Source organism: Phascolarctos cinereus, unplaced genomic scaffold (assembly GCF_003287225.1).
Source record: "Phascolarctos cinereus isolate Bilbo 61053 unplaced genomic scaffold, phaCin_HiC Scaffold_9;HRSCAF=440, whole genome shotgun sequence".
In the NCBI taxonomy this organism is placed as follows: Eukaryota; Metazoa; Chordata; class Mammalia; order Diprotodontia; family Phascolarctidae; genus Phascolarctos; species Phascolarctos cinereus.
The window spans coordinates 84608014-84680102 of NW_027556402.1; the positions used below are offsets into that span (position 1 = coordinate 84608014).

Sequence of the window (72089 nt, forward strand, 5' to 3'; positions counted from 1 at the left end):
GGCTTACACCACCACACAGCTACTAAGTGTCAAAAGTCTGACTTGGACCCTGGGCCTTCCTGATCCCCAAGGTCAGCCCTCTACCCACAACGACATGCTATATCTCAAAGAACTCTATACAACAGTGTTTCTATAGTCAAATATTGTGTACTGAGGAAAAACTATTATCTGTTCAATACTTTTCACTGAGACAGATGGGGAAGTGGATAGAACACTGGACCTAGAGTCAAGAAGACCAGAGTCCACATCCAGCCTCAGACGCTCACTAGCTGTATGACCTGAGCAAGTGATTTAACCCATTTGCCTCAGTATCCTCAATTGTAAAATGAGAATAAACCTTGGGATACACCTACAGTTACAGGGTGGGGATAGAATATAATACAGCAAAATAGGTGGAGAAAGAAGCCATCAGACAAGTAGAAGGAGAACCAAGAGAGAAAAGTGTCAAGAAAACACAGAGGGGAGAATAGCCAGGAGAAGAGTAGAGGCAACAGTGTTAAATCCTGGAGAGATTCAAAGAAGATTCAGGAAGAGAGAGAAAAAATGACTTGCCCAATGTCACAGAATGAATAAATGGCTGGGATTAGAACCCAGGTCCTCTGACTCCAAACCCAATATTCCTTTTACTGTAACTTGCTGCCTCCTTTAGTAGGGCAACATGGCAGAAGTGGGGAGTTGGCTGGGGGAGGGGGTGGGCAAAGCATGAATTTAATTCAAACAATTGCATTCCAATGACTGAATGTCTACATAAATGTATAGATACATTCAAAAAGTATTTGTATTACTTTGCTGAAAATTCACATTAAAAGAATTACAAGTATAACTACAAATATAAAAAGAAGGATCTGCTTTAGACTGATAAGTACAAATAAAGCCGACAAATTCAAATGATTGATAAGGGAATGGTTAACAGAGTTGGGTGTTCAGTATTATGCCCTTGCAGAAATTAGCTTATCATTGTGACTATATATAACCTTCACACAATGAAGGGAAAATCGTATTACAACTAAGAATGAAATCCTGAATGTTCTTTTTGAAAACTATTATAAAATCACTTTTTAAAAGTGAGACTTCTATAGAAACTATTAGAAATTGCTTCAGGCCATGTTCCCTCTGAGAACATTGGCTTTTGGAAGAAACAATTCCTCCTTATAACTGACCCAGAGGAACTCCTCCTTTGAACCTGGGATTGTTGCATGGGTTTTTTTTTTTAATGAAATTTAAAAGTCATCGATTCCTAAACCTTGATTGAAAGTATGAAAGCCCCTATTTCGTTGGTCACTGAACAAAGCATAGCTATGATAGTTCGCCCTTTGATCTCTCTCAGTGGTTTTCCTCTGAGTTTCAGGAGATGATTCTCTGAGAGACAAATTAGAAGAAGAATTTCTAATGATCCCTGAGTAACGTAGCTCCTCATCAAGCAGGGTAGGAAAGGCATGGCCTAGTACTGAGTGCAATATGTGGAGAAGAGATGGCTCCTGATTGGTAGAAAGAATGCTACGGACCTGCATATTTATTATTGTTCAGTCATATCAGTTGTGTTTGAGAATTTGTGACTCTATTTGGGGATTTGCTTGGCAAAGATACTGGAGTGATTCGCCATTTCCTTCAGCTCACTATACAGATGAAGAACTGAGGCAAATAGGGTTAAGTGACTTGTCCAGGGTCACACAGCTAGTAAGTATCTGAGGCCAGATTTGAACTCAGGAAGATGAGTCTTCCTGATTCCAGGCCTGACCGTCTATCCACTGTACCACCTAGCTGTTTCTGGACCTGCATAAGGGACTTACTAAGTTGGTTCCAGAGATTCTTTGGAATAGAAGAGACTCCAGGGAAAACAAAGAGAAAGACTCTGAAATGACAGCCATTCCAAAGAAGCCAGTAGCATCATAACTCATAACTTGCTTGAAATTCCAGGGACTGCTGGAATGGACCTCTTCTACATGAGAACTTTAATTCTCTTCTCTGGTTTAAGCTGAGATCTCATTTGCCTTCCAGTTGAAGAGCTGATTCACCCTTGTGTATTCATTGGTATATTCTGATCTATATACATTCTCCAAGTTCTCTTTGCTGTTTGTTTGGATAAGTGGGTTATTCACAATTAACTATTTGTGACAGTTTTTTGTGTAACCAGTGTTTAGTGGAAAAGAGCTAAGCTGGCAAGTATAAGCTAAGGGCTACCCTCTCCCTTAAGAGCAACAAGGTAGAGTGCTACTTTTATCCTGACCATCATACTCCTAGTTTAGGCAGATATTTCAAGTATGGTAGATAGGTATAATTTTAGTTTAATACCCCTTCTTAGAGACGAGAAAAGAGCACCCAGCCTTGGCAATATTCCTGGGGTCTGTCTGCCCTTACCCAACCTAGATTTCTGGAGATGTAGGTGCTAACTCCTCTCCACAGAGGTGCACCAAGCCTCAGTTGATATTCATCCATGCAACCCACGAGTTACATCTATATATTTAGACTACCCATTTTCCAGAATCCAGTCCTCTCATTTTACAAATTAGGAAACTGAGACCCAAGAAAAGTTAAATGGTTTCCCTAAAGTCATAGAGATTATAAGCATCTGAGGTGGGAGTCAAGTCCAGATGCTCTGATTCCAGATTCAGTCACTCAATAAACATTTATTAAGTGCCCACTATGTAGCAAGCACTGTGCAAAGCTCTGGGAATACAAAGAAAGGCAAAAGATAGTCCCTGCTCTCAAGGAGCTTACAATCTAACAGGGATTGAGGTGTTTTATTCACAGCACCACACTGCCTTCTGTACTGTGTGCTATCTTCATTATGCCAAGTGAAAGCTTCTTCCAGTTATCCCACTCTTCATCCTAAGAGCTGCAGGTGATTTGGTTGGAATTGCCCCCTTCCATAATAGAAGATCTGGGACAGAGCCAGGAGGATGTCAAGGAGACAGTTGAGGAAGACTCTCTGCATAGGAACATTTTGTCTAGTTATTTTTTCACTTTTTTCTATGAACAAAAAATGATGAGAATGCAGCATGCAAAGCCCTGGAATCTGTGAATGCTGCAGAAAGTGAACTGAAAGAATGGGATCTGTGTAAGGGATATAGCAGCCTCCCCAACCCATCAAACAAAGAAGCCCCAGTGAAGCACAAAGCCCTTGAGTTACCCTGTCAAGGTAAGGCAGTCTAAATTATGACCCAAAGGCCCTTTTTTATGGCCATTGGAGAGTTTTACTATCAACCACCTGCCAAGTCTCCAGGAGTCTTTCCTCTTTGTTCCACTAACTTGAATCAGTATCAGGCCCCACGTCCAATGCCTGACCATGCTAGACCCAGATAAAAACCCTGTAAGATCCCTCCAGACTTTTCTGGAGCCCCAGTGGGGTAGTCCAACAGACCTGACCTATTTCTCTTATACTCACTGACTGCCTTTCACATTGTAAATATGTCCCCTCAATAAAGCTATCTTGATTTGTTTTGTGTTGTGCTCTACATTTCCTTGTTCTAGATCTTAGTATTCCGTATCTTCCAAAGTCTACATTAAGATAATTCACTGCAGGGTAGGGACTCTGAGCTAGCTATAGACAAGAGTTTTCATATTTTAATTTTTTGAGTAATATGCCATTCATCCCCTAGATTAAACTGGGCCCTGACAAGTAAGGGAGAGATTTATCAAAGCTACTCTGATAGAACTGCCATATATGTAGATTGGGTCATAGAGGGGTTAGAGGATGGCAAAGGAAGGATTAGCCTTGGCATTTGCAAGCTCAGCACCTTCTGGTAGAAAAGGTTTTTCCCTAGCATGTCCCTACCATAAACTTAATGTGCAAAGAAAATAACAAGGTCTAGATGGGTAGCTCACATAGAATAACACCTGGGAATCAATGAAGATATTGCATTCTACAAATTATAGTCTTTGCTGGATAATCAGCACAGTCTTTGTGTAGGCTTAAGGAAGGTGGCATATGAGCCAAACAAAGGGCCCCATGTGAGAGCCAATGACAAACTAGGAAGTTTTTCACCTAGAATAAAAGTTATTGAGTCAGGGTTAGGAGGAAGAGGCTTGAAAAGGAGGGGAAAGCTCATTTCCCCTCCTGCATAGCCTTTATTAAGGCCTAGCTCCCCTCTAATCAGTTGGATGTCAGCAGCCTATGACAAAGCCTTGACCACCCCACCCTACTCATACTCATCCACGAGTCAGTCTGTCTCCCTGATCTCAAAAATCTGCCACACTCTGGTCACCAATTATTTTTCTCCATTTCTCTGCCATTGCTACCATCTCTAAAGAAGGGCAATGTTATTCTGAGTCAATTCTAAAAAAGACATGCACCTCTAGATCAGTTCTAGAAAAGATTTATTTCCTCAGGAATCTGGGATCCTCAACTGAGTCTTGGCTGTCAAAGAAAAAATTCATGCTATATTCTTCCTTTAAGCATCAGACTTCCTGAAATAATTTTATTTAAGTTTAATCTAATTCTGAGTCACTTAAATTTTGTTTTAAATAAGTTTTTATTGATGTCTTTTAGTCATTTTTTTATTCATCATGATTTTCTCCAGCGAAACTTCCCTTCCTCTCTCCCTCCCAGAGAGCCAACACATACGACAAAAAATATTTTTAAAGAAAAAGAAGCAGAAAAAATATGCATTACTGATCAATACATCAAAAGAGTCTGAAATATGTGCAATGTGCAATAATTGTGAATCTCCAACCTCTGCCAAGTGGTGGGGTGGAAGCATCTCCTTATACCTCTTCTGTTGAGTCAAGTTTGTTCCTTAAGTAACCCCCTTTTCATAAGACTCTCCTTATTGATAGAAATTGATTACTCACCAACTCTGCCCTTATGGCCACAGGTTACACTGACAATTCTGCAACATTAACTTTTGATTGTTTTTGTGATTTTTCTTCACATTACCATTACAAGTTGTTTGCTTGGCTTTGCTTACTTCACTCTGCATTCGTCCCTGTAAGTCTTTATATTCTTCTCTGTATTAACCACATCCATCATTTCTTATAACACAATAATATCATATTATAGTCATGCACCACAATTTGTTTAGCCATTCCCAATTGTGGGCATCTACTTGCTTTCCAATTCTTGTCTATCACAAAAGGTGCTGCAATTAATATTTTGGTGTATATAGGGATTTTCTTCATATTAATGGCTTCCTTAGAATATAAGCCCCATAATGCACACTTTAGTCATTTTATTGGCCTAATTTCAAATTTTTTTCAAAATGGTTAGATTAATTCACAACTCCACCAACAATGTACTAGTGTATCTATCTTCCTACACCTCTCCAACATTACTCCCATCTTTTGTGATATCTGTCCATTTTCAGGGTGTGAAGTGAAACCTCATGGTTATTTTGATTTTCATTTCTCTATGAGAATGTAGTGCTCATTTAACAACTGTATCTTGTTTGATAACATGAGGCTACGTGATCTCCTTCCTCTGGAGGGGCAATATTTTAAAATAGAACAAATCAATGGGTACAAAATGAGATGAGGGAAAAGATGACCTCTGAAGAGCTTCCTCATTCTTTCAAGCCATTTGAATTGGTGGAAGATGTTTTTATGTAACTTTCCTTTGGGACAGAATGCTGTGTTCCTAAAACAAGAAGGTTCAGATTAAAGTCATTTCCGACATGGGAAAGCTAATCATGACCAAGGCTGTAATGAAAAAAGTTAATGATCACAACTGCTATGACAAAATACCCTACTTTAAGGACAAACTTACTACTCGGTAAAGTGAGATCCCTTCTCCTTTTTGTTTTAACAATGTATAATACAAAATGTGCATTTTTGAAATGTAGAACAAAGTTCTGTGTGACAGAAATTCGCTTAACCTTTCAGTGGCTAGGCAACACTCTAAAATAGTAAGAAGTTACAGATAAGTTGGCAGTCTGAATTGATTAAGGGATTTTCCACACCAACAATTCCTTATATAGATTTTTTTAAATTCACAGCTCCAGGGTCTGAAACTAGGTTCTAAGGATCCGAATATGAATTGTGGGGCTCTGCCAATGATGCCTATACAAATGTGGAAGTCTCTTAGCTTATCTAAATCCCAGTTTTTTCATTTACAAAATGAGGACCGCATGGCCCTAAAGACCTAGGATCAGACAGACTTTCAGGAGCCAAGGTGGCAAAGTAAGCAGTAAATCGCTCTCACTCTCCTTTATTGACCTCTGAAAAACCCAGAAAATAGTGCCCCAGTAAAAACCCTGAAACAGCAGAGTCAGTGAAAAGTCAGGGTAAAGCAATCTTTTAGTCTGGGAAACATGGAGGATCACTAAGAAAAGCCCATCTCCCTTGGGTAAAAGGGGAGTTGTCCCAACAAGCCAGCAACAAGCCCCACCTCAGCAAACCAGCAGGAGATCCTAAGCCCCAGGGTGTTGGAGCAGGCAAGCACCAACACCAGGACCCCCCCCACATGCCTTATCATAGCCAGGGGAACCAACAGACTCTAGCTCAGAGAACTATCACACAGCCCATGACAGGTAGGAGTCCCCCAGCAGTGGACCTCCTCATGGTGTGGTACAGGCCCAGATGAGTAGGTGTCCTCCATCTGAAATATTTCCATGTGCTTCAGCTCAGCCCAGGGTGGGCAGCCATCCTGTAGCAGCCAGACCTCTATCTGCTTCAGTGTAACCCCAGGTAAACACAGAAAAACCCCACCTGACCTCAGCACACACCAGACACCACCACTAGGACCCCAGCTCAGAACCAAGTAAGCTACCAGACCCCTACAGCCTCTAGCTGCCGGCACCTGAGGCCCCAGCAAAAAGCCATTGATCAGTCCCATGACCCCCAGTACAAGAAGCTTGGAACAGAGCTCCCTGTGCTCCAACAGGAGAGCTAAATTTAAAAGCCAAGAAATAGGCAAACAAGGTGAGCAACAAGCAAAAACAAACGACCACTGAGAATTACTATAGGGACAGGGAATATCAAAACACAAACTCAGAAGAGGACAATATTATCAATATACCTATATCCAAAATCTCAAAGGGGAATACGAATTGGTCTCAAACACAAAAAGCCTTCTTGGAAGAGCTCAAGAAAGATTTTAAAAGTCAAATAGGAAATGTAGCAGAAAAATTGAGAAAAGAAATGAGAGGTATGCAAGAGAGAGTCTACAACTTGGAAAAGGAAGGACAAAAATTAACTGAGGAAAATAATTCCTTAAAAAATACAATTGGCCACATGGGGAAAAAATCCACTGAAGAAAACAACTCCTTAAAAAGCAGGATTGGACAAATGGAAAAGGAGGTACAAAAACTAACTGAAGAAAACAATTCCTTGAAAATTAGAATTGGGCAAGAGGAAGCTAATGACTACGAGACATCAAGAAACAGTCAAAATAAAATAAAAAGAATTTTTAAAAATAGAAGAAAATGTAAAATGCCTGATTGGAAAAACAACTGACCTGGAAAATAGATCCAGGAGAGATAATCTCAGAATTATTGCTCTACCTGAAAGCCACGATCAAAAAAAGAGCCTGGACAGTAGCATCTTTCAAGAAATCATCAAGGAAAACTGCCCTGATGTCCTAGAACCAGAAGGCAAAATAGTCATTGCAAGAATCCACCAATCACCTCCTGAAAGAGATCACAATATAAAAACTCCAAGGAACATTGTAGCCAAATTCTAGAATTATCAGGTCAAGGAGAAAATATTGCAAGCAGTCACAAAGGAACAATTTAAATATCATGGAACCACAGTCAGGATTACGCAGGACCTAGCAACTTCTACATTAAAAGATCAACAGGGCTGGAATATGGTATTCTGGAAGGCAAAGGATCTTGGATTACAAGCAAGAATCAACTACCCAGCAAAATTGAACATAATTTTTCAGGGGAGGAGATGGACATTCAATGAAATAGGGAACTTCTAAACTTCCCTAATGAAAAAAATTACAGCTGAACAGAAAATTAGATCTTCAAATACAAGACTCAAGAGAAGTAAAAAAAGGTAAACAGGAAAGAAAAAAGAAAATGTTATTCAATAAGATTTAACTCTTTACATTCCTACATGGGAAGATAATACTTATACCTCTTGAGAACTGTATCTTTATTATGACATTTAGAAGGGATACACATAGTGAGTGTGGGAATAAGTTGACTTTGATGTAATGATAAAAAAAATAATTAATTGGGGAGAAGATTGTAGTGAGAGAAGAGGAAAGAAAGAGGCAGAAAAGGGTAAATTACATCACATGAACCAGAGGGAAGAAAGGAGGGAAGAAGTAGCATGGGAAAGGGAGGAAGGCTGATAGAAGGGAGGGCATATTGAGGGAGGTGGTGGTCAGGAGTAAAACACTAATGAAGAGGGAAAGGGAAAAAGGAGAAAGAAAAGTATAAATGGGAGTGGGGAAATACGATGAAGGGAAAGACACAGTTGGTAATCATAACTGTGAATGTGAACAGGAAGAACTCTCCCACAAAATGGAAGCAGATAGCAGAGTGGATTAAAAAACCAGAATCCTACAATATGTTGTTTACAAGAGACACATTTGAATCCTAGAAATACATGTAGAGTAAAAGCAAAAGGCTGGAGCAGAATATATTATGCTTCAGCTAAAATAAAAAATAAAATAAAATAAAATAAAATGGGGTAGTGATCCCGATCCTTAGACAAAGCAAAAGCAAAAAGAGATCTAATTAAAAGAGATAAGAAAGGAAACTACACCTTGCTAAAAGGTACCACAGACAATGAAATATTATCAGTAGTACTAAACATACATGTACCAAATGGTATGCCATCCAAATTCTTAGAGAAGTTAAGTGAGTTACAGGAAGAAATATACAGCAAAACTATACTAGTGGGGGACCTCAACCTCTTCCTCTCAGAACTAAATAAATCTTACCACAGAATAAACAAGAAAGAACTTAAGAAGGTGAATAGAATCTTGGAAAAGTTAGATATGGTAGAACTCGGGAGAAAATTGAATGGGGATAGAAAGGAATATACATTTTCCCAGTGGTATATTGTACCTACACAAAACTTGACCATGCACTAAGGCATAAAAACCTCACAATTCAATGCAGAAATATTAAATTAATCCTTTTTAGATCATGATGCAATAAAAAATTACATGTAATAAAGGGCCACGGAATGATAGACTAAAAATTAATTGGAAACAAATAATCTAATCCTAAAGAATGAGTGGGTCAAACAACAAATCATAGAAACCATTAATAGCTTCATCCAAGAGAATGACAATAATGAGATAACATATCAAAATTTATGGGACACAGCCAAAGCAGTTCTTATAGGAAATTTTATACCTCTAAATGCTTATATGAATAAAATATAGAAAGAGGAAATTAACAAATTGGGCATGCAGCTAAAAAAGCCAGAAAAAGAACAAATTACAAATCTCCAATTAAATATTAAATTAGAAATTCTGAAAATCAAAGGAGAGATTAATAAAATTGAAATTGAGAGAACTATTGAACTATTGAAATAAAACTATGAGGTGGTTTTATGGGGGAAAAAACAATAAAATAGATAAACTTTTAGTTAATTTGATTCAAAAAAAGAAAGAAGAAAACCAAATTACCAGTATCAAAGATTGAAAAGGTGAATTTACCACCAATGAAGAGGAAATTAAAACAGCAATTAGGAGCTATTTTGTCCAACTGTGTGCCAATAAATATGACAATCTTAGCGAAATGGATGAATATTTACAAAAATAAAAATTGCTCAGATGAACAGAAGAGGAAATAAAATACATAAATAACCCCATTTCAGAAAAAGAAATTGAACATGCCATCTATGAACTCCCTAAGAAAAAATCTCCAGAGACAGATGGATTTACAAGTGAATTCTACCAAACATGTAAAGAACAATTAATTCCAGTTATATATAAACTATTTGGGAAAATAGGCAAAAAGGAGTCCTACCAAATTATTTTTATGATACAAATATGGTATTGATATCTAAACCAGGAAGAGCCAAAACAGAGAAAGAAAATTGTAGACCAATGGAAGAATTTATGAACTCGAAATCTTATAAAGTGAATTTTGAAAACTAAAAATAAGAAAAAGAAAAAAAGAAAAAGGAGTGTAGTAGAATTACATTTTCAAAAGACAAAAGTAAAATGTGATTCTCTTCCTACCTGTGTGGATAAATATGAAGAGATATGCTGAAAACAACCTCCTTACCACACATCCCCATATACATGCATATAGCTATATCTTTTTCATATTTCCACTGTAAAATTTCATCTTGTTTTAGCATATGTATTGCTTTTCTTTTGGGTTATTGTTGCACAAAGATGATTCATATAATTAGAAAGATATGAGTATTGAACAAAAATAATTTTTTAAAATTCTCCCCTTCTCCATAGATCAGACAGGTAAACTACTCCTTGCTCTCCTAATTTGCTAATGGTATCACCCTTTATTTCTAAATCATGTACTTATTTCAACCTTGTCTTGGTATAGGGTATGAGATGTTGGTCTATGCCTAGTTTCTGCCATACTATTTTCCAGTTTTCTCAGTATGTTTTGTCAAATAATGAGTTCTTATACCAGAAGCTGGAGTTTTGGGGTTTATCAAACAGTAGATTAGTATAGTCATTGACTACTGTATCTTGTGTTTCTAATCTATTCCACCTATCCACCACTCTATTTCTTAGCCAGTACCAAATAGTTTGGATGATTGCTGCTTTATAATACAGTTTTAGATCTGGTATGGCTAAACCACCTTCCTTTGCATTTTTTTTCATTAATTCCCTTAATATTACAAATGAATTTTGTTATTATTTTTTCTAGCTCTATAAAATAACTTTTGGTAGTTTGATTGGTATGGCACAGAATAAGTAAATTAGTTTAGGTAGAATTGTCATTTTTATTATATTAGCTTGGCCCACCCTTGAGCAACTAATATTTTCCCAGTTATTTAGATCTGACTTTATTTGTATGAAAAGTGTTTTGTAATTGTGTTCATATAGTTTGTGGGTTTGTCTTGGCAGGTAGACTCCCAAATATTTTATATGGTCTACAGTTATTTTTAATGGAATTTCTCTTTCTATCTCTTACTGCTGTGCTTTGTTGGTAATGCTGGTGATTTATGTGGATTTACTCTATATCTTTCAACTTTGCTAAAGCTGTTAATTGTTTCAAGCAATTTTTAATTAATTTTCTAGGATTTTCTAAGTATACCATCCTATCCATCTGCAAAGAGTGAAAATTTTGTGTCCTCATCACCTATTCTAATTCCTTCAATTTCTTTTTCTTCTCTTATTGCTAAAGCTAACATCTCTAGTACAATATTGAATTACAGTGGTGATAATGGACATTCTTATTTCACCCCTGATCTTACTGGGAATGCTTCTAGCTTATCTCCATTACATATAATGATTGGTTGATGCTTTTAGATAGATACTATGTATCATTTTAAGGAAAATTCCATTTATTTCTATGTTCTCTAGTATTTTTAATAGGAATGGGTGTTGTATTTTGTGAAAAAGCTTTTTCTATATCTATTGAGATAATCATATGATTTCTGTTCATTTTTTTATTGATAACCAATTATGCTGATAGGTTTCCTAATATTGAACCAGTCTTTGAATTCCTAGTATAAATCCCACCTGGTCATACTGTATTATCCTCGTGATAGATGGCTGTAGTCTCTTTGCTAATATTTTGTTTAAAGTATTTTCATCAATATTCATTAGGGAAATTAGTCTATAATTTTCTTTCTCTGTTTTGGCTCTTCTTGGTTTAGGTATCAGCACCATATTTGTGTCATAAAAGGAATTTGGTAGGACTCCTTCACTTATTTTTCCAAATAGCTTATATAGTATTGGAATTAATTGTTCTTTAAATGTTTGGTAGAATTCACTTGTAAATCCATCTGGCCCTGGAGATTTTTTTCTTAGGGAGTTCATTGATTGTTCAATTTCTTTTTCTGAAATGGGATTACTTAAGTATTTTATTTCCTCTTCTGTTAATCTGGGCAATTTATATTTTTGTAAATATTCATCTATCTCACTTAGATTGTCAGATTTATTGGCATACAGTTGGGCAAAATAGCTCCTAATTATTGCTTTGATTTCATCTTCATTGGTAGTGAATTCACCCTTTTTGTTTTTGATACTGATAATTTGGTCTTCTTTCTTTTTTGTAATCAAATTAACCAAAGGTTTATTTATTTTATTGTTGTTGTTGTTTCCAAAAAAAAATAGCTCTTAGTTTTATTTATTAGTTCAAGTTTTCTTATTTTCAATTTTACTAATCTCTCTTCTGATTTTAAGAATTTCTAATTTGGCATTTAATTGGGAATTTTAAGTTTGTTCTTTTTCTGGCTTTTTTAGCTGCATGCCCAATTCGTTAATTTCCTCTTTCTCTATTTTATTCATGTAAGCATTGAGAGATATAAAATGTCCACTAAGAACAACTTCAGCTGCATCCCATGAGTTTTTGTATGTTGTCTCATTATTGTCATTCTATTGAAGGAAGTCTATGATTTGTTGTTTGACCCATTCGTTCCTTAGAATTAGATTATTTAGTTTACAATTAATTTCAGCCTATCTTTACATGGTCCTTTATTACATGTAATTTTTATTACATCATGATCTGAAAAGGATGCATTAAATATTTCTGCCTTTTTGTATTGGATTGTAAGGTTTTTATGCCCTAATACATGGTCAATTTTTGTGCCATATACCACTGAGGAGAAAGGTATATTCCTTTCTATCCAATTTTCTCCAGAGGTCTGCCATATCTAACTTTTCTAAAATTCTATTCACCTCCTTAACTTTTGTCTTGTTTATTTTGTGGTTAGATTCATCTAGTTCTGGTAAGGAGAGGTTGAAGTTCTTCCTGTAACTCACTTAATTTTTCCTCTAAGAATTTGGATGTTATACCACTTGGTGCATACATGTTTAGTCTTGATATTACTTCATTGTCTATTTTAGCAAGTTGTAGTTTCCTCCTTTATCTCTTTTGATTACATCTATTTTTGCTTTTGCTTTGCCTGAGATCAGGATTGCTACCCCCGCTTTTTTTTTTACTTCTGCTGAAGCATAATATATTCTGCCCCAGTTTTTTACCTTTATTCTGTGTGTATCTCTCTGCTTCAGATGTGTTTCTTGTAAACAACATATTGTAGGATTCTGGTTTTTAATTCACTCTATCTGCTTCCATTTTGTGGGAAAGATCATCCCATTCACATTCACAGTTATAATTGCTAACTATGTGTTTCCCTCCATCCTAATTTCCCCCCTATTTATACTTTCTTTCTCCTTCCACCCTATCCCTCTTCACCAGCGTTTAGCTTCTGACCACTGCCTCCTTCAATCTGCCCTCCTTTTTATCAGCCCCCCACTTTTCTTTTCCTTTTCCCCTCCTACTTCCCTATAGAGTTGGATAAATTTCTATAAGCAACTGCTTGTGTATGTTATTCCTTCCTTGAGCCAAATCCAGTGAAGTCAAGGTTCAGACAATGCTTACCTCCTCCCTTCTTTCTCTCTACTGCAATAGGTCTTTTGTGCCTTTTCATGTGACATAATTTACCCTATTCTGCATTCCCCCTTTCCTCTTCTTCCAATAAAATCCTTTTGCTCATCCTTAATTTTTTATATCATCAGAGAAAAATCAACTTATATCTACACTCTCTATGTATACCCCTTTTTAATGTCATAATAAAGATACAGTTCTCAAGAGTTACAAGTATCATCTTCCCATGTAGAAATGTAAACAGTTTAACCTTATTGAATGATGTTTTCTTTTCTTATTTCCTGTTTACCTTTTTTTGCTTCTCTTGAGTCTTATATTTGAAGATCTAATTTTCTGTTCAGCTGTGATTTTTTTCATTAGGGAAGTTTGGAATTCCCCTATTTCATTGAATATCCATCTCCTCCCCTGAAAGATCATGTTCAATATTGCTGGGTAGTTGATTCTTACTTGGAATCCAAGTTCCTTTGCCTTCCAGAACATCATATTTAAAGACTTTAATGTAGAAGCTTCAAAGTTCTATGTAATTTTGACTGTGGTTCTTTGATACTTTAATTGTTTCTTCCTGGCTGCTTGCAGTATTTTCTCCTTGACCTAATAATTCTGGAATTTGGTTACAATATTCCTTGGACTTTTCATTTTGAAATCCCTTTAGGAGATGATTGGTGGATTCTTCCAGTGACTATTTTTGCCCTCTGGTTCTAGGGTATCAGGGCAGTTTTCCTTGATAATTTCTTGAAAGATGCTACTGTCCAGGCTCTTTTTTTGATCATGGCTTTCAGGTAGTTCCATAATTCTGCAATTATCTCTCCTGGGTCTATTTTCCAGGGCAGTTATTTTTTTCTAATGAGATACTTTACATCTCCCTCTATTTTTTTTTCATTTTTCTGATTTTGTTTCACTGATTCTTGATGTTCCATAGAGTCAGCTTCCTCTTGCCCAATTCTAATTTTTAAGGAATTTTTTCTTCAGTTAGCTTTTGGACCTCCTTTTCCATTTGGCCAATTCTACTTTTAAAGGAGTTGCTTTCTTCAGTCAGTTTTTCTGCTTCCTTTTCCAAGCTGTTGACTCTTTTTTTCATAATCATCTTGTATAACTCCTATTTCTTTTCTCAATTTTTCTTACATCTCTCTTACTTAATTTTTAAAATCCTTTTTTCCAAGAAGACTTTTTGGGCTTGAGACCAATTCATATTCCCCTTTGAAGCTTCACATGAGGCTTGACATTGTTCTCTTCTTCTGAGTTTGTGTTTTGATCTTCTCGGTTGCCTAATAGCTTTCAGTGGTCAGGGCTCTTTTTGGTTTTTTGCTCATTTTTAAAAGTTGATCTCTATTCCTTGGGCACAGGGGCACTGTCCCAAGCTTCTAGTGCTGGGGTGCAGGGACATGATCACTGGCTTTCTGCACTGGGGCCTTAGGTGCTGGCAGCTTGCCTACTGTGCTGGGGTGGTCCAGCCTAGTCACACTAATTGTGCCAGAGTTCCAGAGCTGGCAGTTTGCCTTCTGTGCTGGGGCTAGAGGCCTCACAGGTAGACTGCCATCCCACTAGCCTGCTGAGTCAGAACAGAGTGCCCTCTGTTGCTGATCTGTGCTGTGGCTAAGAGCCTCCTGCTAGTTTGTCCACACACCCCTGGGCTCGGCTGGGCTGGGCTCCCCTTTTACTCAAGTGAGACAGACCTTTCCTGAAGTCCTTCTGAGTTATCTTAAACTGGAAAATTGTTTCACTCCACCTTTTTGTAGGTTCTGCTGCTCCAGAATCCATTTAGAGGCTTGATTTAACATTGTTTCTGAAGGAAACAGAAGAGCTTAGGCAATTTCCTGGCTTCTCTCTTCCATCTTGGCTCCCCCCTTCTGATTTGCTTTTTGCATTTGGGGATTTCTCAACAAAGATGCTGGGGTGGTTTGCCATTTCCTTCTCCAGCTTATTTTACAGATGAGTAAATGGAGGCAAGCAGGGTTAAGTGACTTGCCCAGGTTCATACAGCTAGTAAATGTCTGAAATTGAATTTTAACTCAGGTCTTCCTAACTCCAGGACCAGAGGTCTATCCAACATACCACTTAGCTGCCCCTCAAACCTTGTTAGTAAGTAATTAATAATAAGCCATTAATACTGGACATTTGAAAAATTACTTAAAATCATTTGCCTGACCTTTTCCTAAATACTCCAAGCATTTTTCTGACTTACGAAAACAAGGCAGAATACAAGGTTATATTTTCATGTGGTGAAGAAACACTTTCTGATGTCTGTTTGTTAAGTGCCTCAGTTTTTTCCATACTCAGATATTGCATCATGTTTAATTTGCATAGGTATTTAACCTGCAGTGGAATTTATAAATAAAATGCTTACAAAACAGAAAGTACAAGTCACAATCAATTTAATTACCTACTAAGGGACAGGAACAAACACAGTGAAACCCCAATGGTTTGTGGCTTAAATTTCACAATTTATACTTCAATATACTGTACTTCTTCAGGACCTCAAGGATCTGTGATTTCCTGAATATGCAGCTTCTCTCCACATTTGCGGATGAAAACCTTTCTATACTGGAGTGTCTCTTTGACTGACTGTAGCTAAAAATACACTGCCTAAATAATGAATTCCTCTGTACTTGGCTTATCTGGTCATCAGACCACTAATATATATCACTGGCACTATAATTCCATTAATATATATCACTGGCACTGTACTTACTCAGTGTGGACCTGCCAAAGCTTGCAGAAACCCAACTTTATCCTGTCCCATACTATGTTGAAATTCTGGTGTTGGAATTTCCCATTCACCAATTTTTTTAACTCTTTAAAATTTCCATTCTTTGATTCTTCTAACCTTCCATAATACTTCCCACAATGAATGAATGAGAGAGAAGGGGGGGGGGACAGAGAAAGAGAGTCAAACATAGGAAAATAGGCAATTTCAGAAAGGGGACATAAGTAATAATTTCAGATTACTTTTCTGGGGCAAACTACAGCTTCCACTTTCTTGCATTTCTAAAGGCACTCTTGCCCACCCACAACTTATTCCATCCTCTCAGAAATGACCTTTTGTTTCCTTAGGCATCTTGATGACACTAGATACAGACACAAATGTTAAATCCCCTTTCATCCATGCAAAACTAAGACAAGAGTCCCAGACTTATCTCCCCCCTGCCAAAAAAATTTTTTTTTAAAAATTCTAATTTTAAAACACCTCCCTTGTTTTCAAATTGTGCTGGAGTCAAAACTAATTGTTAAATTTTCAAGGTGAGAATATTTACACTTAGGAAATCAGCAAATGCTAGAAATCAGAGATTGATTTGTTTTGTTAATTCTCTAGACTTAAGAAGGTCATGGAGAAAATGTTAATAATGCAGGTTAAACTCAAAAGTGTATCCTGTATACGTATTTTTTCAGAGAGTCAATTGGTAAACATTTACTAACACAGTGATGCTTCTTCAGCCTCCTGATTATCCTTGACTCCTCACTCATCCCACACATCTAATCTATTGCCAAATCTTATTATTTCTACTTTCAGAATAACTCTCCTATATGTCCCTTTCTCTCCACTCATACAACACTCTTTCACCAGTCCTCATCATCTGTCATCTAGACTATATACAAGCACATAGGTGGTGCAGTGGATAGCACATTGGGCCTGGAATCAGAAAGACCTCAGTTCAAATTTGGCTTCAAACATTTACTAGAGTGTGACTCTGGTCAAGTAACTTCTCCTCTGTAAAATGGGAACAATAATAGCACCTACCTCACAAGGTTATCGTCAGGATCAAATGAATGGATATTTGTAATGTTTATTTCCCTCCCTCCTTCCTTCCTATTGATCTCCCAAATCAAGTGTCTCCCTACTCCAATCCATCTTCCACTAGGCAGTCAAGATGATTTTCCTGAAGTGCAGTACTGACCATGTCATCCACTCTTACTTAAATTCCCTATTACCTACAAAAGAAAAGGAGAGAACAGAAGTGAAGGGAAGAGGAGAGGAAAGGAGAGGAGAGAAGAGGAGAGGAAAAGAGATCCTTTCTGTGTGATTGGATGAAATTATAACATAAGACTAAAGGGAGGCAAAGGTTCATTCTTCCACTAGATGTTGGATTCATTTCCAGGAGTTCAGGGATGATACTGATCAGGAATGATTTTCCAGAAAGGACGGGAATAAATTCTTCCCAGAGTGGCACTAGGACTATTGCCTTGTCCTCATCAGGACACTGGATAGAGTTGAGCCTCTCAGGGTCACTCATGGTTCAGTAGATGGAAAGGCTACAGGTAGAAATTTAAAAGCCTATGCCCTCAATGAGCTTACATTCTTTTGGACATGGAAGATAATCCAGCAAAGGACACTAAGTTTGGATAGGTCAAATGAGAAATACAAGGGGAGATAGTAAGCAGGAGGAAAGAGTAGTTAGTATCAAATATTGCCAAGCACTCAAGAAAGGCCATTAGATTTGGCAATTAAAGAATCATGAATTAGTAGGTCATAGAAAGACAGACACACTGATGGAATATTGGTCAAACTGTGAACTGCTCCAACCACTTTTGAGAGTAATTTAGAATTACAAGAAAATGACTAAAACATCCATAATTTTGACCCAAAGATCCCACTGCTATGCATTTAAAATATTTAAAGCAGCATTTTCTTTCAGTAGCAAAAAACTACAGACAAAAGGATGTCAATTGATTGGGGAAATGGCTGAATAAATTATGGAATATGAATGTAACAGAATATCACAATAATAGCTATTAAGATACAGAACTGCATAGTAACACTTCTGAACTGGTGTCAAATGAAGTCAGCAGAATGAGGAAAACAATATACACAATAACTACCAAAATGTAAAAGGAAAGAACAAGAACAAAATAATCAAAACTGAACACTATGTCATTTTAATAACCCAGCCTGGCCTGGAAGAAGAAATAGGAGTATATATTTCCCTCCTTTCTTTGAAAGATGAGAGTTTATGGATTTAGAACACTGTAGATGCAGTCAAACTTGGCTGACATGTAGGTTAGTTTGCTGAACTACTTTATTTTCTTTCTTCTTTATTCTTTACTAGAAAAGATCACTCTCCAGGTGTGTTAGGGAGAGGGAAGGACATATTTTGAAATGAAGCTGATGTAAAAACAAAAGATATCAATAAAAATATTTCTAAAAGTTCATTGGTAACTCTGGAAAGAGTTAATTCTGTAAAAACTTGGGTTGAAGGGAGTTTTTTAAAATGAGTGAAAGAAGTGGAGGATTTCGACAGCTTTTTCTATGAGTTTGGCTGTGAATTGTTCAAACAACATCTACTAATAAGCATTATTTGCCAGATAGTATGCTAAGCTAGGGATACACCGAAAAACTTAAAATTGTTCCTGTCCTCAAGGATATTTACATCTAATAGGGGATAGGGTGGGGGAAGGTTGGGAGAAATAACATGCAAATAAATAGGTATGTGCAAGACAAGCCCTCCTGCAAAAAGTAGTGTTTGAGATGGAGTTAGTAGGAAGCCAGGGATCCTAAGATACAGAGGTAAGGCGGGAGGACATTCCAGACACTAGGTTCAGCCAATGAAAAGGCACAGACTGGGGGGGAAATGGCATGCTGTGCGTGGACAACAGAAGTGGTCTACCATAAGCTGTGTGTGCATGAGGAGAGAAGCGTGTAAGAAGTCTTCATCTCTTACAACCCCTACGTGTCCTTCAAAACACAGCTCAAGTGTTTTGACCCAGTTACAGCTCTCTTATTCTGTATTTACTCAACCGCACAGTGTCTGCCCCATAGTGGGCGCTGGATATATGCTTGTTGCCTCCACTATTGCCTCCCCCAGTTGAATCCAACCCCCTCCCCTAAGTGGAAAGTATTTGTTGTTGGTGTTTATCCTTCATTCTCGAAGAGGACCATACCATGAGAAAGGTGAAGCCTTGCCTTGAAAGTGAATTGGATTTAAGTGAGGGAGGGCTGTGCAAAGTCACCAACCTCATAATCTGCAGAGTGTTTATTTCATAGTAGGCGTTTAATATATCCTTGTTGCCTCCACTGTGGATCCCACCTCTCTCCCCAATAGAAAGTCAGCCCTGTAGGGTCAGAACGTGTTTTTCTTTTCCTTTTCTTTTTTTTTTTTTTGGAACTCAGCATCCTCAGGGCCTAGATTGGGCTTTGAGCACAATAGGAGCAAAACTGGAAGTTAAAAGAATTGAAATGAATTGCAGCGAATGCCGTTCCCCAGCACGACCAGAAGATGGCAGGAAAGAATCACAAAGCGTCCGCGGCGCCCCCTGGAAAGGCATTCTCCCGCCTCCCGGGAGTCCGCAGCCTCCTTCAGTCTGGGGATCCGCGCGCGGGCTGCCGAGTCCCGTTGAGAGCTCTCTTCCCTCTCTTCTCTTCCTCGGGAAGGAAGGACCTTTGCTGGCTGCGAGCTCCAGGAGAGAGGTAAAAGCTCCTTTTAATTTTTTGCTTTTCAATCATTTTCGGCTCGGACGGGCAGTCCACGCCCACTCCCTTCCCTCAGGAGGTGCTCCCTGCCCCCTTGCGCTGAGCCTGGACGTCTTCCCCCTACCCACTCCCTTTCCCTCTGTCCCCGATCCACAGGGCAGCCAGGGAGACGCCATATTCTATTAGCACGTGACTGCTTGAGCGGGAGGGGAGCCGAGAGCGGCACGCCGTTGGCCAGTGGCGGGGGGGACGTGAGAGGTTCCTCCAAGAGGCGTGCTGGGGGCGGTGCCAAGGGAAGAGGCAGGAAGCCGAGGGGCAACCTGATTGGCTCCGGAAAGCAGGGGCTTCCTTTCCATCCTCCCCGCCCCACCCCACCCCAGCCAATCAAAAAAAAAAAAAACACTCGTATCCGTGAAAGATACAAAAGCCAGTGTACTCTACCCAGCTGGGCTTTGAGCCCCTGGAGGGTAGGTACGGGGTCTTTGCCTTTCTTTGTATCCCCAGGGCATATCACAGTGCCTGGTTCGTTGTAGGAGCCTAATAAATGCTTGTCGTAGATTGAAGGCGACTTGCATGAGCAGGTCTGTGGCTCAGCTTTGGCAGCTAGAAGGAACTTGAGCAGCCATCGAGTACAACCCTGAGTTTTGCATTTGGGGAAACTAAAGCTCGTGGACCTAGAGGGACTTACCTGGCATCACACAAGGTAGCAGAACCAGGATTCAAACCCACCTCCTCTGACTTTAAATACAACTCCTACCCCCACCCCCAGCACCTTGTCACTGCCTCAGATTGGCCACAATAATCACAGTTCCCGTATAGATTTTTTATAACAGTGGTTGTTAATCTTTCAGGGTTTTTGTTGTCGTCGTCGTTGTTGTTGTTGTTGTTAAGTTTTGGACTTCGAGTCCAAAAGTCCTTTGATTCTTAGCAAATCACTTAACCTGTCTGCTTCAGTTCCTAAAATTGTAAAATGGGGAATAATAGCACCTACCTCCCAGGTTTGTTATGAGAATCAAATGAGATAACATAAGGAACTGTTTCGCAAGCCTTATAAATGCTAGCTATTAGTGTTAGTATTTAAAGTTATTTTGATATTTAATAAATAACTTGATAACTTAACAAAATAGTTTTAAATAACTATTTCTGTATAATGACTTTGAGAGATCATGTGTTACCTCCTTCCTCTATCATTTAGGAGTTGGGTCACCTACTGTTTCACCTACTCCAGAGGTTATAAAAATACTATAAAAGTATTAATTATCAATTGCTGTTTCACCATACCAAATTGAGCGGACGGGCAGCTATGTGTAGAATGAAGTCTGTCAGCCTAACATGGCATTATTGTACTGGGAAGTTCACTGTTTTGTTTTTCTAGCCCTGAACACACTGAAGAAAGGGACTGTCTTTTCTGATCACCCTTACAAACATGAATTACACCCGATTCCTCACAGCAGTGAGTGCTGCAAGAAAGCCTTCTCCAATAAGGCTATTGAGTGAGTATGGTTTCTTTGTTATCAGATGTTTTCCACTGGTGTTTCTGACAATTGGACAAGTGCATTCAAGTCTCAGTTATTTAGTTTCCTTGTTCATGAATTGACTATCCTAGACCTTTATTCCTCTTCCTGATCACTGCTGTGAACATTTTATTTAGGTCACTCAGTTAGAGGTCCCACATCTTTAGAGGGTGGGTAGGGGAAAACAAATAGGTGAAGACAATGAAGACTTTTACCAAGACTGGTAAAAAGGTTTGATTCAATTGAACAAACACTTCTCATATATGAGAAACTAGTCTAGGCATTAGATATATGAAAACAAGGAAATTGTATCTACTGGGAGGAAACAAAATGTCACACTCTCTGTATGATCTTGAGCAAATTACTTAGTCCCTGTGGGCCTCATTTTGCCTTGTCTGGAAAATTAGATGTTTGAATTAGATGACTTTAAATATCCCTTCCAGCTCTAGATCCATGCTCCTATGTACACAGTAAGTAAATAAAGAAATATAAATAACAATAAATTTAAAAGTAAATAAAGACCAATACAAAATTATTTCAAGACAGTGAGAGGGAGATCAAGAAAGGTCCCTTGTAAGCAGTGGTGTTTGAGTTAATGGAGATTGTCAAAAGTGAAACAGTAAGAGATCACAATTTTCAGATCACGATTATTTCATTGGTAAGCTGAAAGTGTTGGCCATTCTTGAAGACTACCTAATAATAGCTGATGTTATTTAGCATTTGACTTAATGCAGTCTCATTTTGACCCTCACAACCTCCCCGTGGAGTAGGAACTAGAGTTGTCAATGAGAAAACTAAACTACTCCAGATGAGCAAACTGAGACACATAAATGTGAAGGGAGAAGTGACTTGCCCATAGTCCCATGATGTTACAGGTAGATTCAAACTCAGGTAAGGCAACTATTCCATTACCAAAGGGTACAGGGATCTCATTCAGCATTGGTGGAAAGATCACTCTTTCCAATGAAATTGAGGTTTTGTGATATATTGAAGTAAGATAAGAGGCCTTTCAGCCTTCTGTATCTTGAAGAGGGAAAGAAACAATTTTGCAAGCTATAACACATTGGGTACTTTCCTTGTTGAAGAGTGATCGCCTGGAATAAAGTTTTTTTTGTCATTTACCCCTCTTCATGTTTCCTCTAGCTGAACTGATGCTGAAATCACCACCATCACTCATTTCCTTGGCTGGAGGAGCTCCAAATCCTAACACTTTCCCCTTTAAGACTGCAAAGATCACCGTAGAAGATGGAACTACCATTGAATTTGGGGAAGATTTAATGAAGAGAGCACTTCAGTATTCTCCCACAGCAGGGTAGCTATCAAAAAGATGACAGTAACTTTATGCCCTGATTTTCAATAGTATCAGCAATGCAATAACCCTGTGCTTAGCAGAGTTAATTATGGTATTTTCTAACAGAGCTTTCAATCTAGGTTAGATTGAAAGATTAGAGAAATAATAATAATAGAGAGGAAACTATTGGTGATGGGGGAATTATTGGAAAAGAGTAATAGCTAGGATGGGTTCTCATAGCATGGTTGAGTTTCAGTGTGAACCAGTAGAAGGAAGATCACATGAGTGAGTTCTGAGATCCACTAAATTACCAAAGCAATGTTCATTCACAGTTGGCAAAATGGGCCTGCTTTGGGATTAGGAGTTCAATTGAATTCAACAGGGGTTTAAGTGCCTACTATATGCTACATACCAGAACTCCAAATACAAAAAATGAAATAGTGCTTGACCTCAAGGAGGGATAGGAGGAGAGGGAATAAACAAACAAATAAATAAATAAAACAACCACAAAAATAATAGCTAACATTTATATAGTACCTACTTATGTGCCAGGCATTGTGCTAAGTGCTTTACAATTTTTATCTCATTTGATTCTCACAACAAACCTTCAAGGTAGGTGCTATTATTTTCCCCATTTTATAGATGAGGAGAGTGATTCAAATAGGTAAAGTGACTTGTGCAGTGTCATATAGCTAGTGTCTGGGACTGGATTTGAAATCAGGTCTCATTTATATACAAATAAGTAAATGTGTAATTCAAAGGAAATATAAAATACAAAGTATGTATCTACACACACACACACACACACATACATATATAGATAGGAATAGAGACTAGATTTATGATTTCTTTGGTATAGCAACTGCTGGCTGAGAAGATTTCCTTTACTAATGAATGTCAACACCTTCTCTGTAACATATAATCTTAAGATAGTTGCCTAAAGCACTAAGAGGTTAAGTGACTGTCCCAGGATCACACAGTCAGTATGTATCAGAGGACTATATAGTATATAAACCCATCTAGATGCATAAACATATATAAGTATAGACATATATATTGAGCTTATACACACACACACACACATATGCACACAAAAACAAGTCGACGAGCGTTTATTAAGTGCTTACCATATGCCAGGCACTGTGCTATGTGTTGAGGGTACAAATCCATTCCAAAAAAAAAAAAAACCAACCCTTCCCTCCAGGAGCTCACAGTTTTAATTGTCTCATTCATTCATTCATTTATTTATCTAACAAATATTTATTGAATGCTGAACATGTGCAAGGCATTGCCAAGTGTTGTGGGTAATGCAAAGATGAATAAGATCATCTTTGGTCCTTATTTTTTCATTGAAACTTTTCTAATTCTACATTTGCCAATCAAAATGTTTGCTCATAGTTAGACTTCTATATTACATTTGTGGTCACTGACTGCTCATTAAAAATCACATTTACTAAGTACAAATGGAATTGTTACTACAAAATCAGTGTATTTTCTGTTTTTAAAATGCCATTTCTATATAGCTCAGCTTGAAGTTCGTTATGGTAAAATTACCATTTATGTGATTTATGCTGGCATGTAGCTACTAGAAAAGCTAAGGGCATTCTAAGCTTTGACAGAATCTTGCAGGATGGCACTTAAAGTCATCCTATCTCTTTCCTAATCACTAAAAACAGACACTCCTTTGGTCACTAGACTTGTGGGTGGTATATATATTGGTGTTTAAGACAGTCACAAAAATGATCCCAAATCTAGTAAACACAGCCTATCGAGAGGTTGGTAGAGTCCTAGCTTTTCAGCCTAAGATACACCAAGTGTCACATGGTTGATAGAAAGCCAGCCTAGCAGTCATGAAAACCTGGGTTCAAGTTATGCCTGTAACATATACTAGCTATGTGACTCTGAACAAATCACATTTTAACCTCTCAGTAGTCTGGGGCAATTCTTTAAGGCTGTGTTATTATTAATCTACAAAGTTCCCCATACTGTAAAGATCCCTGGTCTGGACAAAAAAACCCAAGAGCCTGGGAGAGGAGATTATATTCTACATATATACCAAAAATTGTTTTATTTTGCTTTTTTAATCACAAAGAGGGATATCACATATGGACACTGACTAGGTGTATTTTAAGCTGCATTAGAAAATAATGAAGTATTGGCTAGTAAAATACAAGAATAAGTTTCCTGCTTCCAACAATTGCTGCCTGTGTAGTAGTTGGGCACTGTTATGTAACTTTCCTTGGTCCTAGATTCTTCATCTGTAAAAAGAGAATTAGACTAGAATGGTCCCTGAAATCCTTTTGCCTCAAGGCCTGTGATCCTCAGAATGTTGTGGGCGAGAGTGGGCTGTTAAGATTACATCAGACCATCATTTGGTAAGATTGTGTACAGATTAAGTCAGAGTAACACCATCTAATGTCTCCAAAAGCTATGTGGGAATGATTCTCAATAGGAGCTGGAAGCAACAAGCAAATGGGATAGGTCTCGTGTTTTGAATGGGAGAAGGAAGCTGTCTTCTTCAATATAATATCCTGCTTTTCCTTCCCTTCTAGTTCTTTCCTTCCTGGCTTCTCACTCTTATTCCCTACCCGTTTTGATCTCTTTCTGTAATCCCCCATCTCAATGCATTAAGTTTCCTGCTTTCTCTGAACTTCCCTTCATCATTGACACTGGGGACATAGTTGGGATGCAATGTAGTACCATGGAAAACACTAGATTTGATATGAGAGGACCTCCATTCAAATCCTGGTTCTTCCAAGTCACCTTTCTCACTTCAGGGAAGTCAGTTAATTTCCCTGAATCTCACTTTCTTCATCTGTAAAATGAGGGGGTTGGGCTACAGGACTTCTTAAACTTTTTCCTCTGATGACCTCTTCGGTGCTTCTTAAACTGTGGGGTCGCTACCACAGTTTAAGAAGCACTGAACTAGAAGACCTCTAAAGTCCTTTCCAGCTTTGAATCTATGATCCTGTGACTTTATTCAAGATAATAATTAAAATATTAATCAGTTATTTCCTGTAAGGCATATGTGAGGGCTGGGAGAAGTAAAGAGTTTGAAAATGGGGATACAGCAGCAGAAGACTCTTGATAGTATCTACCACTCACCACAGGCCAGTGTTAACTAGCCTTCCATTCCCCAGTATCTCTTTTTGTTATTGAGTGTGCCAAAAGATACAGTAGGCTTTCTGGAGACTTCCACATAGCTTAAAACTTTCAGTTTGACCAAATGATAACTAATTGATTTTGAGATTTTTTCCAGTCTCATTTTTCAAGGATTCTTTAATAATTAACTATGTTCTTTTTTTCTACACTAGCAGAGACTCCAAAATGCAATTCAGAACATTGTGTTCTGCAGAATTATTCATGTGTCTCTGTAGAAACTTATCCGTGCTTCCTTCAACATTAAGAACATGCTGTCCTTGGCCATAACACCCCACTGTCAGCTTGCCCCTAGAAAATGAATTCCTTTAGGGATCAAATGTGGCTTGATTGACTGGGCCAGAATTTTCTACCTGGTCTTGAAGGCTTAGGATAGAATGATAATGACAATACCTATAATAACTGGCATTTAATAATGTTTTGACACTTTTAAAGCACTTTGCAAATATTACATCATTGGAAGTTTAGGAAATAGTTCTGTGATTTTCATAATAATACTAATAATTTAGATTTTTCAGAATTGCCTCTTCTGGCTGAGGAGGCAGAACCTTACAATGCAGCTTGACACGATCAATCAAACCTTGACAATACTCTCACAGTCACTGTATTTTTGTACCTGTGTATCTTAAGTGAAGTGAATCAAAGATTATTTCTATGATTTATTTTTTGACCCACTTATTCTTTAGGATTAGGTTATTTAATTTCCAATTAATTTTTAATCCATATTTCTACTGCCCTTTGTTCAATATAATTTTTATTGCATTATGATCCAAAAAGAATATATTTGCTATTTCTGCCTTTTTACATTTGATTTTGAGATTTTTATACCCTATTACATGGGTATTTTTTGTGCAGGTGCCATGTGCTGCTGAGAAAAAGGTATATTCCTTTCTGTTCCCATTCCAAAGGTCTATCATATCTAACTTTTCTAATATTCTATTTACCTCCTTAGTTTTTTTCTTGTTTATTTTTTGGTTGGATTTCTCAAGTTCTGAGAGAGGACAGTTGAGGTTCCCCACTACTATAATTTTGCTGTTTTCTTTCTGTAACTCACTTAACTTCTCAAAGAATTTGGATGCTTGATGCCTATATATTTAGCATTGATATTGCTTCATTGTCTATGATACCTTTTAGCAAAATGTAGTTTCCTTCCTTATCTCTTTTAATTAGGTCAACTTTTGCTTTTATTTTGTCTGAGATCAGGATTGCTACTCCTGCTTTTTTTACTTCAGCTGAAGCATAATGAATTCTGCTGAAGCCCCTTACCTTTACTCTGGTGTGTAACTCTGCTTCAGATGTGTTTCTTGTAAACAAACATATTGTAGGATTCTGGTTTTTGATCCACTCTGCCACCTACTTCCATTTTATGGGAGAGTTCATCCCATTCACATTTACAGTTATGATTACTAACTGTGTATTTCCTTCGTTCCTATTCTTCCTTCTGTTTGTCCTCTCTCTCCTTTCACCTCCTCACTAGTGTTTTGCTCCTACCTACCACCTCCCTGATCTGCCCTCCCTACTGTCAGTCCCTACCCTCCCTTACTTGATCTCCTCCCCTCTTACTTCTCTGTCAGGTTAAATAGATTTCTATATCCAACTGATCGTGTATATTATTCTGTCTTTGAGCCAATACTGATGAGAGTACAGTTCAAGCAATGCTCATCACCCACCCTCCCATTTTCATCTCCACTGTAATAGCTCTTTAGTGCCTCTTTGTCTGAAAGAATTTGCCCCATTCTACCTCTCCCTTCCTTCTTTGTACTCCTCTTTCTTATCCCTTAAATTTTTTATGTCATTCCATCAAGTTTACCTTATACTCTCTATGTATATTCCTTCTAGCTATAATATTAATAATACAGTTTTTAAGAATTACAGGTATCATCTTCCCGTGTAGGAATGTAAATAGTTTGACTCTCTTGAATCCTCTATGTTTTATTTTCTTTTTTTACCTGTTTATGTTTCTCATGGGTCTTGATATTGGAGGTCAAATGTTTTTGATAAATTCCTTATGAATTATGCTTATGAAGCTTGAAATCCCTGTTTGGTTGAATGACCGTTTTTTCCCTTGATGTATTATGTTTAATTTTGCCAGGTAGGTGATTGTTGGTTGTAGTCCTAGCTCCTTTGCCTTCTGGATTATCGTGTTCCATGACTTCCAGTCCTTTAATGTTATGTCTGCTAAGTCCTGTGTAATCCTGACTGTGACTCTCCGATATTTGAATTATTTCTTTTTAGCCACTTATCATTTGTCTTTGACCTGACAGTTCTGAAATTTGGCTATAATGTTCTTTGGAGTTTTTGTTTTGGGTTCTCTTTTCTGAGGTGATTGATAGATTCTTTCAATGCCTATTTTGCCTTCTGGTTCCAGGATATCAGGGCAGTTTTCTTTAATAATTTCTTGAAAGATGCTATCCAGGTCCTCCTTTTAATTATGGCTTTCAGGTAGTCCATTGATTCTGATATTGTCTCTCCTGGATCTGTTTTCCAGTTGTTTTTACCATGAGGTATTTTACATTTTCTTCTACTTTTTTCTTTTTTTTTATGTTGTTTGATTCTTGATGTCTCATAGAGTCATTAGCTTTCACTTACCCAATTTTAACTTTTAAGGTATTGTTTGCTTCAAGTAGCTTTTGTACTTCTCCATTTAGCCAGTTTTCCTCTTTAAGAAGTTGCTTTCTTCAGTAGATTTTTGTATCAAACTGCCTACCATTTTCAGAAGAGGAGAGGGGAGGGAGGGAGAAAAATTTTAAACTCAAAATCTTGTAAAAAAATGAATGCTAGGAAAATGGTAGATGTTGGAGAAGATATGGGAAAATTGGAACACTAATGCATTGTTGGTGGAATTGAGAACTGATCCAACCATTCTGGAACTATGCCCAAAGGGCCATAAAACTGTGCATACCCTTTACCCCAGCAATACCACTTCTTGGTCTGTATCCCAAAGAGATCATACAGATGGGAAAAGCACCCACATGTACAAAAATAGTTATAGCAGCTGTTTTTGTGGTGGCCAAGAATTGGAAATTGAGGAGATGCTCATTAATTGGGAAATGGCTGAACAAGTTGTGGTACATGGATGTAATGGAATGCTATTGTTCCATAAGAAATGATAAGCAGGCAAACTTCAGAAAAACCTGGGAAGACTTACATGAACTGATCCTGAGTGAAATGAGCAGAACCAGAACGTCGTACACAATAACAGCAACGTCGTGAGATAGATTTGATAGCTTTGATAGATTTAATTCTTCTCACCAATACAAGGATCTAAGACAATTCCAAAAGACCCATGATGGAAGATGCTATCCACATCCAGGTTAAGAACTATGCAATCTGAATATAGACCAAAACATACTATTTTTTCTCCTTTTTTTGTTTCTTCTTTCTTATGGTTTTTGCCTTTGGTTCTAGTTCTTTTCTACAACGTGACTAATGTGGAAATATGTTTAATATGATTGTACACATGTAGCTTATATCAGATTGCATGTCATCTTGGGGAGGGGGTAGTGGAGGGAAGAGGAGAAAATTTAGAAGTGAATATTGAAAACTAAAAACAAATACATAGAATTTTTTAAAAATGAATGCTCAAACTTTTCTTGACATGTAACTGGGGGAAAGTAAAATACTGTTTTTAAAAACTAAATAAATCTATAATCCTATGTCTCTAGTGGAAAAATACACTGTTACCTTTCCCCAGTGTAATATAAATTCCTTGAAATGAGGTCAGGAACTCTTCTGTTTTTATCTGTGACGACATTGTACCCTGCTGATTGTAGGTGATTAACAAATGTCTGTTGAGTTGAATTGAGAACATTTTTCACTGCAAGCTTGCCAAAGGCAATTTCAAGGTAACACATGTAAACTTGCTTCTGAATAACATAGAATGAATTATGCACTGAGGAAAAACAAATATTGAAATTTAATTTGTGTTTTAGGATTCCAGAGCTGTTGTCCTGGCTGAAGAGGTTCCAGACAAGCATCCACAAGCCCCCCACTGCCCAGTTCAGTCCTGAGCGAGGACAACTGGATGTGTGCGTCACCACTGGGAGCCAAGAAGGCCTTTGTAAAGTAAGACTAAAAGGAACACGGCTCCTGTAGGTAGAACTGAATGTATTTATGCATACGTGCACCTCTTGGCTACCCATACGTGAATGATCTACGTTCTGGATTCGTGTTGGTGCCACTTTAGTCATCGTCTGGGCTAAAGACTAGGGAATGACACAGGAAAGGGGTATGTGTGTTGCTGACTGCCTGCACAAGCCACATAGAAATAATTTTGGGGTTGATTCTTTATACTTCTGCTTCCTTCTGTCAATGCAAATAATACAGAATTGATTAGAATATTACCATTACTGAATAAATATTACTTCAGTATATACTTAGACCATTGATAGGGGCAAATCATAAACCTTCACATGCCTTCTCATCCTGCCCACTTCCTGTCCATGGCCTTCCATATATCCTCCATGATCTTCTACCTGCTATACTGAAGCCCTTCCTGTAGTTCAGGGGTTCTTGACCTGAGAGTCAATGAACTTATTTTAAAAATATTTTGGCAATTATATTTCAATATAATTGATTTCCTTTATAATCCTATGCATTTTATTTTATGCACTTAAAAATATTCATCTGAGGAATAGTTCATAGACTTTGATAGTCTGTCAAAAGGGTTCATGACACAGAAAGAACCCCTGCTCTAGAAGCTTTAACAACTCTGATCATTAGTGCCACATTTCCTATCTGTCCATCTGTTACTTCTTCATTTTTTATGACTCCTCCATTTTTTTTTCCAGTGATACATAGTTTTATCTTTTACGATACCAACTCTTCATTGGTAATTTGATGTAGTTTGACTTATTCCCAACAAGTGTATCACCATCACCCTTTGGGTCACCCTCAGTTTTGATTCTTTGGAGTTTATGGTGCTCCATAAAAGTGCTGTAGTTTTCCAAATACAGCCAAGTCCATCCTTCTTCTAGTCCTACTTCATGATCCATCTTATACTCAGGCTTTTTGAAAATATTTATAGTGTAAACTTATCCAAGGGCTACTCATCCAACTGCTTGTCATACTATGGGCAATGTGCATTCTTCTTTCACGTAGTTCTTTCTAATATTACTTTCTCTATCAGTTTCTTTTGAGTAGTTATTGTGGATCTCACAACAAAAAGAAGAGTCCCATAGTATTGAGGAGTTTAATGTAATCAGCACAATGTCATTCGCAAACTGGAGTATTTGGAAGACTCATTATTTGTAGGGAATCCCTCTCATATTATGCAGAGGACATTCTTCATAGCATTGATGAATACTTTGAATTCTATATCTCCCTACTTTATAACTTGTTTGATTTGTATAGTCAAAAGATCGTTAATCAAAGTTATATCTTTGTTGTATCTATCAAAGAATCTTAAATGATCTTAACAAATTGCATAGGAGGTACACCTAATTGGAGAACAATTTTTAGGGTACGTTTTGTTCTGAGTTACCTTTTTAAAAATCCACAAACAATAGGAACAGTGAAGTCTTATGTTCTGATCCCTTTTCTGGAATAAACTGTTCATGATTTACAAATGTGAACCTTCTGAGTTAGCAGGAAACCTCTGGCTGCTCTCAATTTTTAATCTCAAACTATATTTTCATAGTTTTTCACCATACTCCAATGTGCTCATTTTATAATAAGGTCTCTGAGTATCTGTGTATATGTTGGCATATAGGAGGATCCACTTTGGAGGATCTAATCAACCTTTGCAAAACATTTCTTTATTTCTTTATTGTTTGCAATAGATCTTGCCTTAAACTGCAATTATCTTGTGGCCTAGACTTATCATGAACACTTCTAGAAGAGATGACCTATGACCAAAAGTTAACCAGTACCATGAGGGAAACTTCTTGTTTCCTTTGTGTACAGGATGGCATACCACCACATCTTTTATTTGCATTGCCTTTTTTTTTACATTTCTTTGCAGGAGAATATCATTACAGTCAGCTGCATCTTCTTTATATTTTCTGATTATATGTACAAGAATATTAGTGTTGAGGCAAGTCAGTTCCCATATCAATTCTTTGGTCACTGTATAGTAACCTCACTTTTTAAATACCAATGCTTAAAGGAATGTTTTTAGTTGGTCTAAAACCCATGTAATTTTTGTCACCTCTGCCCCCCTTTCTGTCACTCTGCTACCATCACTGCCTACATGGACACTCCCTTAGAACTGTTTTGTATGTTTATCTGTTTCATAGCCAAATGATTCATTACTTAGTGTGCAGCCTACTGTTGTTGAGCTTCTTCACACTTGGGTTGTTTCCAACACAGCAGTTGGTCACAGTGACCATATTGGAAGCCTTTCCAACTTAGTAGAATCTCCCAGATCTTGTGCTTAACTGGCATATCCTCTGAGAACCTATGGTTACTTCCACAACATGGGAAAGCATTGAAAAAGGATTTTTGCAGTGGGGCTCACATAAGGGCCCAAATCCTTCTGACTGAAGCATGTGGCCTACGGATGGTGTAAGGTTGATCATGGCTCCCAGTACACCCAGACAAGGGCCTCTCAGAATAAAGTCATTTGTAAGTGAAACACAAAGTAGATAGTAAACTGTATCTCAACTGGCAGGAGACTGATTAGTCAACGTGTACCATAAAGAAAAATGAAAAAGAAATAGATATAAAAATGAAGGCTCATATTTGCCTTAGATTATGATATTCTAACAGTGGCTTGAAATCTGTGGTCTGACAATCCTATTTCATTCCAGTTTCTATTGCTATATTATGCCAAAGGATTTTTTTAAATGGCAGCAAACATTTTAACTTTCCCAGAGCTCACTTTTCTGATGTTCCTTTTACTTCACATTCTTTTGGTTGGTGACCAGAGTTAGGTGATGGAATAACTAGTATTTGGAGACCAATAACTGAAAAGCCCCACTGAAGATTCACTGAAGCATGCTCTTTTTCCATCTACCCTATGAAACATCTGAAAACAAGACTATGACGAGACTTTAGCTAATTAATAGGAATATACTATCCTAGCACAGCAAAGAGGGGATTGTTACTCAAGTCTACCTCTCTGTCTTTACCTTTGTCTTTTTACTTCTATGGTCCTCAACTGATTTTTTTTCTCTATAAGCCAGCAGCCCTTAATTTTAAAAAAGAAAAGATTCACTTTCCATAATATATAATTTGGTTATTCTCTATGGGAGTAAATTATTTCTTATATGATAAATTTGCTGGAAATCCAGAAGACATAGTTATAAAGCTGAATGATGCCTGTTTTATTAGGTATTTGAGATGCTCATTAACCCTGGAGATAATGTCCTCTTGGATACACCTGCTTACCCAGGGACTCTGGCAGCCTGTGAGTATATGTGATAACAACTACACTTCTTTCTTTTATAAGTGTATAAAATCCAGTTTCCTGTTTGTCCTTGGAACTACATCTTCAGTATGGAAGCAGTGTGGCATCATGCAGAGTGTACTGAATTAGAAATCACATGGCCTAGCTTCTAGTTGTTGCTTTACTAGTTCTTAGCTGTGTGACTTTGGACAAGCCATGGAATCTGTCTGAATCTTAGCTTCTTCATTTCTAAATTGGGGATAACAGTACTTGCCTATATACTCAGGGGTTATGAGGCTTATATGTGATAAAGTAAGCAAAAGCACCTTACAAATTGCAATAGATGTGTAAGATATGATTGTTTTTATGGGACTTTCCTCTGAGCACTACAACAACAAAATTTGATACCTTTTACCCAGAATCATTAAGCCTGAGTATTAAAATTTGGGAAAAACAAATGTTTTTGAGTATCTACTTTGAACATTTATATTTAACAACATGAAAAATTGAAAAAAAAGTGTGAAAAAAGATAGTACAGGTTCACACAATTATAAGGAAACCATTTATTCAAAGCTAAATGTGACTGATAATATTAAAAGTTAGTCAATTTACTATATTAGGATAGACTTATTAGAACTACCTAACCATGGTAGGTCTGGTCTATGACCCTAAGATTCCCAGCATTACAAAGAAAGAATGAATGGTTGTCCTTTAATGTATAATTTTACATTTGACCACTAAGAGGAACATTTGCTTTTCTTTTTTAGAATATATCTGGGAAAGTAACTTGCTCATTGTATCTCTTAGAATCCAAATCATTTCCCCTGATTTCCTTTCATTTGTTGGCTACTATTAGACATCTATAAAACTGTATTTATCCTTGCACGTAGCTAATTAGTCAATAAAATAACATGGCCAGGTAAAAAGAGCACTGGATTTGACAATAGAAGTCCAGGCTTTGAGGCCTTTCTCTGTCACTTAACCATGAGCCCGTTGCATGTTACTGAATTTCTTTGTATCTCAGAGAAGTGGAGAATGGGGGAAAGATGGACACCAATACAGAAGTGATAAAGTTCTTTGAAAGCTATAAAGTGACCTATAAATGTGAGCCATTAGTATTAGCAAAGAGAGCATTTTGCACAGTTAATTGTAATTTATAATTGGCCCAAAACAGTGTTCACTGAGATCCTACTATGTCCAAAACACTTTACTGGAAAGGGGATGCCAGAGAAAGAAGAGACATACTCAGCCATCCAGCTCCTTACCATCATAGGATTCCAGATTTAGAGCTGGAAGACAGAGATCAAGTCCAGTCCCCTCATATCATATATGAAGTAACTGGGTCCTGAAAGAATTAGTAATTTGCCCAGAGCTCAATTACAAGAGCATGAACCTCCTAGGCGATGAACAGCAAAGCCTTCATAACACCACGTTGGGGTAACAGGGCCATTTGTATTTTTAAACAGTGAATTGCTTGTCTGAACCTTGGGTTTCCTTTGTTCATGTCTTCTCAACAGCTGAGGCCATTGGGCTGCAACATTATCAGTGTGTGCAGTGACCAATATGGGATTATTCCGGATTCCCTCCGAGCAGTACTTTCCAAGTGGAGACCAGAGGATGCACAGAAACCTGAAAGAGAGACCCCCAAATTTCTTTACACAGTTCCAAATGGAAACAATCCTACAGGAACATCATTAACATATGAACGCAAAAAGGAAATATATGAGGTATTCCTAGAGACTCTCACCACTTGAGCCCCTATTCCTATTCCTGTTCACTGTTAGTTTCTAGAGGCAGTATGGCATGGTAAATAGTAGTCTGGCTTTGTAATCAGGAAGACCTGGGTTCACTTCTTGCCTCTGACTCCTACTGGCTGTGTAACCATGGGCAAGTCAATGCCTCAGGCAGTTCTCTAAGACTATCAATTATAGTTGAGTTAACAATCTGCATTTGGGAGAGGGAGTTTACAAACTGGGATTGAAATCTTAGGTCTGGACAGTCTTGAGGAAAATGTTAGTTATTTCCTTGCTCTAGAAATGCAGCTTCTTACCTCATGATTAATAGACATAGTGGAAGGAAAGGGAATATCATTTTTTAGGAAATGTCATTTTTTAGATAAGATGAAAACTTCTGAGTGAGAGGAAATTTCTAAATCTATGAGTAGATAACACGAATACCTGTCACCTGGTGAGTGTCTGAATGCTAAGGCAGCTGGGGGAGAAATCTCATGAAGAGGAAATCCCCTGTCTACTATCTTACTGCTATTGGTCCATAAACTAGCTATAGCCAAAGCCACAAATAATTAGCTTAAACATAGTACAGTTGAATATTTATGAGATTTTTCCCCCTTTCTATTTTCTGTGGATGATTTTTATCTACAGGGATATTGGTCTGTGCCTGAGCTGCATACATATGAGAGCATTCATTATTAATTATCCCTAAGTTTGCTTTGTAATGTGATGGTGTATTTTATGTTTTTAACCTTTCTCCTCCCTTGACTACTACGTGACTCTCATGTCATTAAGAATTATGTCTATTAAAAAACAAAGATGAAACATACTTTAGGGTTTTTTCCTAACTGTTTTATTCTTTATGACAAAAAATAAAATGGGCATTTCCCTGTACATAATTTAGAACAGAAAAAGAGGATTATAAATGAAACTGAAGATCTATACTGCATACATCTTGCTTTTCTTTTTTTTGGTATGTAAGTTCAATATATAGCTTTCCAAGCTAGGATGTATACTTTGTGATATTAGTCTTAGGCATCCATCAGTTCTCCCTGGTTTTTCACTGCACATTTTTTAAAATAGGAAATAAAAGTTAAAATGTAAGTAATTAAAATAATTAAGTAAAAAAATATCCCATTAGGCTGTGAGCTCCATGACAGCAGGGACTTCTTTTACATTTCTTTGTATCCCCCATACTTAGCACAGTGCCAGGGCACATAGCAGGCTTATTGACTGACTGATTGGCTGTTGGACTGGAATGGAGTCTCCAGCTCTATAGGTTTAAGAGATATTTTTAAAGAGGGTGCCTTTATACTCATGTTAATTTTTTTGTTTAAAAAAGAATCTCAATAGGTGTTTTTCACATCTTATAGGACAGATACAGATGTAAGAAATTGAGTTGCTAATTGACTTTAACTTCCAAATAGCTCCTAAGAAATAATGATATTGTTTTAACATTTTTAGCTGGCAAGAAAATATGATTTTCTCATCATAGAAGATGATCCATACTATTTTCTCCAATTCAACATGGTAGGTTATCTTGTATACTTATTTTATAGTCATAACTACTTCTATAACTTAGATTCTTTATTTGTTGTCAGCCATCTGATTCCTAAATAGTGATGTAGTGGAAAGAACACTGGTCTGAGTCAAGAAATCTAAGTTCTGTTACCAGCTAGTTCTGCCAATTATTGGCAGTGTGACCTCGGTCAAATAACTTCATCCCTTGGAATGCTGGTTTTGTCGTTTGTTAAAAAAATATGTCAGTGATAAAACCTGCCTTTTCTGTCTCAATGGACAGTTATTATGAAGATCACATGAGATATTGTGCTTTGAAAATTGCCGTGATGGCAAGATAGCAAAGTGAATGGTTATGACTAATCCCAGATCCCCTTTATCAACAACTGAACCAAATAAAATGCAAGAATAACCAAAAAATAGAGAAGAAAGGAATCTTTTTTTGTTGTTTTTGTTTTTTTGGTTTTTTTGTTTTTTTTAAAAATTAATTTATTTTGATTTATCAACAATCACTTCCATATGCTTTTGAGTTGAAAATTTTTCTCCCCCTTCCTTCCCCCCCAACCCTCCCCAAGAGGGCACACAATCTGATATAGGCTTTACATTTACATACCCATTAAACATATTTTCACATTAGTGAAGTAAGTAAAAATTAAAACCAATAGGAGGAACCATCAGAAAGATGAAACAAAACTCAACCGAAGGTAAAAATAAGTGATAGTGATTCAACTTCCATAGTTCTTTCTTTGGATGTGGACAGCATTTTCCATCCGGAGGCCTCTGGAGATGTCTTAGATCCTCATAATGCTGAGAAGGGTTCAGTTTAACAATCTTAGTCATTGCATAACGTGGCTGTTATTGTGTACAAAGTCCTCTTGGTTCTGCTCACTTCACTCAGCATCAGACCATATAAGTCTGAAAGGAAAAAAATCTTAAGGGGGAGGGGAATCTCCCAGAAAAGTAAAAGACTGAAGAACTGAATTATGAAAAAAAAATGTCCAGTACAGTAAAGAAATTTTATGAGATCAAAGAGAAGAGGAAAAGGAGTGATAGAATATAACAATGACAACAAAACCCTTCAGAAATGAAAGTGGATCTTCCAGATGAACTTTCAAAATGGTTAATAAGTTCAATAAGAGTCATAAAGGAAGATCTGATATTTATAAAGATCAAATTAAAATCATTAAAGAGAAAACAAAAAAGATAAACATGGGACTCAACTGTTTGGAACATTCTGAGGAAGATTTATTACATAATAATAAAATTGTTCAGCTAGAAGACAAAACTACAGTGGGCAGAACAAATAAAATCAAAATAGCGGAAAAAAGAAGATTTGAGATCTCTATAAATTAAGGTGATAGGGCTGAGGAACAGAACTTATTGAGACAGTATGACACTTCTTGGTCTCCCAGAGAAGTATGAAGAAATAAATAGCCTAAATAGATAATTTCAGGAAGCCAAAGAAAAAAATTCCCAGTGGTGTTGAAGTAGTTTATCTCCAAAATGCCTAATACAAAAAAAGAGAGAATTTTTTTCTTGTGAGACAAGTAGATTTTTAAGATGACTGAAAATTTTCAGCTCTCCTTGGAGAAGAATCCAGTACTAGTTAGAGTCCTTTAGATGCAAATCTTAAGATGTTAAATGGGACTTTAAAGCAGTGGTGTCGCATTCAAATGGAAAGGGGACCAATAAACCACAGGTAAGGATCTTTGTGGGCCACATATTGACTTAGAAAATCACACGTTTATGTATTTCTTTTATTATTAATATATAAACACATTAAAATCAGATAGGAACTACTTTTTAATCTGGTTCTGGCCACACTCTTGAAGGAGTAGAAAAGTTGTCATCTTTTCAATGTTTTACCTTTTATGTTCAACTTAATGAGGAATGGAGAAGAGCCAGTGGCTAGAAATTGAGTGTAAATCCCTACAAAACAGGAACAGAATGAAGAAGACAAGTTTGTGGGGCAGGGCAGAAGAGACCATTATTGTGGCTTGAATGGAGAAGCCTCTGATTAAACCCCACACCTCTCTGGAGGATAAGCATGAAAAGTATGAAAAGATTTTGTCAGTGTTGTAGAAACCCCTGGTCTGTGTTTTGTGTGGATGTGGGTATATACATTTGTGCAGAGTCCAAGATTTAGTTGATACTAGTGAGATTATAAAAGTAAATAATATAAAATAATGTAGAGGAGGTATGAAGGAAATCAAATGTAATAATTATATCTCTGGATTTAAACAGATTGAACTCAAGACTGGAGGGAAATATTTACATCAAAAGTCTCTAATAAAATTCTAGCATACAAAACCTATTCAGAAATGACTTATATTTAGAATATTAAGAAACACTTTCCAATAGATAAGTGGCCAAAGGATATGAATCAACAGTGTTTGAAAGTACAAAAAATATTAACAACCACATGGAAAAATAATCAAAATTGCTGCTAATCAGAGAAATGTAGATTTAAAACAACTTATCATATCACCACACACCTACTAAGTATGATGAATATGAACAATTCAAAGATTTGTGGAAGAACATATGAAATTATGCAAAGTGGAAAAAAACCAAAATTATTATTTTATTATTAGTAGTAGTAATTTATTATTTAATTATTTAATTAACATATGAATTGATTACACTTACTTAAATAAATAAATTTCAAGTTAAGTACCAAGGTTGCTAATGGTACTATCTTGCTAAAATTAAAATATACAAACTTCCTTTATTTTCACAAATGGTAAATTTTATGGTTTAGTATGCAAGAATTTACTAGTCACTTTTTTGATGATATTTTGCTTGATTATTTTCAGGTATTATATTTGGGCCGGTGAGGGTTCCCTTTCCTTTTTTGGTTTGTTTTGCTGAAACAAAATTTGTTAAATAGAAAAAGAAAACTTTAAAGTATCATGAACTTGTAAGTTATTATTACCTTTGCACTAAAGACATATTTATTAAATTTAGATTATTCACACTCCATTCCTTTCCTTGTTGTCTTATAAATTGTGGAATATATATGTTAGTCTGCATTCTTCTTCTTATTATTATTATCAATCAAAATATTTCCTCCACAGAATACATTCTGTTACTCACCATGTATTTCCGCAACACCATAATTTTAGAAGAATCAAAATGGCACATGGTGTAAAGAATAAGGGAAAGACATGATGAATTTAATTAGTACACAATATGTTACCATAGATGACTTAGTTGCAAAAAGTTCCATAAGAAACTTCATGAAAGGGGTGTGTGTGTATCTCAAGGAATAACATGAAGGTTGAGGGAAGAATGATATCTCTGTCACATTTGAGTAAAACCTTTGTTGAAGATTTATGGAAAGAAATGAATTGCTTACAACCAGCATGAGTAAAGGCATCATCCATGTTAATGATATCAAAGATCCATGGATGGGTAACTCAAATATTCAGAGCATATTTTTACAAGGTTTACAGAGTACCTTCCTTCCAGTACTCCTGAGAGGTAGGTAATACAAGTATCGCTCTTTAAATGACAGATAAGGAAACTAAAACACAGAAATGTAACATGACTTGTCCAAGGTCACACAACTAGGGCATATGATTTATCTGAGATGGATAATATTATCTCCCTGTCCTGAAATTGGTAGCATTTTTATTTATTATAGGGTTCTTATTTAACTATTAAATAGGAAACAACATGGGTTTCTGGACTTGAGTTTTTAGCTAGCTCATCTTGTTTCCCATAAATTTTGATCTGACAGAATGAACCAGAGCTGGTATTTTTTATGGACTCCAAACTATGGTCTGTGCTTCATAGTTTCTTAAGTATTATTACACCATGGCCAATGCTTTGGCCTGAAGGTTGATGGTAGAAAAAATGGATTTTCAGTGTGCTCATTAATTAGCTCTGAAGGCCACTGCTCTTCATTGCCATGTCAAAGACAGAGTCCCCCAAGGAACCTGAAGTTCTTAATCATAGTCTTGAGTTTAGAAACAACAAGAGCCAGTTTGAACAATGGCACAGAGTCATAAATTATATGAAAATCTCCATACTCCAGGGACTTAGATTTTGACATCTCTACCACGATAGAGGAGGTAGTTGCAGCCATGAATGCAAAATCACACATGGGTTAATGGCAGAGCTATTGAACCAAAGAGAGCTATCTCCAGATATGGCGTTCAAAGGCCAGGTGTCTAACTATGAAGATTTTCTGTGGCTAGCAATAAGGAAAACAATAAGGACCTGTGATTAAGGAAAGATTGAAGTGATTGAGATGATTAGTCACAATGACAAGGACTTAAGCTTAAGCTTTTGTGACTTTGGAAGACTACAACTCCCTAGATAAGGTCATTATTCAAAAATATCATAACATAAATGTTACAACAAAAGTGAGAAAGGGCCTGTCTAAACAAGTAATTGCTATTGATTTTCTCTACCAATGTAGTCACAGAAGTTCTGGGAACTTTAGAGGTGGCTTTGGTGAGAAGGAAGATAATAATAGCACTACTTCATAAGGTTGTTATATAAGTCAGTATTTGTACAGAACTTTGCAAACTTTAAAGTGCTATATAAATGCTAGTTATTATTGTTATTTAGCCAAAGTACAGAGTTGTTGTTGTTGTTGTTGTTTGTTGTTTTCTAAGCAGTAAGGAGTGGCAGGAGTTAGAATAGCGACAGTTACCAGGAAACAAAGTTTAGCAAGAGCGCCACATTATAATAGATATTCTTATAGGTCAAGAAATCACACTGGTAAAGAGAAAGACAGACAGACAGAGAGAGAGAGGAGAAAGAAAGAGAAGAAGAAGAAAAGAAAGAGGGAGGAAGTAAAGAAGGAAGCATTTCCATCTTCCATGTTATTTTCTACATTCCTGTAAGCTAACAGATTAACTTTTGCTCATGCTTAATGTTGTGTAAAATATCAACCAACTCCCAGATCCCCAAGTTGCTTTTCTCACCTGTAAAATGGAAGTAATAATGCTGTCAATTACTTACTTCACTGGCTTATTGTGAGGAAAGTGCTTTTAAGACCTTAAAGCACTATGTAAATCTGAGTTATTGCTCCCTAAAGTTTGCCTGTGCATGCCTTCCTTTGCCTATCCCCTTTTTATCCTCATTGTAATTGTGGACTCCTTTATCTTTTATCGATTAGGGTAGTCTTAGGTCCATTCTATAAGCTGTGCCAGTTCCAGTTTCCATTTTCTTTGTTTTATTTGTCTAGCTGATTCTTCACTACTCTGTATGTGCCCACCATCCTTCATTTTCAACTTGTCCCATAGCCCTTTCTCTTGATCTGATTCCCTGTGGAATGAGTAGAGGCTATTAGGAGTCTCCCTAAAGTTCATAAAAATTATGTTTTATGTACAACTGGAACTTCTGCTCAGCCTCGCCCCTGTACATACAGCATGTTGCTAAAGAAACCATGAACAAGACCAAGTGTTTACAAGAGAACATGAAGTCCAGCTTCTCTCTCCTATCAGGAGCAGGAAAATGAAAATGGAAATGATAGGAATGCCATCCTAACATGCTCCCTCTCTTGCTATCTCAGAAGAAGAAAAAAAATGTAACTTACTAAAGCACTTATCTAGGGCCTAGTACAGTTCCATAATTACTTTTGGTTTTGTTTTTCAGCCTTGGGCACCAACGTTTCTTTCCATGGACACTGATGGTCGTGTTATCAGAACAGATTCTTTCTCAAAAATTCTGTCTTCAGGGTAAGATCATTTTTCAGATAATGTGCATGTTGAAACTACCATTGTTTGTTGTTTCTATGCCAACTCCTGTTAGGGGTCTCTTTCCTCAAACACTCTTATTTGCTAGTTTGTCAACCTACTCATCCACTTCACCTCAGTTATACACAGGGTTGGATCTTGCTGTCATCCACAGTCGTTCTACTTCCTTGATCAAGAGCTCTAGAATTCCCTTATGTGATTATAACCTCTTCTTATTCCCACTTTCTCTCTGCCTCACCACTCCCATACATATTCTTTGACCTCACCTTCACCTCCAATCCTTGGTACTTTCCTAGGCCATCTCTCCTGCACTAGAAACATTTTTCTCTCTTCCCAATCTGAATCCTTTAGTTAACCAGCTCAATTCTATATTATCCTCCACTCTCAGATGCCTATTACCTGGTCTTATCACCAGTCACACCTTAATGACCTCTCACCCTATATTATTCCCACCATTTTATCTCCCTCTCTCCTACTCAACTGCAGCTGAATAAAGCTGGGAGAAATCTCAAACCTGGGATTGACTGGACCCACTACATATTCCTGTTATCTAATCTCAATTGGGATTTTACTGCCACAGGCTATCCTTTTACTTCCTCCTAATAGAATGTATTCCAGATATTCTCTTCTCTCCTCAAGCCTTCTATAGAACTCTCTTCCTCACCCTTTTAGCTCAAGACCTCACCTCCACCTTCACAGCAAAAATTGAGGCCATTCACTGTGAGTTCTTTCATCTTTCTATACATCTTTTCATTCACTGCCATCATCTCCCCTCGCTTCTTCTGTCCTCCTTTACTGTAGTTTCTGAAGAGGAGTTAGCCTTTCTCACTAAGACCAAGCTCTAATCCTTTATCCCCTCTCTTCATATCTTTTCTAGCATATTTTCTCCACTAGCATTCCCACTCTCTCTCTCTAATCTTTCATCTCTCCCTTTCTTCTGGTTCCTCTCCTGCTTCCTGTATCCACCTAGTCTCCCCCACCTTAAGATGCTCTCATTCTAGATCTTTTTTCTTTCTTAACCAGATGCCTAAAATAAGCTGTCTACACTCATTGTCTCTACTTTCACTCCTCACACTCTTCTCAATACTTTGCAGTATGGTTTCTGATCTCATCACCTAACTGAAACTGCTCTCTCCAAGGTTACCAGGGATTTCTTTTTTTAAGAAATGTTTAATGATTTCAATTAAGAAAAATCTGTCTTACTCTACTACTGAAAAAAAAAAAGAAAAAGGAAACTCTTATAACAGTCACGTGAAACAAATTCCCATATTAGCCATATCCATAAAATACACGTCTCATTCTTCACCTAGAATCCATCACTTCTCTGTCAGGAGCAGGGAATGTGTTTCATCATCAGTCTTCTGGAAAGGTGGTTGGTCATTATGTTGATAAGCGTTTTTAAGTCTTTCAAAGTTGTTTGCCTTTGCAGTGTTGTTATATAAATTATTCTCTTGGTTCTGCTCACTTTACTCACACAAAACTTCCCAGGTTTCTCTGAAACTTCCTCTCATCATTTCTTACGGCATGATAGAATAGTATTTCATTACATTTGCACACCATAATTTGTTCATTTAATCTTCATCCTTCTTGACCTCTTTGTAGTATCTGGCACTGTTGATCACCTTCTTCTCCTGGATACTCACCTCTAAGTTTTCATGACATAGTTTCTCCTAGTTCTCCTATTTGACCATTCCTCACTCACCTTTCCTGGATCAACTTCTGTGTCATGCGCCCTAACTATCCTCTTCTCTTCTTTTTCCATGGTCCAGAGAACCTAATCAGCTCCTATATGTTCAATGATCATTTCCATTTAGAAGACTGCCAATTTTATATATCCTGTCCTAAACTCTATCCAGTTCTGCAGTACCAACTTCCTATTGAACATTTTGACTATGCCTATAGGTATTCTATACGCTTTTCAAACTCAACATCCAAATTAGAACTAATTATCTTTTCCCTAAACTGTCCCCTCTTCCAAACATCTTTTGAGGTCACCACCATTGTTCCACTCATCCAGCTTCAAAACCTCAGTGGCATCCTTGACTCCTTACTCTTACCCCACATTTAGTTACCAAGTCTTATTGTTTCCATAAAATCACCTACATCCTTCATCTTCTTTTCATGCACACAGCCACTGCTCTAGTTCAACCTTTATTATGTCTTATACTAATGCGGTAGCCTTATGTTTAGTCTCCCTTCCACAAGTCTATCCCCTCCAATCTAGCCTCCACATAACTGCCAAAGTGATCTTTCTAAAATGTGGGTCTGACCATGTCTCTCCTCTACCCAGTAACCTACCTATCACTTCTAGGATAATACATTAAATTCTCTGTTTAACACTCAAAGTTCTTCACAACCTGGCCTAATTTACCTTTCCAGACTTATTACACATTAGTTCTTTTCATGCCCTCTCTCATCTGGTCATACTGGCCTTCTTACATTTCCTTATACATGACACTCCACCCTTCATATCTGCGCCTCTTCATTAGCTCTCTCCTGTTCCTGGAATGATCTCCTTCCTTACACCCACCTCTTAGAATATTTCATTTCCTTCAAGACTTGGTTCAAGCTTCCCCTTCTCCAAGAGAGCTTTCCCTGTCTTCTTCCTACTCCCTCCACCCCAGAAATTGCCTTGTGTGTTTTTTTTATATGTACATTTTTGTTTTTTCAAGTAGAATATAAGCTCCTTGATGCCAGGAGTAGTTTCACTGTTGCCTTTGTATCTCTAGCATCTAGCACATGGCAAGCATTTAATAAATGCTTTTTGATTGAGTGATTAATTTGTTATTTAAGTATTACATTGTTTTGGTTTTGTTTTTAGGTGATGGGGTTAAGTGACTTGCCCAGGGTCACACAGCTAGTAAGTGTCAAGTGTCTGGTCTGAGACCAGATTTGGACTCAGGTCCTCCTAACTTCAGGGCCAGTGCTCTATCCACTGCACCAAGTATTACTTTTAAAAGAAACGTCCTGTTAGGCATTTTAAACTTTGTATTAATGGACGTGCACTGAAGTCTTGCTCCAAGATCATTGTGACCCTGAGGTGAACCTGGATTCTCAAACCACATGCCTACAAAGTACAACCTCTTAACAAATACTAATAAGCTGAAAGAGCTTCAAGTCTGGGTCCAGCAAACCCAACCAGGTGTGTGGTCTGAGAACTATCCTGATTAAACTCAGAGACTCATCACCTGAGGGAGGATCATCAAGTGATGAATTTTTCTGTCCATAGGAACTCGTGAGGACTCCTACCAAGCACTAGAGGGATTATGGTCTACTTTGATAGAGGAAATACACACACCAGCGGCTAGGAGGCACAGTGAATAGAATCAGGGCCTGGAGTCAGGAAGATATGAATTCAAATCCAGCCTAAGACACTTAACTTTTTGTATGGGAAACCTTTGTTTCCCAACTGTAAAATGAGGATAATAATAGCACCTGCTTCCCAGTATTGTTGTAAGACTCAAATGAGATAACATTTGTGAAGTACGAAGATACGATATGTGGTACATAGTAGGTGCTATATAAATGCTTGCTGTTATTTATTTTTATTGTCGTTGTTGTTACCACTGAAATCTACAAGCCTGTCTTAGTGTAACTCAGTCCTGTGGCTACTGCCATGGGATGTACATTCTCACCTCCTTGAAGCTAGACACTTGCTGAGGCAATAATTTTTTAGTCACCCTGAAATAAGAAAAGAAAGGGGCTTTATGAAACCTGACCAGGTCTCTTGTTTTAGAAAAGTCAACCATGAAAATGCTGTTCTTCAAGTTTGCACATTTTACAACCCACTTATCTTAATAAAATACCCTGAGAATGAAAATCTGTCTGATTATTAATATCTACCTTTTCTTCCTTAGTAAGCCTCCATTTTTCAAAGACATTTTACTCTTAATTGTTTTTAAATCATCAAGAAAAATTGTTGAAACTCAGTCTATGGAATAGTTTAGCTGCTGGATTTTTTAGCTTCATATATATTTGATGTACTTCTCGAAATGCTGGGACATAGTTAAACCATTCATTAAAAATTTATACTTAAATTTAAATTCATACTTTAAATGAAATGTGAAATAATGTGATTAGGATGCTTTACCCTTCTAGAATCCACATCCTTGAAGATACTGTGTGGCCTTAGAGTCAAAATGGGCCTTCTAAAGGAATTCAGTAGCTCGTTAAGTTATGAAACCAATGATTCAAATTTTTGTCATTTGTGTAATATTTTTTCTATACTTCCACAGGTTGAGAGTAGGTTTTATAACTGGTCCCAAACCTCTGATTGATCAAATTGTTTTGCACATGCAAGTTTCAACAATGCACACCAGCACTTTTACACAGGTAAGGAACCATTAACTAAATGGAATCTTTTTGTGATGAACATGGAAAACAGATTTTTTGCAAATAGAGTGACAGGCAGGGGGGTTTCCAGGAAGGACTCTTGCACACATGAGAACATTTGGGTTCTAGCCCCTACCCTACCACTTGTAAACTATGTGGTCTTGGAGAAGTGAGGATAACATGGAGTAGTGGATAGACTTGGAGTCATGAAGATGTGGGTTGAAATCCCACCTCTGACATTTACTAGTTGGTCCACATGTGATTATGGTCAAGCCATTTAATGACTCTGAGCCTCAGCTTTCTCATTTGTAAAGTGCAGGTGATGATATCTATAGCACCTATTTCACAGAGTTATCACGAAGTTCAAATGAAATAATCTTTGTAAAGTTTCTTTGCAAACTTTACAAATGCTATGTGTGCATCAATCACTGAATCCAGGTGGCTCTCCAAGCCCCCTCCCTTCTAAATGTACTCTACACAAATGAAGCAATACCTCACTATCTCATTTTACTTTTATTTATTTTTAATGTATTTGTTTTTTTTTAATTAAAATCTACTTTCTCTTCCTCCTGCCTCCCACTCCCCATTGAAAAAGAAAGGGAAAAAACCCTAATTACATACATGCATAGTCAAGCAAAGGAAATTCTCATATTGGCCTTTCCAAAAAAAAAAAAATAGATTTTTTTTCCATCTGAACCCTGAGCTTTAGTGGTTTCTTCTCAGGCATTACTTCTGTGTGTTAGTATAGATAGTAATATAATTAGCTTTCATATTGTTGTTGTCAGCAACCCTGACATCTTTCCTTTGCCTCATTTCAAAAAAAGTTCTAGCTTTAAGCCTAGAACAAGCACTTGATCTAGAGTCAAAGGACCTAGGCTTAGATACTGGCTCTGCTACTTGCTATCTCTGTGACTTTAAGTGTCCTATCCTCTCTGTTTCCTGATGTGCAAAATGAATAGATCACATTCAGTAACCTACAAGGGATAATCCAACTGCAAATCCTATGACATTTTTAAGTGTAAATGATGTAGCTATGAATTTCACTTTCCAAGAAAAAAATTAAATTAATTAGAATGAAACTACTTCTTTTGGTTTGATCCAGTGTTAAATGTTTCACTTGTCAATTCAGGTACTAGGGGCTTGGATAGCTACAGTGAGCTCTGGTTCAGGGCAGTGTAGATCTGAAAATCTAGCAGCCAAACTATTCCACAGACTGAATTTTAACAGTTTTTCTCAATGATTTAAAAACAATTAAGAGCAAAATGTCTTTGAAAAATGGAGGCTTACTAAGGAAGAAAAGGAAGATGTTAAGCTAGCCTTCAGAACCAGAGCTCACTAGAGATGATTAATAACCATCCTCAATTTTTACATTTAGCCAATTGAAAAAAAATGTAAACAGTCCTTTTGCAGTGAGATATAGTAAATTTTAGTCAGTCAATAAGCATTTATTAAGTGCCTACTATGTGCCATGACCCTGACCATTGTTTTCTCTCTTTCAGCTGCTGATAACCCAGCTCCTGCAACAATGGGGAGAAGAGGGTTTCCTGAACCATGTAAACAGGTATTGACATTTTGGTTAAGAGGTTTGTAAGCCCAGGGCCTCAGCACTCATAATGGGATGTTTCCACCTGTGTGAGAATTATAATGAATGTTGAACATTTGTTCCTGTTGTAGTGGTAGCATGAAAATTGCATCAGATTTCTATAGGAGCCTTTTAACACCTCTGTGGAAGTTCTTGTTGTTCTTCCTTTTTGTATGTAAAGAGGGCAGTCAGAATAATTCAGAGACTTGGCAAAAGCTTGTTTTAAGGGAGTAACCCTTCCAACTGACACTTCTTATCACTTTATCTCATTTAAGATGCTACTGAAACACTGGGACCATTTTTTTGGGTTTTTGGTTGTTTTTGATCTGGATCTGTGAATTGTTCGATGTGGGGAATTCCTAGTATGGAAACACTCTCCACTGATGCACATGGGCAACTCTTCCTCTTAGAGAGTTGCCTGGGGCACTAGACCTTGACATGACTTGGCTAGGGTCAGTCACCTTGCAGGTTTATGTCAGAGGCAAGACTGGGACTCAGGTTTTCCTGACCTCCTCTCTCCACTACTCCATAGTGCTTGTCAAAATAAGATCATAAAGGTATTTTAAAAGTGTCAGTTAATGGAATAATTGTATATAGATTTTCCATGAACAGTTTCAAAGTCAGCATCTAATAGCAGGTTTTTCCATGCTTAGCTGAAAACTCTTAACATCCAAAGGATAATGGATTCTCTCCCCTGGGTGTATGATAGATATAGCTTTAATAGCTTAAAATGGCATTAGGAATTTGGGAAGAACACTTTTTTTTTGGCTGTGAGTGCTGCACACACAAAAATTTATATAAAAGCAACTATAAAAAGAAAGTGGGCTGAGGAGGCAGACTGTCTGAATAATCAGGGTAATTACTTTGTTTATGTAGACCTGGTTTCTGAGTCACTAATGTCACTAGTTATGGACCTGAGAACATAATATAGTTTTCCTCATTCTCCTACCAGTGATTGATTGTGCTGCTTCTAAAGTGACCTTGTTTTCAGGGTGCGCGTTTTTGCCCTTTCCTTCATCATTTTGTGGCTATTCCATAGACAAATAGGTTTATTATCTTCTTTTACCAAGCAAGCACTCTATGCTTTGATGAAATCTGGAAACCAGAGCAATTTCTTATCAACTGTGCTGCAGAGACCTATTAGCCTCTATAACCTTTTCCAGGAATGTTCTGACTTTTTCATATTGGGCTTTTAGGGTGATAGCCTTCTATAAGGAGCGGCGAGATGCCATGTTGGCAGCTGCAGACAAGTGGCTCAAAGGTCAGTGGATTGTGTATCACATCTTTAGCAATAAACAATAATTACACCCTTGGGCTGAGCCCAGATCCCCATTGGTAAGAACTGTAGGCCCAAACAAAACAACAAAAGCCTCAACTATAAAATTTCTTTTCCTCGAAATTATCTGGAAATTAATAAAGAGCTAATATCCATCACAATCTCATCCATTTGCACTTTATCTTTCATTTACTAAGATATTCTAGCTTTGTTTTTAAAAATTGCATTTTCTTGACCATTATTTATTAGTATCTAAAGAGCTATCTAGAACATTTACTAAAATTTAAGTAGAACCACAGGTTGTCCTTTTTTTTAATTATGTTCAATGTCTATTGCTAGAATTTTGGGGGTTTTTTTTAATTACTTTTAAGTAGAAGACAGCATATGAAAAAGAGCAATTGACTCTACTTATCAGAAGATATAAAGTAAGATGTCCAAGACAAGAATGGTAAGAATCCCATTGTACTCTGCCCCACTGAGATTACGTGGGGAATACTGGGTTTGGATCTGGGAACCACATTACAGGACGGGCCTTGATAACCTGTAGTGCAAGCAGAATTATAGAGCAGTTCAGAGGAGGGCAGCCAGGGTGGTGAGTGGCCTCAAAATCAATTTATACAGATATCAGCTAAAGGAACTAGGAATATTTAGCCTGGAGAGCAGACGATGTGGTGGTTATTGTCTTAAGTATTTAAAGGGCTATCATAAGGAAGAGGAGCCGGATTGATTATACATGGCCCCAGAGAGCAGCAAAACTAGAAACAGTTAGTAGAATTTGTGAGGACAAATTTAGAATTGATTTATTTTGTTTTGTTTTTGGTTAGGCAATGGAGTTAAGTGACTTGCCCAGGGTCACACAGCTTGTAAGTGTTATGTATCTGAGGCCAGATTTGAACTCAGGTCCTCCTGAATCCAGGGCCAGTGTTCTATCTACTGCGCCACCTAGCTGCCGCTTAGAATTGATTTAAGGAAACAACATTTGCAGCTGGCCGGGAGGAGAATGGGTTGCTTCTAAAATAGTGTGCCTTCTCTCCTTGCAGGAAATCTTAGCAAAGTCTGGATGACCTCTTGTTGGTTATGTTGCATGGGTGCAGGTTGGACTAGGGACCTTCTGAGGTCCCTTGCAGCTGAAAGTCTATGATTCTGTGAGGTTAAAGAAGCAAACACCCCTCTCCTACCCCCACCCTCTTCTAGCTGTGAGAATCTATGGCTCTATGAGAAGTAGCTTCTACTTTAAATAGCGACAACCCTTTTAAAAAGAGTTTGTACCATTTCCTGGGACCTCAGACAACAGTCCAATTTAAGTTACCTGTTGAGAACTTTCATTCCAGTGATTTAAATCCTGCTGGCCTGTTTACATCTTATGTCAAACATTAAATGCATATGCGTGTCTGCTAATCTTTGTTGGTATGTCATTCAAATATCATTGGAGTCACGTTTCCCAACAAAAGAGTGAGTTGGATGGGTGGTTGATATGACCATCTGTGGTGCACTTATAAAATAAAACCTTTCTCTCAATTATAGTTAAGCCGTAAACTTGAGAGAATAAATTGTGTAGTATTGGGTCCCCAGGGAAATCTTGGTAATGATAGAAATCTTTCCTGCTTGACAAGAATAATGATGTCACTCTGATAAGTCTGAATGACAGGCGTGGGAGAAGAGAAAGCACAACACATTTTCATGAAGGCCAAGATTTTCTTTTTTGCAAAAGTTATTTTTTAAAGTTGAATTTTTTTTATCCTAGAACTATTTGTTCTAATACTTAGTGGTGGGGAGGGGGGGGAAACAAATGAACTAATAAAAAAAAACCCCAATAGTTTAATTGTTTCTTCTGGATAATGGACTCACACAAAGATGATTTAAACACTGACCAAAATGAAATCTGGGATGTCACTTAACAAAACTTTGAAAATTATGTTTTTTCATGTTATATTTGGGGGGAAAGCTTTGGGAAACAAAATACATGTGAATTAGCTAAGTATCATCAAGCAGTTTCCCTGATACCATCACTGCAGAAGATAATGAAAGGTGTTTAACCTCCACGTTTTGTTTCTAGGTTTGGCAGAATGGCATGCTCCTGCTGCTGGGATGTTTTTGTGGATTAAGATTAAAGGTGTTTCTGATACAAAACAGCTAGTTATGGAAAAGGCCTTACAGAAAGAGGTAAAAATAACAATGATAATCTTAACAAAAAATTTAAATCCTTTATTTAAGTGACCATAAAATTTCCCATTTTTGCTAACTTTATGGTTGTAAATCCTAAAACAGTTATTGCTCAATCATATCATTAAGTACTTTGAGAGGCATGTGGGGAAGTATATAGAGTACTAGACATAGAGTCAGAAAGACCTGGGTTCAAATCCTACCTTGGACATTAACTAATAAGACCCTTAGCAAGTCATGTCTCTAGACTTTGGTTTCACCAAATATAAAAGAAAGAAGTAGGACTTGATGATTGGGGGGTGGGGAGGCCTTTTAAGGTCTAAGTCTACGATCTTTGATCCTTTAGGGAATGAAAGAACAAAGAGGAGGTACAGAGGGAAGGAGACAAAGGAGGAAGTACCATTAGGAGAACCAGTATGATGTAGCATCATGGAAACCAAGGAGCTACAGTTTCAAGAAGGAAGAGATGTTGAATGGTGCCACATGAAGTAGAGAGCTCAAGGGCAATGAAAGTTGGATTTGACTATTGGTTGATTATTGGTAAATCATACAATGTAAATTCAGAGTTAGAAGAGACCTTCTAGGACATCAGATACAACTTCATTTTTATAGGTGAGGCATCTGAGAGATGTTCAGATGTGAAAGATGTTCAGTGATTTTCCCATGACCAGATAGCTAGTAAATATCAAAGGTGGGTTTCAAAGTCTGGTCTTTCTGACTGCAAGTCCATCACGCTCTCCAGTACATTGCACTAATTTCAATTGTCAGGTTAAGTGAGGAATCCAAACTAGATAAAGAATGGGAGGGCAGAAAGTGGTGACGTGCAATGTAGAATATTCTTTCTAGAGTAGTATGGGTTGGTCCCTCTTCACTTGGCCCAATTTGCTTAATGTGTTTTCATGTACTCATCCCACTTCCTCCTCCAGGTCTGCCCAAATTACAGCTTAAATGTGGAGCAACTAATTCACTCTAATTCAAACTTGCTTTAGTTACTCTAACAGTTCCTGAAATGTTCCCACCTCAAAGAGAAAAGACAGGCCCCTCAACCCCCTGTTTGTACACTCACCCAGTAGGAGACTTCTTTCATCAGTGTATTTAGCCACTTAATTTTTTATATTCACCTTGATGTCCCAATGATAACTGTAAATTTCAGTATTTATTTTAGATCACACATTCTGAAGGGAAGGCACCTTCATATGCTATCTAGCTCAGCATGACTTGCAGCTGGGCATTTAACAAATGCTTTCATTGATCATAGTAATTTCTAATATAACTTGTTTTTGGACATTTTTTATAACTTTAAGTTATATTTAAACTTTGGGCTTCAGGGGTCCAAGTATTTGAGATCAGACTACTATCCCTCAGAAGCTTCAATTTCCCTTTTAATCTTCTCCAGAATATTGCTTTTCTAATAGAACCCTTTTAAAGGGTCATACTCAGTTGAATCATTTTAATTAACATACATTACTCTTTTAGGTATTACTAGTTCCTGGGGATGCATTCAGCATTGATAACTCAAAGCCCAGTTCTTACGTCAGAACTTCCTTTTCTCTGTCTTCTCCAGAACAAATGGACCAGGTGAATATAGTTTATTCAGTAGTCAAGGATTCTTAACCTGGGAACCCCCTCCCAAGGGATCCATTGATAGATTTCAGGGGGAAAAATTATATCTTTTATTTTCACTAACCTCTAAACCAAAATTTAGCATTTCCTCCATTATGAATGTATGAATGAAAAAATGAAAAAACATTTATTAAGTGTTTAATATGCACAAAACACTGTGCTGAGCACTGGGGATACAAATAGATAAGTAAGGCAGCCCCTTAAGGAGCTCATATCGTAATTAACAGGGGAGACAACATATATGGAAGGTTTCATCTCCAAATCAAATAGAAAGCACCACTGGGAATAGCCAACAAAGATTCTTTTGAGAAGGAATCTGTAGACTTCCCAGACTGCCAAAGGGTCCATGACACACACAAAAAGGTTACTAACTCTGCTCTATGGTAAATAGATCTGTCTCAGTCCTATTTCTTATAAATGTGTTTGGACTTATAGCCCAATTAGATATTTTCTTAGTTTTCTGATGAAATGAAAGTACCAGTTGATGAAACATCCACATAGCACTTCTTTGTTATACTGGTCTGGGGAGAGAATCAGAAAGCATTAGATATATTGTCCACTAAAGTCCTCTTCCAATGCTTCATGGTGTCAAGGTGGCCCTGGGTTCCTGAGGGCTAGAGCAGTGGACTGGCTCTGTCCATCCTGCTAAGCTAGAAAGGCTTTGAGTATGAAGTTCAATATAGATTGTATGTCCAGTAACCTTTGATACTATTTCAATAACCGTAACTGACTAAAATCAGTTGCTCCCCAAAGGACACTCTACCCATGAGGTGCTTGGTCAGAGTAGAGGAACTCAAGACACCTGTCATTCCCCTCTGCAAATGTAGTGCATGGAGGGATCCTCTCTCTCCCTCCCCCGGACCCCCATTGAGTGTCTGTGCATGTGTGTGCGTGTGTGTGTGTGTGTGTGTGTGTATGTGTGTTTTACAGAAGTAGAAACTGAGGCTAAGAGAGGTTAAGTGTTATCCAGTGTCACACACTTACTAATTCAGATCTTCTGAAGTCCAGTGTGCCACCTAGATGCAAATAATCAAAAACGGGAAGGGAAGGGAATGAAAAAGAAGGGAAGGGAAAAGAAAGGAGGAGAAAGGAAGATAAGGAAAAGGAAGGGAAGGAAAAGGAAATTCCTTGTTGAACTTACAAAGTTATGACAGAGCTCTCTCCCCTGACAATCTCTTCATTTTCACTTTAGGCTTTTCAGAGACTGGCTGAACTTATAAAAGAATCTTTATGAAGAGAGCAAAAAAGAATCATTGTACTCATGGATTTTCACTGTCAATTTTTGTATTTCACAAAGAAGAAATTGGTGATTATATTATACCCATGCTTTGTTAGAGATTTAATCATGGATGTTAGATTCCTGAAAAGTCTTTTAGTGACTGTCAAAAATTACAGTGCACCATTATGATTTTTTTTTATAAAATGGCTGACTGCAAAGTTTTTTTGTTGTTGTTGTCATTTTATTGCAATTAGATTACATTCCAAACCCCTTTATTTAGTTGCTTGGAAGTTCTTAAGAATTTTCATATGAGATTGAAATTTCTTGTGTTGCAGCCAAATAGTGAATAGTGAACAATAATTTGTTTTGAAAATACATTTAGTCAGTCTGAACTTAGGAAACTTTGAAAGAGAGCATTTTTACTTCCACTGAAATGCTTCAATTCAAAGATGATTTACTTTTTTTTTTACGTGACTTATTTAGGCTACAGATGCAGACTAGACTAGACTTGTGACTTCACTGGTAAATGGTTAGAGTAACTTCCTCTACCATTATAGATTGGAACCTTCTCTGCAACTCATAGTCAGAGAGTTGGTTGGGGCACTGAGTTAAATGACTTGGCCAGGGTCACACTCAGAGGCAGGATATCAACCTACGTCTTCCTGGCTTGGAGGTCTGCTCTCTCTCCACTATCCCATGCTGCCTTTCATGACTTAATCAGTATTCAACATTACAGATTATTTCCAATAAGGAATTAAACAATCACCAAGAACTGGTGAGTCCCAAAGATTTTCCCCAAAATCATATGATGGTGCTAACTATTAGTGTATAAAATATTTCATGGCTGGAAGTGAAATCCTGGAGTTGAGAAAGTACTTCAGAAGCTTCACAGTGGTCAGTACCAGTACATCATCTTGCCCAACATACAACAGGGCTGGTCACCTCTTCTCCACCACAGGTTCTCAGCTGGAGAATCTTATGCCTGATTTTTCTAACAGTGAACAGTGGGGAAAAAAATAAGAATTTATTCTTATAGAATTCATTCATGGAAAGATGTTTTATAGACAGTTTTTCCATAGCACATCTATTCCATGAAGCTAAGGATAACTGTGTTAGACTAGCTGAATACTACTAACCATACTAGGAAAGCCTCAAGGTAGGAGTATCTGTTTCCAGAGGTTAAGAATTATGTCATCTGTCATTCAGTAATTTCAAAGTCAACTGAAAAATTATAGAAATCATCAACACATACTTCTTATGGAAAGTTTGATTCAAAGTAAAGCAAAGTATGAGCAAGCTAGGGTACTTTGTGATGACTAAAAACATTAATTTGAGATCAAAACCCCCCAAAAAATTAACTTTGAATTAAATGGGGTTTGAATTATCCAGTATCTCTTTTTAACTTCAAACAATAGAGACTCCAATAAGTTTGTTTCTTTAGCCAGAGAACCTTTGAACTACTTTGGTAATTTATCAAGAGGTGGAAGAGAAAAATGAGAAGTAAATTAGAAGATAACATTTTTTACAGTTATCTGTTCTCTCTTGTCAGGTGCCTACAAATGGATCTGTACTGAACCAGCAATTCAGTTCTGTGTTTGCATCTTATATCTGTACTAGGCTATAAGCCCCATTAGAGTAGAAACCTTGCCTTTTCTAAACCTTGCATCTCTCCCTATCCCTAATATAGTTTTCTAAAATAAATGTTTGATGAATGAATAAATAAATTAATTACTTTTTAAAAATTTATTTGCTTGCTTACTTTATAGCAGGGCATTAGTAATATTTGTAAGAAGTAGCTAAAAACAACAGTTATATCTAATTTGATCATAGAAAAGCATGTTGCTCAAGCTCTAAAAATAGGAACTGAATGAATGGTCAGAGAAGGTAGAAGGGATGTCCCACATGAAGAAACAAGGTAACCCAACGTTATTTTGTTAATATAAAACTAAAGCAACAGAGAATTGTGTTCTCTGTCACCAGGCCCTGCCCTGTGCCTCAGGATAAGGAAATATATTTCACTCAAGCCTCATTCAGTGAAAGCCTTATCATCTGATAAAGCATTTAATGAAACATACTAAAAATAAATAAATAGGAAAATCCATACCACAAAAATCTTTGTTTGTGGGAAGGAGACAACTGAAGGGGAGATCACTGAAGGAGAGCTGCCTTGTGTTGTTGCTAGAACAATTCTACCCCAGCTCTTTGTCTTCTCATCTGAGGCCTCCTGAGAGGCTAGAGGGAGGGACCCTCCAAAATGCTGCTGGAAAACCTTTCCTGCAGCTTCCTATCCTTTCAGGTCACTAGGCAAGCTGGCTCTGTGGTGTCAATCACGCTAGCTCTACCTCTGTACTGCTGCTCTATCCTGAAGTCACCTTTGTGTCATCAAAGTTCCACCCTCCACAGTCATTGCAACGTCCCAGAGCTACCTTGGCTGTCACCTCTGCTGCCTTGGTACCTTGTTGAAAGAACAATGACAGCTGCTGATTGGGTCTGTAAGACTGAGGTTTCCATAAGTTCAATTGACTGGCGGCTGTGACCAGCTGCATTTTATGTGGTGTGAGAAATAAGGGTTTCCTCTACCCAATATACATGTTACCTCAGATATTTGTACAGGAGCTGGGGATTCTGTTACACGCCTTTCAGATATAGAAACATATGAATATAACATAAATTTTACTTACCCAGCATAGTAAGTATAGTAAGTCTATTATCAACAAAATAAACAAAACTTTTCTGTTATAAGGCAACTTATGTAGAGGCAGCTTTGGCATAGTGGAATGAGCTGGTCTCAGAGCCAGGAATACCTGAGTTCAAGTTCTACCATTTTCACATACTAGCTATGTGTCCTTTACCTCTAAGGCTCTAAGTAATTTTCAAAGATAGAGTTCTTAACTTAGGTTATATACTTTTAAAAAATGTTTCAGTAACTGTATTTCAATATAATTGGTTCCCTGTGTTTAAAAACATAATTCTGAGAAGAGGTCCATAAACTCCAGAATGCCAAAGGGGTCCATGACACCAAATCAGTTTAAGAACCCCTGCTCTAAGACTCCTCTGAAGTGAGGAGAAGGTACCAACCAGCACTGATAAAGGGCATTTCCTCATCTGGGACTCCCTATATGAACAAAATTACAGGTTCGGCACCTATTCCTACTAAATTTAAAACACATTCAACTTTGAACTTACAAACAGTTCAACAAAGACAGCTGCCCTCACTAAATAGAAATTTCCATTCTCAGTTTGAGCTTGTGTACTCCTCTGACTTTCAGAATGTTGCCAAGTTAATAGTTCAATGTGCCACAAAAATAAAAAAATGAAAGTTTTGAAAACCACTAGCATGTTAGCAGCAGGCTTTTAATATGGTCCTAGAAACAATGTGTGGGTCTGTTGTGTGAAGACCAGCTTGGTTAAATGTGGATGAGTAAATCATGGGGAAACTAACCTTCAATTGAATCATAAAGACAATCAACCAAGAAGCAGAACACTAATGATGGACTTTAAAGGAAAGAGCACTCACACCAATGAAATCACAGATCCCCGAAAGATGAAAGCATAGGAAGTCATCATTTAACTTTACTTAGAGAGTTGACAACATTTCATTTAAAGGAGCTGTGTGAAAATTCATCCCCTAATTTGATCTTTTATAGAGGTTTTTTAAAGTGGGGCACTACTTCATTTGGTGTTCAAAATTATTGTTCAGTTTTTGTTCAAATATTTCAAAATTACATTGAATTGTCTCATTTTTTTGAAAAATGAATAAATTGAATCAGAATGAAGATATTTTGTACTTGTTAGAACCTGGACACTTTAAAAGTGCATATAGGCTGCTGAAACAAGTAAGTACACAGTTCTGAAATCTCTTCCATATCTGAAAATATGCCATCATAGTGGGTAAAGTGCTGGAACTAGAGTCAGAAAGAACTGAATTCAAATCCAGCCTCAGACACTTACTGCGTGACCCTGGACAAATCATTTAACCTCTGTTTGCCCCCATTTCCTCATCTGTAAAATAAGTATAATAATGGCACCTATCTTCCAAGGCTGCTGAAAGGATAGAATGAGAAAATATTTGTAAAGCGCTTTGCAAAACTTAAAGCAATATGTATTATTCATAAAATTTTATAGATCTTGAATTGTCCTTTTGGGAAAGTTGATTAAGTTATTGGCTGTTATCAAAACAGATGCCCTTTTCGCTTCTATGTACATTAAATTCATATTCCATCCCAAATCTTGATTTCCTTCCATGTTTACACCTGAATTAAGATCTCCTTTGGGGTATTAGTTGCTATAATTAAAAAGCAAACATCTAATTTAATCATTTAAAGAGGAAGAGTTTGGGTTCTCCCTGAATTCTTGAAAACATAATTATAAAAGCCTTTTCAAAAGCACCATATGGTTTGTTGAAGCACAGTAAACACATTTTTAATGGCATTATGCCCAGTGAATTCAGCTGTGCACAGCCAGAGGGAAGAAGGAAGAAAATTATCTAGGCCAGGGATGAATTGATGAAGATGGGCAAGTTCAAAGCTAATTCAAAGACACATTTCAACTTTGAAGACAGACCCAAACCTGGTAGTTTGTAACCAGCAATCACTTATAAAATGGAGAACTCATTAAAAAAAAAAAAAAACAGCAGGGTAAACATGAATCCAAGGGTTGTGGAACCTTATTTAATAGATGTATAAACATAAGTTCATCACCATGAGCAAAATGAAAGTGAGCAGTTAATGAGTTAAGTTAATGAGTTAAGGATTAAAATCATCCTGGCCTTGAATTATTGTCTTATACTATACTTGTATTGAATTATAATTCTATTCATTTCTATTCCAAATGAATGAATGAATGAATGAAAAGGCATTCATTAAGTGCTTACTATATATTGAGCACTGTGCTAAGAGCTGTAGACACAAATAAAAAAGCAAATACTGTCCCTGTTCTCGAAGAGTTTACATTCTAGTAGGATGAGACAACACACATAGGGGAGTGGTAGCCAGAGAAGGGCACTTTGGCATAACCAACTATATTTGCACCCATGCAGGAATCCTAAGGAATGTCTGTCCTGTCTACCTTGCTACCTCATGGGAAGGTACAGAGAATCAGTTAGTGATATACATTACTTTGAGATTTAAAATGACACTTTGTAAATACAAAATGTTTCACAGTGGAAAGAATGCTAGATCTGGAATCAAAAAATGTGAGTTTGATTCCCGTCACCAGGGTTGCAAGAGGTGGGCAGGGGATAAGTATTTATGAAGCACTTACTGTGTTCCCAGCACTGTACCAAGCACTTTACAAATATCTCATTTGATACCCTAGGAAATAGATGCTATTATTATTCTCATTTTACAGATGGTGAAATTGAGACAGACAGCAGTTAAACAATTTATCAAGGGTGTCTGAAGCAGGATTTGAACTCAGGTGTTCCAAACTCCAGGACCAGTGGTCTATCCACTGTGCCACCTCCATGCCCCAATTACCACTGGAATAACCCTGGACAAGTCATTTGGGGTCAGCCTCATTTTTCTCATCTGTGAAATGAGAAGATTGACTCTTGGAGCCTCAGTATTTTCATCTGCAAAATAAGGGGATTAACAAGATGACTTCTAACTATCCCAGCTCTAACCCATCACCTTATGACTTAGTCCCATACATGAGGGAACCTATTGCCTCAATGGGAACAAACAGAGAATGTACTTACTATTAAGCAATTTTTTAAAAAACATTTCTCAAAGGAGGCGATGTGGTACAGTAGAAAGAGCCTTATATTTGTGAATCATAGGATGTGAGTTCAGATCCCAGCTCTACAACTTACTACCTATATGACCTTGGGCAAGTCACTTCCAACCTCCCCAGAACTCAGTTTCTTCACCTGTGAAATGAGGAGTTTGGACTAGATGGTCCTTAAGGTCCCTTCCAACTCTAGGACCCAAGGATCTAGGGAGCAGAGACTTTTCAGCATATTTTGCAGAAAATACTCAATGACTTCCTTTTCCAAATATAATTAGCATGAAATTCTTTTGGTGAAAAATGGGTTGCCTAGTCTATGACAAGTGGTTTATGCTAACTAATCAGAATTCAGAGCTATCCAACAGTTGGGAAAGCACATCCCAATGAAGGAAAGATTCTTTTTTGTGTGAACTATTGTGATAATTAAAATGTCAAGTTGGATACATTAGATGCAGAATATGCATTATATTTCTCAATATATATGCCATATCCCTTCCCCCTCCCTCCTCTAATCAAAGGTTTTTGAGAGCAAACATTATCTTATATTCTGATACCTAGCACCTTGAATAAATGAATTAGTGGATGGATGGATGGATGGATGGATGGATGGATGGACTAATGGACAGACAGACAGATGGATGGATGAATGAATGAATGAATGAATGTTATATAAGTAGCTAGTCATAAGCATCTCTCCTTCACATTACCCAACTTTTATCTGTTCATTTGTCAGTGCCGGACTCCTCTTGGAAGAAAGCCAAATTTAAACTCAGGTGATGTTATCATTTCCTAACACATGACCATCATTTATGGGTAAGCAGTATACAAGGGGAGGGAAAATGATCCATTTTTCCTTGCTCAGCATGTATGATTGTGTTGCAATGAAAGGTGGGAACTGCGTTGGTAGATCCACATGCAGTGTCTTAGAAATATTTTAACATCTATGTCATGACCCTGCTCAAGAAGTTCTGATGGCGTTCTAGTGCAAAGGCAAATGTCAAAATCATCTTTTGACATTGAAAGCCCACCACAATCTGACTCCAGCCTGCCTTTTCAGTCTTATTACATATTACTCTCCTTCACACACAATACTGACTTTTTTGCTGTTCCATGCATACAACATTCCCTATCTAGGCCTAGGCTGTCCCCCATACCTAAAATGGATGTATGTCTCACTGTTGCCTCTTATGACTTCTGGTTTGGTTCAAGGTTAGCTCAAAGGCCACCTCTTACAAGAAGCCTGTCCTGATCCCCCCAAATTATTAGTGCTCCCTTCCTCAATTACTTTGTGGCAAAGTGGATAGAGTATCAGTCCTAGAGTCAGGAATATCTGAGTTCAAATCTGGCCTCACACTAGCTGTGTGATCCTGAACAAGTCACTTAAACCTCTGTTTTCCTCAGTTTCCTTACCTATAAAATGTGGGTAATAATAGCAGCTACCTCCCAGGGTTGTAGTGAGGATCAAATGAGATAATAATTGTAAGGCATGGAGCACAGCACATGGCACTGAGGAATGTTTGTAACAACCACTTTAATTGTGGGCCTATTCTCCCTAGGGACCAAAGTAGAAGAGAACTCGATCCCAGTTTCAGAGGTTTTTGTACTTAGGTTCTTTTTTTTTTTTTTTTTGGTGAGGCACTTGGGGTCACACAGCTAGTCTCAAGTGTTTGAGGCTGGATTTGAACTCAGATCCTCCTGAGTTCAAGGCTGGAGCTCTATCCACTGTGCCACCTAGCTGCCCCTGTACTTAGGTTCTTTCTGTAACTTTTCAGTAAATATCCCTTTTAAAGTATTAATTGATATTAATTAGATAATTGATATTGAAAAATCAACTAGCAATTAATGTTGGAGAGATGGTAACTAGTTGGGAAGAGATTAACTGGATGAATAATACGGGGGGCAGGGGAGAAGGAGAACGAATGAGATAGAGGTTCATGAGCAATAGTATTAGAAAAAAATATCACCAATCCCGCAGGGCTACTTCTAGAACCCTGAGGGACAGAAATAACCTTGCTCTGGAACCCAACTGTGGGTCAACAGAGTGAGCCCAGAGTCTGTGTGTTAAATCCATGTAAACCATTACTGATAAGCATTTGGGCAGAAGACTACCTGCAATGTTGATCAAAGGGTTAGTTTTACTTAAGTCACTTAAAGTCTAGCTGTTTAAGCAATTAGAAATTTTATGTGAGGAGCATTCAAGAGTATGTCTTCACTCCAAGTTATTTATTATGGTGAACATTTACCTCTAAAACAGCTGCCTATCTCGAAGGCATTTGAGTCCCCGAGAACAAACATAGCTAGGATCTGTCTCTACCATCTGGAGGAGTTATTTCAACAGGATCATTCCCAAATGACATCTTCTCACTCACTTTGCAGCTCTAATCTAGCCACCACCATCAAAAGATTCCCATCTCAGGAGATATGATGGCATACTGCAGCCAGAGTCTACAGTGGTTGGCTTTCCACATCATGTATCAAAGTGACTGGTGAACAGGAGATTTTTCTTGTCTGTTAAAGCATTTTTCCAGCTTTTTTCCCTCATATTATAGATTGGATAGTCATAGGAACAAAGGCCACGCAAAAGTGATATGTAGGCAGCAAAATGTTGCATTGTTTGGGAGGCAAACAGGTTGGTATTTATACTTTATATCACAGAACTGCAGAATTTTAGAGCTGAAAGAAACCCCAGCAGCCATCTCATACCTAAAAAATTTCCTACTATAACATACTCAGCAGGGAGTCATCCAGCTGATATGTACAGACCTCCAAAGAAAAAGAACCCACAGCTTTTGGGGCAGCCCATTCCCCTCTGGAACCTAATTGTTAGAAAGCTTTTCCTGACATCAAGCCTACGTTGGCTTCTTCCACTCATTGCTCCTGCTTCTGACCCCTGAGATCAAGATAGGTAAGTTTCATCCCTGTTCCGCAGGACAGTATTTCAAATGTTTAAGTATGTACCTCTCGCTTCCCTCAGAATCTCCAGTTCCTAAATAATTTCAGTTCCTTTAACCAGTCCTGATATGACATGTAAATAAAGCCCTTCAGTTATTCTGACTGTCCTCCTCCGGCTTCTCTCCAGCTCATGGATGTACTTCTTAAACTGTGCCGCCTACAACTGGGGAGGAGGAGGAGGAGCAGGAGTAATAGCTAGCATTTTAAAAAAGCACTTTACATATGTTAACTCAATTGAGCCTCACAACTCTGTAAAGGGCTATTTTTATCTCCATTTTACAAATGAGGAAACTGAGACACTGAGAGGTTAAGTGACATTTCTAGGGTCACACAACTAGTATATAAGGCAGGAGTCAAACTCAGGTCTTCTTGACTCCAAATCCTATGTTCTCTCCACTTCTCTCCACCTGGTTATACAATATTACAGAGGTAGTCTGATCAAGGCATAGTACAGAGGGATCATCGTCTTATTCCTGGAAGCTATGACTCTTTCAACGTAGTGCCAATGATCAAATTAGCCTTTTTGGTTGCTAAATCATGCTGTTAACTCCTTGAGTTTGTGGTCTGCTGAACTCCCCAGATCTTCTTCTATCAAACTGCAGCCTATCCTTGCTTCTATATCATCCTGTGCCTCAAAAACGGATTTTTAAAAAATCAAGTGTATCATTTATATCTATTGAATTTGATTTTACTAAATTCAGTCCAATTCTCTGGGTTAGTTTTGGGCTTTTGCTTGTTTGGTTAGTTTTGTTTTGGTCAAATTCTGTCATCCAGTGTGTTAGCAATATGCCAGCTTCATTATCTGCAGATTTGATGAGAATAATGAGCAAATGTCTGACCTATAGGTACAATGAGGTCCAGTGTACTCATGACCCTGAAATAGCATCAATTTCATAATAAAGTTGGGAAATGAAGGTGACCCTGGCTTCTCCGTGGCTATGGAGTACAAGTAAGCTCTGGCAGATCTTCCCATGCTGGAACAGCAGCTAGTATGGTCCTGGTAGTAGACCATGGCCTGTCATCCAAGGACCAGCCTCAATAAATTCAAAGAGGCTCATCATCTGAAGACTGGCAACCTTTTTGATTGAATTTGGTTTAACCTTTGAATTCCCTTTGGCTAAAACAAGTACTTAAATTAGTAAGGTATGTATTTCAGTAAGAGACAATGGGGGGTCAGTTCTGGTCATCAGAAACATCGTGTACAACTGCCCAGTGGTGGGAGAAAGCAGGAAGAGATAAGGAAGTAGAAAGCAGTGTAGTTTAATTAGAACACAGAATATGTGAAAAGGAATCACAGGAAGTTAACACTGGAAAGGAATGGTAGGGTCAAATAATGGAGTGTTTTGAATGCCCTGGTAAATAATGGAGGGCTACTGCAGGTTCATAAAAGATTCCAAAAAATGATCATTATTGGGATTTTTTTTTAAAGATCCAAAGTCTAAAACTTGCTTTGTATTTTAGTATATGTGCTGCTTGTCAGTTTAGAATTTTTAATTTGCACTTTGAGACTAAACACTTGTTCAGATTTTGGATTTGTCCTTTTAATATCTCACTTCCTATAATACTAGCAAATAAATAACAATTGAAGGTTATCTAGCCTTTTGGTTTCTGGATAAAACTGAGGTATAAAATAATTTGCAAAATTTATTTGAGTCCATTTTGATACCATCTAAGGAGTTTTTAGTGCTCTTGAGTGAAGAGATTTCCATTTTTTTATCTTTGTATCCCCAGTGCCCAGCCCTATGCCTGGCATATAGTAGGCATTTAATTGTTGAAGGAATTAAAAACTTTGCACCCAACAGCTAAACCTATGCTCAAAAGCACAAGAGCTTATGGGAACCATGGGGCAGCAACAGGACTTGAAATGCAGGATGGTGAAAAAAATCAAAAATATAGTTCTTAATGACTTTCTATCTAAATCAACTAAGCTGTGTCTCTAGCTTCCTGCTTTAGAGGGCATGTAGTGTGGGGGAAGTTAAACACATGAAATCCAGCTATGGCATCTGATAACATTCAACCTTTCACTATCAGGCTGGGCAGCAAAATGGCACAGACAAAAACAAGACCAGCAGAAAGGCTTTGAAGAAAAGGGCAGAGTTGATTTCCCAACTCAATCCTAGCTGGCTCCAGGAAGCAAAGGCATATTAACATAATGACAATAGAAAGAGTTGCCCCAGGGCTTCCAGTTCTAAGGGTCTCCAAAGCACCATTTTGCATTTTAAAATTCTCTTTAATGGAATGACTAAAATGTCTCATTCTAATTTTAAAATTAATTTGAGAGTAATTTTCTTATTGGCAGCTAGCTGACACAGTGTCCAGTCTGGAGTCAGGAAAACCTGAGTTCAAATTCAGCCTCATACACTTACTAGCTGTGTGACTCTGGGCAAGTCATTTAAACCTGTTTGCCTCAGTTTCCTCATTTGTAAAATGAGCTGGAGAAGGAAATGGCAAATCACTACAGTATCTTTGCCAAGAAAACTCCAAAAGGGATCACAAAGAGTCAGACACTACTGAAAACACAACTAAAAAATTTTCTGATACAGCATGAATAAAAATGTATTGATTTGAGAATGTAAATATATTGAATATGACATGATACTGAAATAATCAAACAGGCTTAATACTTAATAAATGCTTATTGATTGATTGAAATTGTGCCAACGTATATTTCTTGCTCATTAGTCAGGCCCTGTGGCCACGTAGCCCCAGGGCCCACGTGCTGTTAACATTACCCAATAGTAAGAGATTGTGGATATAGAGTTAATAAGGAGTTTAAAAATCACTGAGTTATAACTGGCCATGAGCCATCTAGTCCTACTTCCTCATTTTACAGTTGAGGAAAATGAGGCACAGGGATGATAAATATTGCCCTAAATAACATCATAGTAAGAATCAGAGGGAGAATTTGAACCTGGTCCTGTGACTCCAAAGTCACTGAAAGAAGAACTGGAAATAAAGTACCCGGGTGCCCACTGATTCCATGATGGCTGAACAAACCATGGCTTATGAATATAATAGAATATTATTGTACAGTAAGAAATGATGCTTAGTAGAAATTCAGAGAAATTGGAAGACTTGTATGAATTTATGTAGGACCAAGAGAATAACATACACATGATTTCAATAAAGTAAATGAAAAGTACACTGGTTGGTTGGTTGTTGTCCTTAATGCTCAAAGAGAGCCAAATGGCATCATTATGTTGGGATCAAGGCGCAGTGTGTCCTACTGTGGCTGATCAGAGCAACACAAGCCTGGAATGCTCCCACAGGTTGGGCACAAATAGTCCTTACAAACATTTGGAGTGGAGATGTCTCTAAATTTGCACATTTCATATTTCTTTTGGGCTACTACAATTCTGCTTTGCTCAAGTGCAGCACCTTCTTTGATGCAGGCATTCCACGCTGGATGGTCCTGTGCCAGTGTCTCTCATGTCTCACAATCAATTCCCAAATTCTCCAGAGATCTGGAGAGTGTCCTTGTATCACTTCCTCTAACCATGTGAGCAGTCTCCTTGGGTGAGTTCTCTGTAAAGTAGTGGTTTAGGCAAAGGTACTTTTGGCATTTTAACAACATGGCCAGCCCATCAGAGTTGAGCTCTCTGAAGCAGTGTTTGAAATGCTTGGCAATTTAGCTCAAGAAAGGATTTTATGTGTCCAGTACTTTATCCTGCCCAGTGATCTTCAGACTCTTCCTAAGACAATTCAAATGGAAGCAATTCAGTTTCTTGACATGGCACTGGTACACTGTCCAGGTTTCACAAGCATATAACAATAAGGTCCACACAACAGCTCTATAGGCCTTCAATTTAGTAGACAATAAGGTAAATGAGGTAAATCAATAATGTAACCTCTTCTCTCTCATACTTTCCTTTGGAGCCTCCCAAACACTGAGCTAGCTCTGGCAATGCATGCATCATCAATCTCATCATCCATGTGTGCATCACTGGAAAGTATACTGCCAAGGTAAGTGAACTTATGCACAGCATTCAAAATTTCTCCATTTGCTGTTCCATGTATGGATAGTTGTGGTGGTGGCTGGTGGATAACCTCTGTTTTCTTGGTGTTAATTGCCAGGCCAAAATTAGTACAAGCATCAGAGAATCAACCTCTGTTGCATCTCAGCTTCAGAGGCTGCATTGAGTCCGCAATTATCTTCAAACAAAAAGTCAAGTCCAAACTATCCCTCCACTTTATTCTTGGCTTGTAGCCATTCCAAGTTAAATAATTTACCATCAGTGTAGTAGCTGACCTTGATGACTTTGCTGGTTTTGTCCTCATTGAAGGTATCCAGCAACATTGCTGAAAACACCATGCTAAAGAGCATGGAAGCAAGAACACAGCCCTGTTTCCATTGGTAACTGGGAAAGCTCTAAGCATCATCCATTATCCAGAATCCATGCAAGCATGCCATCACGAAAATGACCTACAATACTGATGAACTTCTCTAGCCAACCAAATTTTGACATGATTTTACAGAAGCCATCATGACTGACAGTACCAAAGGCCTTGGTCAGATTGATGAATGCTGTGTACAAACCTCTGCTCTGCTCCTGGCATTTCTCCTGGAGTTATCAGGCACCAAACACCATATCAACCATTCCTCAGCCCTTTCTGAAGCCACACTGGCTCTTAGGTAGAGGGCCATCTTCCAGGTGAAGGATCAGCTTATTAAGGAGGACTCTGGCAAGGATCTTGACAGCAATGATTAAGAGAGAGACTCTCCCCCCCTAATCCCCACTCCACCCCTGTGATTATCACAAGACAACGTATTTCCTTTTCCTTTATAGAGATGGACAATAGAGGCATCCTTAAACTCTTGGGGGATAACCTCCTCTGGCCATATAATCTGGAAATTTTCAGTCAGCTTTCTTATGAACAGTGGACTCCCTACCTTATTAATCTCAAGAGCAATAGAATCAACACCAGGCACTTTGCCCCACAAGAAGACTCTAAAGGCATTCAAAATCTCTTCTTTGGTTGGAAATTCAGCTAGAGAGAGATGGACTTCAAACCAAGGTATATGGTCAGTGGCTTCAGCATTAGTTGATGATGGCCTGTTGAGAACACCATGGAAGTATTTAGCTTCAATTGGTTTCATCAGCACTGAATAGTTGAGATGCATCATAGATCTTTGGCCCATAAAAAAACCTTCAGGGCATCATAAAAGTGCTTTCGATTGGTACTACCTGTATAAAACTGGATTTCATCTACCTTCTTATTGAGACAAGAACTCTGCATTTCTCTAAGCCTCATTTATACTTTACTTTTGATGGAGTTAAATGCTGCCTTCTTAGAGATGGATGAACTATCCCACTGGTCAACCCTGTGGAATTCTTTCTCCCAGTGTATCCACACTTACTGTTTCATCACTTGCCTGTTGCCACAAGACTTTGAGGTATGTAAAAATGGTAAAATTTTATAAAAATTTTGTTTAAAAAATGTTAAAAAATAAAAAGGCATGGGGTATGGGTGACGTCTTTTGACTCACACATAAATTGGATTTAAGTGAGGCAAAGTTGCACAAAGTGGTTGGCCTTACTCTCACTTCCAGAATCATCAAAGTCCTGTGGCAAGACAACAGTTTCTACACAGGATGTGTTATTTCTTTTCTATTTAATTCAAATCTACCTCCAGGTTTCTAAAGTTTTCTGTTAAAAAATTCCAGATGAAGCAGCTAGGTGGCACAGTGGATACAGCTCCAGCCTTGGGGTCAGGAGGACCTGAGTTCAAATTTGACCTCAGACACTTGACACTTACTAGCTGTGTGACCTGGGCAAGTCACTTAACCCCAATTGCCTAACCAAAAAAGCAAAAAAAAAAATTCCAGATAACCCAGCAATCACTTCCAAATACTACAGTTTCCATTAACACCTAGACAAAGTGCAGAAGGCGTTATTAGGTGCTTTGAAATACACTGCAATTAAAACATATTTAATTTATTTATAGCACATTTTACCCCTCCAAAAAAAAAATCCATGGAAAGCATCTACATTTTTTAAATGCCCAGTACTCTGAGATTTCCTGCTATAGCCTGTGCAGTAAATTTAGAACATGAAGCAAAAACGTCAGTGAAACTTAGCCATTCTGTCAACTTTAGAAATAAGTCCTCTATCTATAGGAAGGAAAATGAGGACAAAGTCATATGGAAACATGAAAAGAGAAACTTGATCTTAAAAATCATAAGGAGAAAAAACCTGAGTCCTTAATTATGGTCTCTACAACCATGTTTTGCTTCCCATTATCTTCCCTAGACTTTGATACCTTCCTTTATTTCTCTTTTGTTTATTAAATATTGTTGGCTTTTATGGTTATCTTGTTGGAGTCCCATGCTTCTCTTAAAATTGGAAAATTGTTATGAATTCTTTGGATTTTTATCACTCAGCTGCACAAGATTATAACAAATGGAAAAGAATTATTTTACATTATTCATTTTATCAAATGTTATATAAAAACCCACATAAAATGCATGCATGTATAGAAATCTCCTGGAAACTATACAAAATAAAAACTGTTTCTGCCCCCATAGAAATTTAGCAACTTAAAACACAACACAGAGGTACACAAATAGACAAAAAGACCTATGACGACTATATAATTTTAGAGGCATCAGATGTACCAAAAGGGGGTAGGGGAGGATGGATACAATCACAGTTCTTATTATATATGAAAATTGGAAATGGGAGCTAGTGGAAACTACTTTAATCCTTTTAAAAATATTTTTGTGGGTGGTTGACAGCTTTCCTTGGCTTGAGGGTCAGATTATCTTCATCCAGCAAGTTGGACAAATCACCATGATACCAGGCCACAAGGTGGAGCTTCCAGGGAGATCTGGACTTCTACCGGAGGGACTTCCTAAGAATGATAAGATGCAAGATTGAGGGGACCAAGACTAAGGGTGGGCCTGAGATAAAGCTCACCACAGATGCTGTCTCCCCAGAACATACAAGCTATGTCACAAGATCTGAAGCAGATGCTCAAAGTCTGACTCTCTGGCTCCTTGGAGGTCAAGCTGGCAAAGGTGGTGTTTCAGGCACAGAAGAGAGGTAGGTGAAAGCCAATTTGATGGAAAACGATTCAAAGTGAGGAAGAAGGTAAGAATTCTCTTAATTCACTGCATTGAGGCAGAAGAGAGAATGCACTAAGTGGTTAGATTTAATTAGCTATAGTTTTTTTTTTCCTGCAGTTTCTAGGTAAGGACCCAGAAACAGTATCTCATAGCTCATGACTTCCAAAGAATTGAGAGGTTTTGTCTCAACTTTTTTTTAACTAATAAGCATTTATTTTCTACCTACCCTACCAAAAAAAACCAAATGGAAAAAATAAGAAAAACAAAATTATTGTAACAAATATGCATAGTCAAAACAAATTCCCTCATAAATCATGTCCAAAAATCTATGTCTTATTTGACACCTTAAGTCTATCAGTTCTCTGGAAGGAAGTGGGTAGCATGCTTCATCAACGGTCCTGGAATTGTAGCTGGTCATTGAAATGATCAAAGTTCTTAAATGATTCAAAGTTGTCTTATGTTATTATTGTATAAATTTTCTCCTGGTTCTCTTCATTTCATGTTGCATCAATGGATAGAAGTCCTCCCAGGTTTCTCCAAAACCACTCCTTTCATCACTTCTTACAGTGTAATAATATTCCATTATAATCATATACCATAATTTGTTCAACCATTCCCCAATTGATGGGCACTCTTGGTTTCTTTGCCATTTCAAACAGAGCTGCTATAAACTTTGGTGTTATTTTCTTCTTTCTTTGATTTCTTTGGGGTATAGGCCTGGTAGTCATATCACTTGGTTAAAGGGTTTGAATAGTTTAGTGACTTTTGAGGCATAGTTCAAAATTACTTTCCAGAATGGCTGGACTAATTTAGAGCTGCAAAAATAGTACATTAATGTGCGGGTTTTCTCACTGCCTCTAAAACACTTATTATTTTCTTTTTTGTTATCTATCTTTGACATTCTGATGGATACGAGATGGAATGTCAGAGTTACTTTAATTTTCCTTTTTCTATTTTTCATTAATTTTCATTCACTCTAATAAGTGATTTAGAAGAATTTTTTTTTTACATATAGCTGTTGATAACTTGGGCTTTTTCCTTTGAAAAATGCCTATTAATGTCTTTTAAGTATTTGTCAGTTGGGGACTTCCAATGAATTTGAAACTTCTGAAATTTTTTTTCCTGCTCTAATCCACACATGATTGAATCACTCTGACTTAATAGAATAGGTGTTACCCACTTTGATTTTATATAGAATTTAAATTCTATATTTTTATTTTAAATATATGTTTTGTTTTAACAAAGCAGACACTTGGGAAAAGCAGCCTCCCACAAACACACACACACACACACATTCACACTATTTCTAGAAAACAATTAAACAAAACTGTCTAAATAGCTTAATTACATACTAAGTACATGCCATTTCAAGTTTTGTAGTTTACTTATGTTAACAAAAAGGATGTCTGCTTTATTTTTGTCTTTAATTTTCTTTTTGTTAATTTTTATTGTTGTTTTCTAGAGCTGAAAATAATATACATGAAACTGAATCTCAATTTGATTTTCTTTTTAAGTATATAAAAAATTTAACATGTAATTTTCAAAGCTGACCTGTTTGTGTGATTTCTTCTGGTCTTCTTTCTATTCTATGTATTTTTAAAAAATGCTTTGATGACCCTCTTTTATTTCTTTTCCTTTCTTTTTTTGGTCAACCTTATCACTAAAACTCTTCTCCCTCTAAACTTCACCTACCCCTTGAAAAGAAAAAGAAAAAAGAAAACCTTTATGACAAATATGCATTATCAATCAAAATAAATTAAATATGTATCATTTTTCAACTTTGTCTATCACCTCTCTGTCAGGAAGTGGGTAGCATGCTTCATTGTTGATCCTCTGGAATTTTGGGTGGTTGCTACATTAATCAGTTCTTAAGTCTTTCAAAGTCACTTGTCTTTATAGAACACTGTTGTTAACTACATAGCTTGTTCTCCTGGTCCTGCTCACTTCACTCTGAATCAATTCATGCAAGTCATCCTAAGTTTCTCTGAAATCATCCCTTTCATCATTTCTTATACAGCAATAACATTCCATTACAGTCATGTACGTAATTTGTTCAACCATCCCCA

General features: G+C 37.4%; 1 protein-coding gene across 1 annotated transcript; it reads left to right on the forward strand.

Moving 5' to 3' along the window:
• The first annotated feature begins 20306 nt into the window (after positions 1-20306).
• On the forward strand, positions 20307-54499 carry AADAT (aminoadipate aminotransferase). Its single transcript, XM_020997864.2, has 14 exons — positions 20307-20536; positions 21209-21326; positions 22491-22659; positions 29730-29862; positions 33070-33149; positions 34647-34851; positions 36319-36384; positions 41983-42065; positions 46319-46415; positions 47915-47976; positions 49194-49258; positions 51330-51436; positions 52913-53014; positions 54252-54499. Exons 2-14 carry the CDS (start codon positions 21260-21262, stop codon positions 54291-54293), a joined length of 1278 nt encoding a protein of 425 aa, XP_020853523.1. The 5' UTR covers positions 20307-20536; positions 21209-21259; the 3' UTR covers positions 54294-54499.
• The last annotated feature ends 17590 nt before the right edge of the window (positions 54500-72089 follow it).

What these genes read in the sequence shown, in the direction of transcription:
- AADAT (XM_020997864.2), top strand. Translation starts at nt 21,260, where the DNA reads ATGAATTACACCCGATTCCTCACAGCAGTGAGTGCTGCAAGAAAGCCT. An exon ending in CAGTATTCTCCCACAGCAGG is followed by an intron (nt 22,660 to 29,729) that starts GTAGCTATCAAA and finishes TTTGTGTTTTAG; the next exon opens with GATTCCAGAGCTGTTGTCCT. An exon ending in TCAAAAATTCTGTCTTCAGG is followed by an intron (nt 42,066 to 46,318) that starts GTAAGATCATTT and finishes ATACTTCCACAG; the next exon opens with GTTGAGAGTAGGTTTTATAA.